The sequence below is a fragment of the Helianthus annuus genome, chromosome 7 (genome assembly GCF_002127325.2).
Source record: "Helianthus annuus cultivar XRQ/B chromosome 7, HanXRQr2.0-SUNRISE, whole genome shotgun sequence".
Taxonomy (NCBI): Eukaryota; Viridiplantae; Streptophyta; class Magnoliopsida; order Asterales; family Asteraceae; genus Helianthus; species Helianthus annuus.
Genome location: NC_035439.2, coordinates 10,458,096 through 10,530,184, shown reverse-complemented (window position 1 = coordinate 10,530,184; position 72,089 = coordinate 10,458,096). Strand labels below are relative to the sequence as shown.

General features: G+C 35.6%; 3 long non-coding RNA genes across 3 annotated transcripts; all 3 read left to right on the top strand.

Moving 5' to 3' along the window:
- The first annotated feature begins 19,729 nt into the window (after window positions 1-19,729).
- LOC118480321 lies at window positions 19,730-30,775 on the top strand. Its single transcript, XR_004861873.1, has 3 exons — window positions 19,730-19,801; window positions 20,116-20,166; window positions 30,566-30,775. It is a non-coding gene; the product is annotated as an uncharacterized LOC118480321 (long non-coding RNA).
- LOC110866158 lies at window positions 28,434-29,347 on the top strand. The gene is made up of 3 exons (XR_002551193.1): window positions 28,434-28,497; window positions 28,893-29,002; window positions 29,314-29,347. It is a non-coding gene; the product is annotated as an uncharacterized LOC110866158 (long non-coding RNA).
- A 3,128-nt stretch (window positions 30,776-33,903) lies between the features above and the next one.
- Window positions 33,904-34,836, top strand: LOC110866157. The gene is made up of 3 exons (XR_002551192.1): window positions 33,904-33,967; window positions 34,364-34,473; window positions 34,782-34,836. It is a non-coding gene; the product is annotated as an uncharacterized LOC110866157 (long non-coding RNA).
- The last annotated feature ends 37,253 nt before the right edge of the window (window positions 34,837-72,089 follow it).

Here is a 72,089-nt window from a genome sequence, read left to right as displayed (position 1 = left end):
TTTTACTTCAGCATGATGGGAGTGCGTTTTCGATCTGGGAAGCACTTAAGAAGAAATTTGAAGGAAGCACAGAAATGCTCAAGAGTAAAGCATCGTTGCTGAAAAAGGAGTTTGAATTGTTTACTAGTATGCCTTGTGAGACTACAAAGACTCTCATTGAGAGATACTGTCATCTTGTGCGTACTATGTCCCTGTTGAAGATTACTAAAACTCCAGCAGAATGGGTTGAGAAGTTAGCGGATGTATTACCACAGAAGGAATGGGGTATGTATCTGATGATTCTGAAGAATTCTGGAGAGTTTAGCCGGTTGTCCATTGGTCAGTTTATTGAAAAGCTTGAGGCACAGGATCTTGAACAACAGAAGATTGCAAGAATGAACAGTTCTAATCATCAACAAGATATCAAACTGTACTATAAAGGAAATGTTCAAACTTCTGAAGCAAGTCCTAAGATCCAAACCGCGTTTAGTGCAGGAAATCAATCTGGTACAGGCAGTCAAAGTTCAGTCAACACTAGTGGATTTTCAAATGTTAATCCTCCAAGTGTTCAAAGTGCAAATGTTGGTAATGGGCATATGATTCAGTGCAATGTGGCATTACATCTTCAAAATGGACAGAATTTTTCTGAAAAAATTGTAAAGAGTCACATGGGATTACTGGTTACTGCTTTGGAATCTTATGAAGGGTTGATTGCCGGAAAAATTGGTAATCCGATGCTGACAAAGGAAGATTATGACCAGATTGATGCAGATGAATTGGAGCTTATGGATATAAAATGGGCTTTAGCTAGTGTTTTGAAAAGAGCTGAAAAGTTCAAAATGATTACTGGGAGAAATGATTTTTTGGATGCTCATCTTTCAGCTTTAGGTTTTGATAAATCTAAAGTTACTTGTTTTAAATGCAGCGAAAAAGGCCATTTCAAAAGAAAGTGCAAGAATCAGGAGAATAGTGGAGCAAAGAATCCTTTTGGAAAGGATGATTACTGTCGGAAGGCTACATATCAGCAAATCACACATCAACCTCATCCACAGAAAGATTCTCAAACTGCACATGGAAAAATGATCGAAGATGCAAATAAGAAGGCTTATTATGGCATCATTGATCAAGATGATGAGAAAATGGCTGAAGGTTTTAGCTGGGACAAGTACATTCCAGCTGATTCCAATGTTCAAGCTTTCATTGCTCAGATTGTTCAAAAGCCAGAGTTGATGAAGGAATGGATAACTGTGTTGTCTAATGAAGAGAAAAGTCAGGATGGAGAATCTGTTTGTTCAGAAAATAGTTCAACAGAAAGCAGTGATAGTGATGAAGAAATTGAACAGATTAATGTTGGAAAAACTCATTTATCTTCTGACAGTTTTGAATTTTATTTTGCAGATAAACTGAATAAAATCAAAGAGAGAAAAGCTGCAAAAGAAATGAAAGAAGTCAAAGTGATTAAGAAGATAGTTGAAGTAGGAAAGATAGTTGAAGTTGAGAAGATAGTGGAGGTCGAAAAGATGGTTGAAGTCACAAAACCTTGTCTTACATATTCAGAATCTTGCAAACAATGTGAAGAAAAAGATGAGAGGTTTAGTGAATCAGAAAAGTTAAAAGAAAAGTTGTTGTTCGATGTCAAGAATTTAAAAGAATCATACGATGTGTTGAACAGAACAGTGAAGAGTTTACAGAAGACAAACACATAAAGAGAAAATGCTTTGAAAATGATGAATGCAACTATGATGTCAAAGTAGAAAGAGATAAATTTTTACATCGAAGAATGTGCGAAATGGAAGCAAGAGTTGGATTGTGAAAAAGTTGAAAACGAAAGAATCAGACGATTATTGAGAAGTTACACAAGGTCTGATTACTTAATTGATAGAATTTATCCTATTGTTGCAGGTTTTGAGGCGTTTAAAGATGAAGAAAGGAAGCCAAAGGAGAAGAAAGATACTGGTAAGAAACAAAGTGTCTGTTATAATAGGTGTCCGCTTCTAATATGGGAAGGGTATTCGCCTAGGAAACCGAATGAGGAATAAGTCAAAAAGGCTGTCAATATAAAGTTAGAGTCCGAGTTAACCGATGTATTGCTAGACAATATTGATATCGCGTTCACAGCGTCCGACACAGATCATGAGTCGGGTTTAATAAAAAGAATGGTCGATCAGGTGTTGGATAAGGATGAGGAGTCATAGTTAATGTCCGAGTCCAAGAGTTTGTGTTTGTCAGTTGGAAATTCGAGTTTGTCTGTCAGGAGTTCAAAAATGTCGAAAAAACGGGTTTATAGTAAAGAATTTTTGTTGTCAAAATCTAATTTGAATGACGAAACATTTGAAGTTGCATATACTTTGAATGATTCTGACAAATTATATTTTGATAAAGAGTTTCCAATAAGAAGTGTTCGATTTGACATGATCAAAAAGGTTTTCAAAATGACAGAAATTAATATTTCTGAAATAAAAGATTTAAATCTTACTGAAAAACCTAAAAAATACACTTCAAGAGTTCAACAGTGATTAAACAAGAAAAAGAGTTACAGTTCTGGTTCTGGTTTTCCGAAGAAACCAAACCATAATTGTAATTTTAAAAAGAAAGGTTTAGGTTTTATTCCACCAGAAAACTATAAAAATGAGAAAATTTCTAAAAATACAAAATTCTTTTCAGGACCATCTGCTGAGGAGGAAAAGAAGAGCTCATTCTGGAGACAATCAAATCAAGAATTTCTTGTTGCAAAGAAAAAGAAGGAATTTCAGAGAAAAGAAACCAGAACCTGTTTTAGATGCAATGAAGTCGGTCAAATTGCATGGAACTGTCCTAAAGCAACTAACACAAAACAGGGAGTTTCTGGAAAATTGAAAGATGTTGTTGTTGATAAAACTGAACCACAAATTGAGAAGTTTAAAGTGTTTAAAAACTCAACATATGAAATTGGTGAATGTTCAAAGAGGTTTTACAGGAGAACTGTGAAGCTTGACAACCAAAAATGGGTTGTTAGGAAATCTGATGAAAAATCTGGCAATGAATCTGATTCCACAAAATCGGAGGAGTCAAGTGTTGTTGAAAAAAGTGAAAACTCAGTTCTTTCAATGGATGATGAGAACTTTCCACCATTGAAGACTGAGAATTTTAAACGAAAAATTGGGAAAGTTGAGATCTCGAATCAATTTTATTCTGAAAAGGATGAATTTGATGTTGAGAAGGTTTTTACTGGAAATGTAAAGAAAATTTTTGGAAAGATGATCGATATGAAGGTTAAAGGGGTAAAAGACTTTTATGCTAAAAAGAAAGCAACCTACACCCCAACTGCAGAAGAGTTGGTTTCACCCAAGGCTGGTCAGGCTTGGGTGGACATTTTCTTTGCTTGAAACACCTGACTTGCCGGAGATCCCAAGTTTTTTACAGGTGATGGACTATGCCAGAACTCCCAGGTTGGTAAGTGAGGAGTAGGTATCGACATTTTTCTTGATAAATTCACGAAAAGTGATTTCATCTTACAAGTGGTACAGAGGTTTGTTTGTGTGTAGATGGTTTATTCCTACATAGGTTTGTTCTTAAAAGTGGTACAAATGATTCGTCAAGGTCATTAAGTTGAACTTGATGTAATCTTCATACAAGTGATTGATGAACAATGTGATGAAATGACCCCTAACTTACAAGTGGTAAAAACAAACATATTTTCCGGAAAAATCATTTTGATTAAAACAAACTTAAGTGTTTTGATATCTAAATGAGAAAATAGTTTGTTGAAAGGGGGAGTTCTGATTGTTTATGCCTAGTGGATGGCGAATTGAAGCAATTCGATATCAGTTGTCATTTCTCTGTATAGTTTGTTTTAAAAAATTTCTTTCTACTTAGTGCGTTAAGAGCTCATTTTTTTTTTCAAATTTCTTAAATGTGTTTGCATTTTAGGGGGAGTAAGAAATTTCAGAAAATCCAAAAAACATTAGAAAATTTGAAACAGCCAAAAACATGATAAAATTCAAAAATGAGTTTTTGTTGTAAAAAGAGGAAATGATAGTACATCAGTGGACTGTCACAACATGCTAAAGAAATGGAAAGTCAAATGTGATAAACAATCTCACTATGGATATGCTAGTAGGTTTTTGCACATTTAGTAGATTGTGACGAGATATAAATCTAAATTCAAACTTGCTTATATTGTGGGGAACAAAACTTGGATATATGGGTAACCCCCGAAATCTTGTTTGAAAGGTCCCTCTTTCTGAGATACTAGGTCTTTATACTCAGTGATATCTGGGGTATTATTCCAAGACTTCTGCTGAATGGAAATTCTGACCTAGTCCCCGTATAATACTTTCCGCAAAAGCTTGAAATATAGCACCGCCCTCAGCATAAAAAATGATGAGACATTGCAAAATGCTAATCATGTGCTGTTGTAAAAAAGATCCTCTAAAGGGGACACACCAAAAGTCGAGCCGTCATCTCTCTGCTGAACGGAAGTTCTGACCTGAGCTCTCACGGTTTCGCACCTAACCCCTTACAGATATCATCTGTGGTATACTCACCTGTAAGACTGAATATTGGGATCTGGATACGGGAGTATATTCAAGTAGTGGGACACGCGAATAAGTTTAAATGCTTAAAACATTAATTTCGTATCTCGAAACAGTTGAACTTTGTGTGAAAATTTAAGTGGACCAATATACTGACAATCTAGGTGAATTGTTTAGAACTTAAAATGAAATGAAGCTTAACGGTGTTGGTGATATGTCTCAGATACTGATATGATCCTCTTACACAAACTCACAAAAATATTGTCTGTAAATATTTCTTTACTGCATTTTCTTTTATATAAAAAATTCAAAAAGATTTTCGACAATTGGTGTTGGAAAGCTGATATTCAAAATTCCGAATGCTAAACATGATGACTATTTTTTGAGGGGGAGACGGTTAAATCTAAAAATAATTAAACTTACTTTTGAAGAGGAGAGTCAGTGCTGGTGCTTACATCTTAATATTAAATTGTTAAATTTGTGAAAATTACTTTGAGGTAGAGATTGTGCAGATAACCTGAGCTGGATGAGAGCCAGATCATGATCTTGGAATGGATGTTTGAAGAGCCAGGTTAATCGATCCTGAGAAACTTGAGTTTAAAGAGCAAAGTTCCGTTACCTGAGCAAATCAATAGGGGAAGTCTTAAGATTTTCGAGAGAAAGATCGAAAGAGTGAAGCCCAGAAGACTGATAAAGACTGAAGCTGCAAAGACTCGACACCTTGAGACTCGTCAACATCTGAGGGGGAGTTTGTTGGTGCATACATCTGTCGACTTCGTCTTGTATCGATTCTTGTTCTAGATATGTTAGATCAGGGCACGTTGTACGAGAAAATAGGATGTTTAAGGTTGTAATACATGAGATTTCGCTTGAAAGGGTGATTTCACTTGAAATGACCATTGGTCAGTTTCAAGCGGAATCAGATGTGTATATATAGGTTTCGAGCGAAATCATTTGTAGTAGTCTTGTTTTCCGGTACCGAGGTGCTGCCGAAGTGCCATTTGATTGTAATCAGCTGCAAATCAATATACAAGGCAATTTATAGTGAATACAAGCTGTTTTCACGTCTGTTTCTTGTTTTCCGCACCTGAAACAGACTTGAACGCCTCTGATTGACTCATTTCGGGTCCGAACACGATCCTACAGGGCCCTTTTTTGAAGGCGACGTTACCCTCGGCTAAGTAGTCTGAGTCAGCAGGGATACAGTCCTAAGTAGCCGGGTTAAAGTTTTAATAGTAGTTTAACTTATGAGGGGATCAAAGAGTTTGGACCCCCGCCATCCAATACCTTTGGGTATTGAAGGAGGTCCTACTAAATTTGACCCAGGTCCTTTGCAGGATCTATACACTGAACAATGGTAAGACTCTTACCAAACCATTCCCTTAACCCCCGACCAGGTAGCCAACATATCTCCATATAGACCGTGAAGATATGAATGGTGAAAATCTTTTATTTTATATAGATAGTAAAATAATGCCAAGACACCACGGACAAACGATAAGGAAGAATCACCTTCAACATAAGAAACTAGTAATTAAAGTCATTAATACAAAACCAATTAAAAAGTGCAAAAGATTAAAAATAAAAAGCATTACACTAAACACTTGTCTTCACCAAGTGATGTAAGAGACTTAGGCAAACATGGCCTTTGATTGTCAAGAACTCTTACGATCAATCTTGGATTCCGAGACGACTCACACACTCTATGATGGACAATGGATGATGGTGGTGGATGATGGTGTTGTGATGGTGGTGGGTGGTGGGTGAAGTGTGAGAGAGGTGGTGTGCCAAGGGATGAGTTGCAAGAGCTCCAAGCACTCCTATTTATAGGCTGAACAGAAGCTCGGGCATGGACCCGTGTCCACTGGGCACGGCCCCATGTCCATCCGTCTCTCTCTTCATTAATTGCAATTTCATTAAATGCGTCTACAACAGTTGACCACGCCCCCGTGTCCGCTGAGCACGGCCCCGTGGTGGGCAATAGAAGCTTCTACAGGTTTGTCTTTTGTGCCAAGGCTGACCATGCCCCCGTGTTCGCTGGACACGCCCCGTGTTGAGCTGGACACGCCCCTTGTTGAGCTGGGCACAACCCCATGCTCAGCTTTCTTCTTGTTTTTGCTTTGGGAGATGCTGTCGAGGAGTCGGGCATGCCACGTTTCTTCCTTTTCTTTGTATTTATGTTGGTTTTAGTTGTGTTTTTGCTTCTTTTGTTCATTTGAGCTCATTTAATCCTGAAAATACAAAAGAAGACAAAAACACACTTTTTCCAACATTAGTACTAAAAAAGGGTTAGTTTTATGCCATAATTGATGTAATTTATATGTTGCATTTTGTGCACATCAAGGACTTTTCTCTTAAGTTTGCCACCAGGGATTAGGGGTTCAATCTCACTCCCTCCTCACTATTACACAAGCACCACATCTTAATATTAATAAAAAGACTCCAATTAATGCCAATAGTGTCACTCCCTAACCGATGGTGGAAACATAGCAGTGAGATGAAATAGATTGCTCGAGACATCATAACACTAATAATTGTGACAAGTATTTAAATAATAAATTTCATTCCGTTTCTAAAGAGTCAATTACAAGGATTTGAAGCAAATACAACAACATGAATAATGAAATACAATACAATAGGGGTACAAAATTTAAAGTGTATATCTAAGCATCCTACTAGATTCCATGCATCACCAACATCATCGTTAAACCTGCAACATGTTTTAAAAGCATAGTTCAATACAAAGGTATTGGCAAGTACACTAGTTTTACACTCGTGACATATGTACAAAAAGTATTTTCAATCCAACATAGCAATTTGGTATACAAGGTCAAACTATTATGCAAAACTAAAAGTCAAACCCAAGTTTCCACAAGAATAATAGCATCCCTCGATATAGCAATATCGAGACCGTAAATATAACAACCCTCCTAAAATATTTCCGACACTCCTAAAATAATTATAGCATCCCTATACTTCCTAAAAAACACCCTGTATACACAAACTAGCCCTAAATACCTTGAATTTCATAATTAAATAAAAACAAATTTTGAAGGGCGCTCGCGGGGTGCGAAGCCCTTGAGTAACCAAGTCGCGGGCCGCGACAGGTCAACCACCAGTCTACTGCTGGTGTGGCCAAGTGGCATGCGCGTGTCAAGCCTAGTGGCCGAATCAGCCAAGTGAGGGCCTACCCTAGCTGGCCTCGCGTGTGCATTGTTTAATTAATAGATTATAACATGGAAGTCACAAAGGAAAAACCTAAAGAAGCAATGTGAGTAATCACTTTTTTTGTAACATGTTTTACAAAACATTGAATGTTTTAAATTATAATTAGCAGTGATTGAGTCTTTGTAATTCTTCAATTACTGCCGGTATGTTGGGCTTTTGTATACAAAATGTGGAACACGTTACCGTTGGACAAAGAGATAGAAAATGGGTACTATGACCCACCTGTCAGGATTGATAATACTAAATGAGTAATTGTGTAGATATAAACATTATAATCGTTCTCAAACTGTAAAATGATAAAACCTGTCTTGATTAAATTGGGATTCGCTCACCAGTATGTCCCACTGACAAATGTTTTTAAAATGCGTTTCAGTTAACAAAATGTGAAAGCCAAATAGAAGCCAGCTAGACAGCACTACTGAAGGCTTGGAAAATGTGGCAATAAAAGTTACCTAAATAAAGACAATGTGTTATTCAATAAATTAGGGTTTATCCGTATAAACATGTTTGTGCTGGAAACTTGGGTTTTACCCATGTGTTTATTATCATAAAGATGTGGTATTTTACTCTGATAAAATATTTCTTAACTACGGTCCTGATGTAAATTGTGCCGCCAAAAATGATAAACCACTGATACCACTAAATCTGAGCTCGCGTCCGCCCGTTCCCAGGAGATAGGGGTCGTGGGTTGTGACAGAATGTGGTATCAGAGCCTAAGCCAATGATTTCAGCCACAGAAGTGTTCTTCTAACAATGAAATTGTCAATTCTGTTAGGAAATAATCAATATAACTACGTGCATGTGTGTATATTATTATTTTATTATTTTACAATTTGTTAGTTTACAGTAAGAGTGATCAAGGAACTTCTTCCCAGCCTACCCCCTCGAGGTATTCAGCTAATACAGAGGAAGGAGTCTTTATATTCAAAACGCAATCCGAGGAGCCATTCCCTAACAAAAAGAGAGGATGGTTCAGTCGGGGAGCTCACGAGCGTAGGAAAAGAATGAGAAAGTTACAGCAACAGCGAGCCTTAGCAGCTGCGAATAGAGAAATGAACACCCAAACTCAAGATATACTCAATAGGAGACTAGTCAACTTTCATATCTTAGCTACCACTACCGCAGACCCGAATTTAGAACAACTCATAACACCACAACCACTACCGTTGTTCCCAACCCAACCCATGGAAATAGAACAAAACCCAGTAGACCAGATTCCACTACCTGCTTTTGACCCAAACGAAATCCCTAGAGTCTCAGCACCCCATCCTCTATGTTAGGAAACTTTATCTGTAAGTATTGAAGAAAATCTCAATCAACTAGATCTCTGAAGAAGATAACAGTCCTGAAAAACACAGCAAGATGAAGAAAAACAGTTGGGACAACCGAAAAGCAAAGTATCTACTATAAAGAATCTCAAGTTGATAAAAGAGTTGATTTGGATTATCAAAGAAGGTCGTTTCTGATGGATCTGATGAAATATCATCAGTTTCTGACAAATTCTGATCATCAAATTTTCTGATGATTTGTTCACCAGAATTTATGATGAAGTGGCTTATCAGAAATTCTGATGACAGACCCACTTGTCTAAAATCACAACTCTATCCTGCCACCCATGACCGAAGCATGACATTATTGGTTTTCGTGATTACAAATGCAACTTGAACGATGGATTCAATGAATATGTCAAATTGCTACTTTATGCAGGACTTATTGCATGAATAAACATTCATGCCCACAGCCGTCTATAAATAGAAGGCTCGAGAGGCAGAAGATACTCGAGTTTGAAGCCTAGCATTCACATACATACACTCAAACTCCAACTGCTCTTCTCACCCACAGAAATCAAGATTCATTTGTATTAGATAATAATCTTACAATCACCTTGTTAGACTAATTTGTTTCAAAGTGATATAAACTTGATAATTCTGTAGGTCTTGTTTCTTGAAAGTCTGATTTCCATTTCCGCACATCTTTTTCACATATACTGAAATCACTTGCCATATTACGTAAAAAGAAGTTGTTAAGGCCATACTGGGTCCAACAATTGGTATCAGAGCAGATTGAATAAATTATTTTCAAACGATCAATCTCTCTTCTTTTTTCTAAATATGGCCAGCTTTCAAACCTGGAATAATGCTTTTAACATTGGTTCTATGTCCAAACCTCCGACTCTGGTCAGAGAGGAATACCCCCAATGGAAAATCAGGATGGTCAATTTCCTTAATGGTCATGACCGAGCTCTGTTTCAATCCATTGAAAGGGGTCCACATATACCAATGACTAAAATACCAGCAATTCCAGCAACTGACCAAACACCAGGAATCCCTGCCTCTCGTGCTCCAAAAAGTGAAATAAACTGGAGCCCGGAAGACAAGGATCTGGTGATTAAGGATGAAAGAGCAAAATCACTCTTAATAATGGTCATCCCTAATGACATATTTTCACAAGTTGATGCTTGTGCATCAGCCAAGGAAATATGGGATCAGTTGGAAAATCTTTGTGAAGGAGGAGAAAGGATGAAAAGAAACAAGAAAACAAACAACGTCTCATCCTATGAAAGGTTTAAAAGTTTACCTAATGAAAAGTTAAATGATACATATCAAAGGTTCACAAAACTTTTAAACGAGCTAAAGAAATTTGGAATAACTAAATCAAATGATGAAAGAAACATTAAATTTCTTGATGCTTTGCCTAGAGAATTGAGAAGTCTCACAATGACTTTGTCCTCAACCTTAGAACTAGGAAACATGAGTCTTCACGACTTATATAGCATCTTGATCCCCAGAGAGGAAGAAATATTTGAAGAAACCATTCAAAGAGGGGGATCTTTAGCTCTTATCTCTAACTCACAAAGACAAACAACGTCCAATGATCCACAACCATCAAACAGCCAGGCCTTTGAAACTTCCGATTCATCATCAGATTTTTCACCAAAACATTTGAGCAAAGGTTGAGGGGAGGAAGCCAAAGGTACCAGAGGAGTGATAGAAGGAGGATGGATGATAGATCTAAAGAAGATGTTAGATCTAAAGATAAGGGAAAGGCTGAGGTGGTGTGCTACAAGTGCAAGCAAAAAGGTCATTATGCATCTGAGTGTAAGACCAAGAAGCTGAAAGATGTTGCTTACTATGAAAAGAAGCTTGAGGAAGCGAAGAAGCAACAACAGCAAGTCAGCTTAATTGCTGGAACAGATACATGGCTATCTGATGACTCTTCTGATGAAGAAGAAGAAGAAGAAATGGCCAACTTCTGTCTCATGGCACTTTCTGATGACATACCAGAGACTTCAGGACAACAGGTAAGTTTAGACAATCTTGATCTTGAACACAAGCTAAATGAGCTCATGTCAGATTTTTTAAACTTGCAAGTTAAACATCAATCAGATGGTAAAAAATCTGATGAGTTGGAGAGGACTTTGAATAAAATCATTCTTGAAAACCGATTACTGATAGAACAAAGTTTAGATCAAAGAGCTAAAATTGAGTTCTATGAAAACGAAAGAAAAGATCTTTACAAGAAAATCAATGATAAAGAAATTAATGTAAGAGGTTTTCAAGAAGCAAAAGAATTCATAAGTTTCATAGAGTCCACTCCAAAGAACAAAGGAGAAGGGTTGGGTTATGTAAAAACAAACAATAACAAACCCATTGTCTTTGTAAAAGCTACTCAACAGACTTCTGATAAATACTTATCAGAATCTGATTCTGAAACATGCAAATCAACATGTTCTGAATACTCCTTTGATAAGCCAAATTTTGAACCAAAAAGAAGTGAATGCAGTCAAGAGTTTGTAAAAACTCCAGAAGCAGTTCACTCATCTTTTCAAAACTATCCCTACATTCCATCACAAGAAGGAAAATCAGAAATTTCTGATGATTCCTGTATGTGTGTTGAAATACTGAAGCTTGTTCAACACCATCTCCAAAAGAAAAACAAAAATTTTGTTAATGGCTCAGCATCCAACAGAAATTCTGATGGAAGGTCATCTAGAAGAATTAATAGAACCAGAATATCATCAGAAAGTGTACCCAAGCATGCCTGTGTACCTAAAACCCTCTAATCATTTCATTTCAGGACCATCATGTGCAACGGATCTGGTACTGCGACTCAGGAAGCTCCAAGCACATGACTGGAGATAGGAGCTTACTCAGCAACTTTGTCTCAAAGCTGGGTAAAATGGTAAATTTTTGAAAATGAAAGGAACATCTGACCATTGAAGAAAGTAGCCTATAAAGGCTTAAGGTACATTCTGCTAAATCATGGTCAAAATTATGATAAAGTTCTTTGTGATTTGTAACCTGTTTGAATAAAAAGAATCAAAAGATTTGCATTTCTGATAAGATATCAGAAAATCTGATAAAATTTAAGAGAATCTGATACATCATCAGAAAAATCTAACAAATTATCAGAATTTCTGGTAACAAATCAGAAAGCTTCTTAACGACTAATTATTTGAACAAGTTCATACATTTCATCACCTTTAGTCATAATTCAAAATTGACAAATTCATAATTTTTTTTGTTATTTTGTTTATTTTATTCTCTTTGGCAAACGTCACATGACAGAAGATTTTCTGAATATTATCAATAGGTGTAGAGATTTTTTTTCTCTTTCTTTCTTCATTAAATACACTGAAATGACAACAGTAGGCAATCATGATAGAAAACTGAAAAATAGCCGCCTAAATCATTTAATGAAGAAGGGTTCAATTTGGGTTATTTTTAAGATCACCTGATAAAACAATAAAATAACTAAGATTGTGGTAGACAAGATTCAGTGGGTAGATAACATTAATGACAGTTCTTAAAATTTACTATACATGTCTACCACATGAAGCAAAAACAATCACCTTCATTCAGAAAAATCTCTTCATTTCTTTCTTCACAGATAAAGATCTTCACTTAGAAAAAAGGTTACAATACAAGCTGATCGTTTCCCACTTCTTTTACATCCATACCACAACCTCAGACTCAGAACCAGTTTTGAGGGTCCTCTCTGGGATGGATGCCAAGCTTTGGTAAACATGCTTATGGCAAGTACTGGGAAATGCTCTAACTGCCAACATAACAATATTCCCTGAAATCCTTCAAACATTCTGGCAAAACGCAAAATTGTCAGAAAGTCAAGATAGAGGGTGGATATATGTTGAAAGTAAAGTTCTCAATCAAACAATCAGAATAACTGAAAAGACCATCAGAACAGCTCTTCAACTCAATGATGACAACAATGTTCTGATGTTCTCAGAAGATGAGATTGAAGAAACTTTGGAGCACATGGGGTACAATCCTGAAAATGATCCCAGAGCAATCAACAAAAATGGCTTCATCAAACCGTGGCAGTTTCTAATCACTCAACTAGGTGCATGCTACTCGAGGAAAACCATAAATCATCATGAAGCATCTAACAAGTTGTTAGAAATTTGCTGAGCTGTCACATTGAAAGTTCCTTACAACTTCTCTTATTATCTAATGAGAGACTTTGCAAGCAACATGTGGTCAAGCAGGCCATTTTTGATGTATCCATGCTTTTTAATGAAGATAATCACAAGTTAGCTGGACTTTGGTGGAATTCCTGCTGGTTATCAAAAAGCAGAGCTGATTCTTCAGCAAAATACAAGCATAGCTTTACTTAGACCAACAAATAAAAATTTTGGTTTAGTAACTGAACAATGGGTACTACTTGAGATTGAATATGGAGATGGAATAGATATTGATTAAAACCCCTCATAAATAGGTCTTATGTGTGTAGATGGTATGTAGTAGATATGTTCATATGGTATCAAAAATGCTACATGTTTTGCTTTAAATCTTGCTACATAAGTAATTTTTTTCCAAGGAAAATCTGGTAAGAATCAAATAAAATCTGATAGGATTTTCATAAATCATCAGAATCTGATAAAATTTATCAGAAATTTCATCAAATTATCAGAATTTGATTCAAGTTCACCCGATAGAACTAAAAATTTTTGATACAAATCATCAAATATTTGTTTAAAAAAGGGGGGTGACAAATTGAGGGGGAAAATACATCAAATTCTGTTGACTTCTGTTGACTTTATTTGATCAAAAGAGAGGAAGACGATAAAAAAATGGAATTTTGATTCAAAAAGAAAATGAAGATGAAGAAAGCTAATTGGACCTCCTCAAAAGAGTAGGGTCCACAAATCATACAACCGATAATGTTTTTTTTTCTAAATTCAGATGAAGCACTTAAGTGAAACTACAAAAAGAACAAGTTGAAAGGGCACAACCACGATTACACGATTAAAAGTTTTGATACCCACGATCTAACGGTTATATCACGAATCAAAAACCGACATCCCATGATCAAAGGGTATAAAAGACAATTAATGATCCTTTAACCGCCACTACATGACACGATCCATATACTCTCAACTCCATAAATCCACAAACACTCTGCTAACAATCCTCACTATATATAGCCCATAGCAGAAAATTCAAAAGGATCATACCTACCTCACAAGTCTCAAACCAAAGCAAAGCTCTCTACCTCGGTCAAAAATCCCTAAATTTCAAACCCTAATTCAAAATGGCCGAAGTAAACCTCAACATCCCAATTGTTCAACATGATGTACCTTTCATTGACGATGATGAATTTCTGCCAATAAAGGAAAATAATTTGCTGTTGAATACAGAGCACTCAGAATATGATGTGAGATGCCAACTTCTGATAGAATATCTCATGAACTGTCCAATTACAGGAGCTCTAACAAAAGAGAAAGAAGTACCAGAAAAACTGCTGTAACAATTTGTTCACACCTTTGATGAAGTTGAAGAAAACCAACTCTCTGCCCATGTATGGGAAAATGTTTCCGTAACATTAACTCTTGCAAGGGTAAGAGAATGGCTTGAACTACCCATTCTTGATAACTATGTCGAATCACCAAGCAGGAAAGAGCTATTAAGCTTTATTATTGGGCTTGGTTACAAGAACAAGAAAGTCAACAAAATTGGTTCAATCAGAAGGAATGAACTACCAGCAATATGGCAAGTGATGATGGAAGTATTAAACAAATGCCTCACTTCAAAAATTGGAGGAACTGATCAGATTAATCAAGCTATTCTAACAATCATGTATGGACTCATAACTGGGTTCAGAATTGATTACGGATTAGAAATTTTTAACCTGATCAAAAGGTCAATCATTACTAAAAATGGAAAAATAATCTCACATTTGCCATATCCGAGATTAATTTCTATTTTTATTTATGAAACATTTGTTGCAAGAGAAATGGAAATTCCAATTCTGGAAAATCTGTGGAGATCAAACATAATGAAGGCCTGGAGTTCTAATCATGGATGGGAATCTGACAAAGTTATCCCTATATTGCCAGAAAGCATGCTATGTTTCATTTCACAATATTCACAATACAGAATACAGCATGAGACTCTTCTAAACAAGTCAGACTCCACATTAGAAAGAGCCAGCAGAGGAGTTTTTAAATGCTCTTAATCACTGGAAGGAGATGAAGAACAAAAGTCAAAATCATCAAAAGAAGCAGAAGGAGAGAGAATTCTGATGATTACCAACACATCAAATGATGCTGAAAATGATCAAATTCATGAAGGAAGAATTCATCCAGATTTTGATATACTACAAGAGTCAGCACAGGAACATCATGCAGAATCACAAATAGCTGGAAAAATTCATGAAGAAGTTCAATTTGGTGGCACTGAAATTAAAACAACGGAAGTAATACATCATGCAGAATCTCATATCGCCGGTACATCTTTCTCAAGAACTGTTTTAGTTGATACTTACTCAAAACAAACTAATTCAGAAAGTTCAGTAAATGTTTCTTACAACTTAGAACACAAAGAAACTGAAATTGATAAAGAGGTTACTAGTGCTTATAATCTCAACTTTGAATCAGAAAATGAGGAGGAGTATGAGGTCTCAACAGATAGAGATCAGGAAACTGATCAAGGAAATCTAGAAAAAGGTGATATGTTTACCTTAAAAACTTATGGAGAATCACATCTTGATGTGATTCAAGGACATAAGGAAATCCAGGATGAGAGTATGTCACTCACCACTGGTGGAGATGATACTGGTAAACTTAAAGCTGCACCAAATTCTGGTAAAGCAAAAAGTGATCCTATCATTTCCAAAACAGCAGCAAATGTGTTTGCAGCTGGTATGTTAGCATGAACATCTGTTGTTCCAAATATCCCTGAAAAACCCATGAATCAAGAAAATCTGGAAACAATGTTGGAAAAAGCTTACAAAATCTGCAAAAGAAATCCAGTGGAAGAAAAACTCGATATGTTGCTGTCAGAAATACAAGGTCAAAGGGTTGAAATGAAGATATTATCAGAATCAGTGGAAGCAATAAAGAAACAAACTAATGATAACTCTGAAGCATTAAAGTCCCTTCAGAAGATGAAAGAAAAAGCACCAGAACTAAACATTTATGCATCAGAAAGTTTTGGAAGAAGAAATTTCCATTCTAAGGGCAAGTAACAACAGTATCATAGATGCCCTTGAGAAGCTGTCAAAGGAATGGGCTGAAAACCAGAAGAAAGCTCAAGATGAATTCAACCAAGCTCAAAAGAACATGGCCAACAACTCAAAACTGATGAGGGAAACACAACAACTAATGGAGAGAATGCAATTCAATGTTGCAAGTTTAGCCAAAGTGGATCCTCAAAAACTCATGAAGCAAATTCCTGATTCAAGCTCACATCAGAAGGCTCCAAGTTCAACTCCTCGACAATCAACAACCACACCAATCACCAAAGCTGGTACCACAGTGATGGGACCACCTCCAAATATTCCAAAAGAAGAAATGCTGAAAAGATTAGCAGCTGTAAAACCTCATGTAATTACAAATTTGAAGATGCTGGCTGCTGTTCCAAATCCAACAATATCTGATGATTCAACAATAAGCAAATATTTGAATATACAAACAATGAAGGAATGGGAAGAGGAAGAAGAGTCTGAAGCAGAGTCAAAAATTGTTAAGAGGAAATTCTCAGACTCCAAGTCTATCATGGTCAAAGAAATTGCCAGAGATGTAATGATATTTCCTGAATACAATCTGGTGAGCTACTACTTGACGAAAGAAGATGAAATACCAAGATCACTATCTCCTACCAGGCTGGGCTTAAGAGAAGAATGAATGAAAAGAGGGCCTTACAGCATTCACAAGCACAATGAAAATCCGGTAAAGAGAATTCTAAAGGTAGAAGAAGTGAAAGTAGCAACTAATGATATAGGGGGAACGTTTGTACAAAACAGATACACACTTCAAAGAGAAAAGGGGGATGAACAGAAAGTGACTGATGAAGAAATAGCTGACCAGTTGCATCCTTTGGACATTCTGTTCATGAAGGATAACTATGAAAAGGAAAAGAAAAATAACCAAGAGGTCAGAAGGGCATTAAATGTCATATCAAAAGCTGGAATATTGCTATTTGAAAGGATGGCTTTTTCAGACTTTGATCTATGCATCAATTATGAGCATGTGCACAACAAAAAGGTGTACTTTAGATCACCTAAGACAAAAGTTCCCTTAGAAATACTAGATGATGCAAGATCTGGATACATCATAATGCAAACAAGCAAAGATGGAGAACAAGAATATGGTGTAATCTTCAGAGATCAAGACAATAACAAAGCTCTGTTTAGAAGTGTGGACATCTGTAAGTACTCAAATCAAACCCTGAGGTATATCTTAAGAACCATGAACAGAAGACAGGAACATCTTCAGAAGATAGAAAAGAACTTGGAAGGAAGAAGGAAAGAAATTGAGCAAATGATTGAAGAATGGATTCAAGCAAGAGGATGGTATAAAGACATGTATGACAGCTGCAACAAATACATCTCCTACAAAAAGAAGATAAAGAAAGGAGATATGCATAAGAGAGTGAAGCTGAATTAGAAATTGTTTATTTTTATCTTTTATGTAATTTGTTTTTCAAAAACTCTAGTAACTGGTTTAAATTTTGCAAGTATTAAGTATCCACTGTTTGGAATTTTTTTTAATGAGATAGTTTATTTTCTTACAATACTTAGGGGGAAACTGTTAGGAAACTTTATCTGTAAGTATTGAAGAAAATCTCAATCAACTGGATCTTTGAAGAAGATAACAGTCCTGAAGAACACAGCAAGATGAAGAAAAACAGTTGGGACAACCGAAAAGCAAAGTATCTACTACAAAGAATCTCAAGTTGATAAAAGAGTTGATTTGGATTATCAGACATGGTCGTTTCTGATGGATCTGATGATATTTCTGATCAGTTTCTGACAAATTCTGATCATCAAATTTTCTGATGATTTGTTCACCAGAATTTCAGATGAAGTGGCTTATCAGAAATTCTGATGACAGACCCACTTGTCTAAAATCACAACTCTATCCTGCCACCCATGACCGAAGCATGACATTATTGGTTTTCATGATTACAAATGCAACTTGAACGATGGATTCAATGAATATGTCAAATTGCTACTTTATGCAGGATTTATTGCATGAATAAACAATTGTTTATTCATGCCCACAGCCGTCTATAAATAGAAGGCTCGAGAGGTAGAAGATACTTGAGTTTGAAGCCTAGCATTTACATACATACACTCAAACTCCAACTGCTCTTCTCACCCACAGAAATCAAGATTCATTTGTATTAGATAATAATCTTACAATCACCTTGTTAAACTAATTTGTTTCAAAGTGATATAAACTTGATAATTCTGTAGGTCTTGTTTCTTGAAAGTTTGATTTCCATTTCCGCACATCTTTTTCACATATACTGAAATCACTTGCCATATTACGTAAAAAGAAGTTGTTAAGGCCATACTGGGTCCAACACTCTAGTTTATGACCCATGGTTTGATGACCATAGGAATTACCCAGAATTTCACCCACATGAAGAACTCATACCAAACCCAGTAGCACCCTATCCAAACCTCGACCCTTTAAATCCATACTGGGATAATGACTAGTATTTCCGGGAAATCTTAGAGAACCCGTACCCATAAGAAGAACCCATGCCACAGTACCCCGACCCGATACTAGCACCCGCACCACCCATGAGCAACTGAGAATGTGCAAGAACTTTGCACCTTTGGTGAGGAGTTGATAGGGTCGAACTGTCATAAATTCCTTTGAGCTGATAGGGTTAAAGTAACTTAACCACATGTATCAAAAACGTAATTTACTTTTTTCATTAAAAGGGTAAGAAAAATCTAATTTGCCCTATTAATGTGTAAGACACGTGACCAAACTTTACATGCAAAATTAAAGGTCGTTAAACAACATGACATAAATTATCACAACGTATTTACATAAAGGATCAACTTTGTCAGCTAGTTATATTTAGGCTGAAAAGTGAAATTCACAATATATTTAAAGGTCGAAAACTCTAATTTACTATTAAAAGAATAACTGAATTAAATGCTTAGGGTGATTATAGTAAAATTTGCATTAGGGTAACCCCACACTTTCTATTTAAATGAACACAATACCATTTTCATTATAATCACCACCACACCCTGTCTTTTCTCATTCATCCATATCTTGGCCCTAAAGATGACATCTCTTTTTCAGTGCAAATGTAAGAGCTTTTATTTATTTTATTTTCATCTAATTTGATTTACCTCATACTCTTTCTTTACATTTTATAAAACACGACTTGTTTCAAAAGTACTATTTGATAATTTTGGTTTAATTAATTGTATGGACATGTATGTTTTGATTTTGTTGGTGTTGATGTAACATATATGCATACCAAATCAAATCAGTTTGAAAAATTAAGAAATTCATTACCAAATATCTTTTTTAAATTTTTATTTTTGTACAGGCATGTTCTAGAATAGATCTATAATCAAATGAAGAAGTATTTGTAACACATAGTTTTTTGTAGTTATGAGGATTTTTTTGTTCCTTATTTGACGTCTAGTTATGAGGATTTTGTGTTTTGTGCTTGTTTTTTCGGTTATAAATGTTAGGTTTGGTGTTATTCACCGATTTCACATCACAAATAGATCTGGCTAATCATTTAGGAGCAGACTATAGCATGTTGATTGTTCATGGCTTTTCAAGGGCTCAACTGAGAAAGGTAAAATCCAAATCCATTCGAACTACTTGAGAAAGGCAAAGGCGAAATTGCAAAAAAAAAAAGGATAATCAAGCGATGTTGTAAAATTAAAAATTAAAAAATATGGTTTTGTAAAATCTTATAAGGAGTAAAACAAAATTATAATATTAAGGTGTGATTTTTAGTTAATAATGTGATCTATATATTTTGCCACCCAAAATCTTTTGATATGTAAAATTTGTATTTTATAAAATTAGAAGATACTTCAAATTTTATTTTTGTTTTTATTTTTTTGTATGTGTTTATATTATCTAAGTGTGTTTGTCATATGCAAGGCTTGTAGCTCTCAAACGGCTCAATGACTCCCACTATTTTTGTTGAGTCAGGTAAACGCACACCTATTATTATTTCCTAGTTTGATAACTGCATAGTCGTCCTACACTGGGTTCTCTACTTTATAAAAAAAAGTAAACCCTAGTTTTGGACCCCCCCCCAAATTTTTTAGATCCTCATTTTGAAATATCGTGTATTTATATATATCATAATATATATATATATATATATATATATATATATATATATATATATATATATATATATATATATATATATATATATATATATAGGATTAGGTTCAAACGTGAACAAAAACCCAAGAGTGAACTGCGTGAACTGATCTGGGCCCTTGATTTTTAAGATCTTGAGATTAAAGTGAGTGGCATGATGGTAATTTTTTGGTTAATTTTTTTCATTTAATTAAATACAAAAAGGGTATATGTGTAATTTCAATCTTAAATTGATTTCATAAATCTCTCACAAATCATGTAATCAATTATCCTCTTAAATTGATTGCACAAATCTCTCAAAAATCAAATCAAGGATTAGGAAAGATGTAACTTAATTCAATTATTAAAATACTTATTTGTTTAAATACGATGTACACATGTGTATTCTGATTTTGCCCTCTTTTTAATGCGATGTACACATGTGTATATCGTCTGTTTTTGTGATATCTTAGAATTTTTTTTTGTATTGAATGTTGATGTACACCTGTGAATTACTGTACACATAGGTACGATGCTGAGTACACATTTGTAATGTTCTATTTATATCCAAGTACACATGTGTATACCGTTGAAATATGAAGGTTACGTGGATCTTAAAAATCAAAATTTGAATTCTGGTGATGAAATCTGAAATAAAAATTAAAATTGAAATCTGGTGATTTGTTGTGTGTTTTGATAATTATCTTTATTAATAAATAAACATAATGTGGATAATGAATTTAAATTAGGAAAGATGTAACTTAATTCAATTATTAAAATAATGATTTAAATCTAATTTTTTATATAATTACAATCCTACCCTTAACAACTAAAAAGGAAATCAACGGTCCATATTTGTTCACGCAGTTCACTTTTGGTAGGTTGTTCACGCTGGAACCCTACCCTATATATATATATATATATATATATATATATATATATATATATATATGAAATTGTCTTAATTTACCTGCACATAACAATTTGAGTACGATTTTTCTTTTGGATAAAAAATGAAGCTTTTAGTTCTATTGAATTCAAAATTTTCTTTTGAATAACAATTCACTACTAGAAAATTACGCAATCGCCACCAAAAATTTGCCAACTAAAAAACCCGTAGCAAATTTAGCCACCAATTTTCAACAAAAATTTGAATTAGGCGTATTTGAGATGGCATGGTAGCTAGACGGTCAAAAAAATTGTGGCCATTTCTTTTAGTTGCAGATTGGTAAGAAAAATAATAATTTATAAAATAACGTGGCTAAATAAAAAGGTGTGTTTAAATTGCCGCCGTATTAGCGATCAATGAAATTTAAGAGGTTTTATTTCAATTTTTTTAATCTGGTGTACCATATGTTATCCATATTTCACATAACCTCTTGATATCTCCTGTACACCTCTCCACTGATTAAGGTTTTAATCACCTCTTGATAACTCCTGTACACCAACCCAAGTCTAAAAAACATAACCATCACTCCATCCGCCCACATATTAGGGTTTTTCTACTTCACCATTCCAAGATATAATTCTTGATTAGGGTTTTGCTACTTCACCATTCCAAGGTATAATTCTTGATTTCCCATGACTTTTAAATCCCATGGCTTTTCTAAAATTTACCTTCAATTGATGTCCATTCCAGGAAGCCCAAATTCAACTTCTTGTTCTTCAAATGAATTAAATCTTGTTCTTATCAAGATTTATGATTTATTGTATGGATCAATAATTGGTACTTAGATAAATGCTCATTTCTTGAATTAATAGCAACTCATTTCACTTATAGACTCCAACCTTTGAATTTCTATGTGATTATTTTTTATTTGTGTTTGATTTTATTAAAATATTGGAGTTTATATTTGCAATCTATTTAGAATTGCTACTTTATGTCACCTTTAGACTTGAGTGAAAATGTAACCTATTTAGCATTGCTACTTTATGTCACCTTTTCTTATGATACTAAGAAGAAAAAAAAAATCCAAAACCATATGCAGGGAGATGAATCAACACGAAAGAGAGAACGATGCGTGGTCGAAAGTGGAGGAGGAAAATGATAAAGAATTCAGCCTTAAGGAATTGTATGAATCCAATAACATCCAGGATGTAAATATGACTTTTTTTTAGTTATAAAGATGGATTGTCCTAGAAACCCTTTTCTTCAACCAGGCTTTTGAGTCTCCAAATCTTCAATTCATATTTTTGCATTTGATATAGCTTATGTAGGCTACCATTATCATTACCATTAAGTTTTGTAGTTTAAATTTACAAAATGTATAAAAGTTATACGCACCATGTGGCAGCCTGTGTTTGACTAGAAATTATTTTCTTTTTTGTGTGCTTCCTGATCATGTTACATTTTATTAGGTGGATACTCCTATCAATAATATTTAGGGTGGTGGAGTTTATTGTAGGACTTTTCTCTTAAGTTTGCCACTAGGGATTAGGGGTTCAATCTCACTCCCTCCTCACTATTACATAAGCACCACATTTAATATTAATAAAAAGACTCCAATTAATGCCAATAGTGTCACTCCCTAACCGATGGTGGAAACATAGGAGTGAGACGAAATAGATTGCTCGAGACATCATAACACTAATAATTGTGAAAAGTATTTAAATAATAAATTGCATTCCGTTTCTAAAGAGTCAATTACAAGGATTTGAAGCAAATGCAACAACATGAATAATGAAATACAATACAATAGGGGTACAAATTTTAAAGTGTATATCTAAGCATCCTACTAGATTCCATCCATAACCAACATCATCGTTAAACCTGCAACATGTTTGAAAAGCATAGTTCAATACAATGGTATTGGCGAGTACATTAGTTTTAGACTCGTGACGTATATACAAAAAGTATATTCAATCCAACATAGCAATTTGGTATACTAGGTCAAACTATTATGCAAAACTGAAAGTCAAACCCAAGTTTCCACAAGAATAATAGCATCCCTCGATATAGAAATATCGAGATCGTAAATATAACAACCCTCCTAAAATATTTTCTACACTCCTAAAATAATTATAGCATCCCTATACTTCCTAAAATACACCATGTATACGCAAACTAGCCCTAAATACCTTGAATTTCATAAAAATTAAATAAAAGCAAATTCTGAAGGGCGCTCGCGGATTGCGAAGCCCTTGAGTAACCAAGTCGCGGGCCGCGACAGGTGAACCACCAGGCCACTCCCGGTGCGGCCACGTGGCGTGCGCATGTGAAGCCTAGTGGCCGAATCAGCCAAGCGAGGGCCTACCCTAGGTGGCCTTGCGTGTGCATTGTTTAATTAATAGATTATAACAAGGAAGTCACAAAGGAAAAACCTAAGGTAGCAATGTGAGTAATCTCTTTTTTTGTAACATGTTTTACAAAAGCTTAAATGTTTTAAATTATAATTAGCAGTGATTGAGTCTTTGAAATTCTTCAATTACTGCCGGTATGTTGGGGTTTTGTATACAAAATGTGGATCATGTTACCATTGGACAAAGAGATAGCCAATGGGTATTATGACCCACCAGTCAGGATTGATAATACTGAATGAGTAGTTGTGTAGATATAAACATTGTAATCGTTCTCAATACTGTAGAATGATAAAACCTGTCTTGATTAAACTGGGATTCGCTCACCAATATGTCCCACTGACAAATGTTTTTAAAACGCGTTTCAGGTAGCAAAATGTGAAAGCGAAATAGAAGCCAGCTGGACAATACTGAAGGGTTGGAGAATGTGGCTATAAAAGTTACCTAAATAAAGACAATGTTTTATTTAATAAATTAGGGTTTATCCCTATAAACATGTTTGTATTGGAAACTTGGGTTTTACCCATGTGTTTATTATCATAAAGACTAGTTTATAGACCCGTGTGGTACACGAGTTTGATGATATTTAGTTTTACTAAAGTGTAAACAAATGTACGTAACTTTATCGGGCTTAATGATATTTAATTTTACCAAAGTGTAAACAAATGTACATGAATTTAATATTTTTATTAGATCAAACAATATAAAATGAAGGTACACGTTACATTCTGCAAATCTCTAATCACTTATTTATTACATTTATTTAAATCGTGTGGTACACAAGTTTGATGATATTTAGTTTTACTAAAGTGTAAACGAATGAATTTATCGGGTTTGATGATATTTAATTTTACTCAACTGTAAACAAATGTACATGAGTTTAATATTTTTATTAGATCGAACAATATAAAATGAAGGTGCACGTTACATTCTACAAATCTCTAAACACATCCTTATAGCACGACATTTGCAGTTTTGTTTGTATTTTGACCATCTTCATCGAGTATCAATAGCTTAAGTCCATCTCTACTTTTAACTTTTGACAATACCACATATGGTTGGCCATGCGTAAAAACCGGTTGTTCTAGAAAAAAAAAAAAAACTTACACCACGATTGCCCTTGACCTTTATTTAATAGTCATGGCAAAACATACAGCAAGAGGAAACTGTCTTCTTTGAAATTTGAACGGGGTTCTTTTGTCTGTTGGTATTAATCGAAATCTTGAGATAAACGTATGAGCCCCAATATAATGTCCAGATAAGATCTGTGCCTCAACAACGCGTTTGTGCAGTGATACGACATGTAGTTGAGTTCCAATGCATAAGCCATGATCAATATTTGTTAATATATAAATATGGACATGACTAACATTAACATACCATGAGGTTGAGGAGCATAATTAAAATACAAAATAATCAAGTTAATGTAACAAAACAATTTGCAAATTTATTGTTAATCCATTCATCCAGAAAATATAAAAGAGAAGAAAGATTATAAATCGTTTGACATATTATAAATCTTTAATGTAAAACAAAATCATGTACAAAGATGAATTTAATTTATGATTCTAAAAGCGCATATGATTGTGAAAAAAAAGTGACCCAGTAGCGGAGCGTACATACCAGATGTGGAGTTAAAGTTTTGGTAGCCGGCGCACACAACTCTTGTTAACAACGTTCCTACAAAACCACAAAACCAAATAAAGTGGCAATCACCATCAGCGGTATTAATGACATTCAAAGAAAACCCCATTTTATGCGTATAAAAACAATTTATTTTATAAAGATAATTTATACATAACCTTTAAAAAAATCAAGCCGGTTCAGCCTCTCAACATAATGCATAACATCAACCCCTAAAGCTAATGCCACTTTCATTTGAATCCTCATCCTCCCCTTCGTAACATTGATTTTATACCAAGGATGATCTACAACGTTTCCATTCTTTAACGACCACAATAAAACACTTTCTTGCATATCAAGAACATAGCTAATCATCTCACTTAACAATATATCAATAAACCCAAACCCTATGGATCAGATGTCTTAACTCTTAAACAACTTTTAATAACCAAGACTGATAACCCCTTGCAAATAACCAGAGATTATAGTCTAAACCTACAACATTATTAACTCAAACACAATTGCCTAAACCTGCATATCTAACAAACCTGCATTTCTAAGTGAAATCTACCAAACAAAAAATTCAGATCAAACAATTAACAAAACAAAATATTAAAGCAGTTAACAACCTTCGGTATGTCTTCACCTGTAACAGGAACGACTGCGAGCTCTTGCCCCCGTACGATGACAGTTAGAGCATCACAACTGTTCATCGTCACCGAGCACCCGGGTTGAAAATCCGACCATGTTGTCCCGTTTGACTTGGGTTTTGACTGAATTGATTCCTTCTTCAAACAACCTCAAGATCTCCTTTGTAGCTTCTGATCCCCACCAATTACACTAAAAAGTCAAATACACTTGAAATCACAAAAATAAATCATAAGTTGATAAATATTATATACATTTCTGTTAACCAAATATAAACCAAACATTCATTAAGAATAACATTATGCGACATATCCACATTTGTCACAATTTTTAAATATCTGTGTTACTTAATATTATTTTAAGCATACGACACAATAAAAATTAATTTTATCTGTGAATGCTCCTACATAGCATAAAAAAGATCTCACGTACCAACATTCTAAGGGACAGGCATAGAGGTTAATTTTATTACGTTTGGGACAGCAAAAATTCAAAATTTACACACAAATTCGACTTATGCAAAAAGCTTGCAATTTCAATAATCAATTCACCAAAACTTTGATTCAGTTAGATCCAATCATACGATATTAATAAATTACTGTAATTTATAATTGAAAAATAATTACTTGGATGGATAATATTGAAGAGAAGAACAATAGATGAAGGTGTCCATATCACCTGCATAAACATTGAAGAGAAGAACAATCGATGAAGGGGCCCATATCACCTGCATAAACACTTCGTATTAAAACATACGGTGACAGCGGCTTTGTAATGGGTAAAACCATAGTGTCATGGTGCTAGATAGGGTTTGGAAGAGAAGAGAGGGAAAATCGGAGTTGATGGTGTGGGAAGGAGTCTTGGTGATGAGATTAGATTAGGGTTTAGAGTGAAATTAAGTTGGTATCGGGTATGGATCGGTGGGTTTACATTGACGGGAGCAGATTTTTTAAGCTAATAAGAATATGCCATGTGGCACAGGTCTTAGAAAAATGACATGTGGCATTTAATGGAGTCTTTTATTAGAATTTAGATGTGGTATTTTACTCTGATAAAATATTTCCTAACTACGGTCCTGATGTAAATTTCGCTGCCAAAAATGATAAACCACTGATACCACTGAATCTGAGCTCGCGTCCGCCCCTTCCGAGGAGATAGGGGCCGGGGGTTGCGACAGAAGGTGTTATCTGAGCCTAAGCCACTGATTTCAGCCACAGAAGTGTTCTGCTGACAATGAAATTGTCAATTCTGTTAGGAAATAATCAATGTAACTACGTGCATACGCGTATATTATTATTTTGTTATTTTACAATTTGTTAGTTTACAGCAAGAGTGATCAAGGACCATCGGACGCTTACCGTCAGTTGCCTAGTTCTCCCATAGATGAAGGAACTTCTTCCCAGCCTACCGCCTCAAGGTATTCAGCTAATACAGAGGAAGGAATCTTTATATTCAAAGCGCAATCCGAGGAGCCATTCCCTACCAAAAAGAGAGGATGGTTCAGTCGGGGACCTCACGAGCGTAGGAAAAGAATCAGAAAGTTACATCAACAGCGAGCTTTAGCATCTGTGAATAGAGAAATGAACACCTAAACTCAAGATATACTCAATAGGAGACTAGCCAACTTTCATATCTTAGCTACCACTGTTGCAGACCCGAATTTAGAACAACTCATAACACCACAGCCACTACCGTTGTTCCCAACACAACCCATGGAAATAGAACAAAACCCAGGAGACCAGATTCCACTAGCTGCTTTTGACCCAAACGAAATCCCTAGAGTCTCAGCACCCCATCCTCTAGTTTATGACCCATTGTTTGATGACCATAGGAATTACCCAGAATTTCACTCACATGAAGAACTCATACCAAACCCAGTAGAAACCTATCCAAACCTCGTCCCTTTAGATCCATACTGGGATAATGACTAGTATATCCGGGAAATCTTAGAGAACCCGTACCTACAAGAAGAACCCATGCCACAGTACCCCGACCCGATACCAGCACCCGCACCACCCATGAGCAACTGAGAATGTGCAAGAACTTTGCACCTTTGGTGAGGAGTTGATAGGGTCGAACTGTCATAAATTCCTTTGAGCTGATAGGGTTAAAGTAACTTAACCACATGTGTCAAAAACGTAATTTACTTTTTTAATTAAAAGGGTAAGAAAAATCTAATTTGCCGTGTTAATGTGTAAGACACGCGACCAAACTTTACATGCAAAATTAAAGGTCGTTAAACAACATGACATAAATTATCACAACATATTAACATAAAGGATCAACTTTGTCAGTTCGTTATATTTAGGCTGAAAAGTGAAATTCACAATATACTTAAAGGTCGAAAACTCTAATTTACTATTAAAAGAATAACTGAATTGAATTATGATAGATGAAAATGAATTTTTTTATAATAGTTGAGTTCCATTTTGAAAGCTCTTAAAATGCTTAGGGTGATTATAGTAAAATTTGCATTAGGGTAACCCCACACTTTCTATTTAAATGAACACAATACCATTTTCATTATAATCACCGCCGCACCCTGTCTTCTCTCATTCATCCATACCTTGGCCCTAAAGATGACATCTCTTTTTCAGTGCAAATGTAAGAGCTTTTATTTATTTTATTTTCATCTAGTTTGATTTACCTCATACTCTTTCTTTACATTCTACAAAACACGGCTTCTTTCAAAAGTACTAATTTGATAATTCTGGTTTAATTAATTGTATGGACATGTATGTTTTGATTTTGTTGGTGTTGATGTAACATATATGCATACCAAATCAAATCAGTTTGAAAAATTAAGAAATTCATTACCAAATATCTTTTTTGAATTTTTATTTTTGTACAGGCATGATCTAGAATAGATCTATAAACAAATGAAGAAGAATTTATAACACATAGTTTTTTGTAGTTATGAGGATTTTTTTGTTCCTTATTTGATGTATAGTTATGAGGATTTTGTGTTTTGTACTTGTTTTATCGGTTATAAATGTTAGGTTTGGTGTTATTCACCGATTTCACATCACAAATGGATCTGGCTAATCATTTAGGAGCAGACTATAGCATGTTGATTGTTCATGGCTTTTCAAGGGCTCAACTGAGAAAGGTAAAATCCAAATCCATTCGAACTACTTGAAAAAGGCAAAGGCGAAATTGCAAAAAAAAAAAGGATAATCAAGCCCTGAAAAATTAAAAATTAAAAAATATGGTTTTATAAAATCTTATAAGGATTAAAACAAAATTATAATATTAAGGTGTGATTTTTAGTTAATAATGTGATCTATATATTTTGCCACCCAAAATCTTTTGATATGTAAAATTTGTATTTTATAAAATTAGAAGATACTTCAAATTTTATTTTTGTTTTTATTTTTTTGTATGTGTTTAGATTATCTAAGTGTGTTTGTCATATGCCAGGCTTGTAGCTCTCAAACGGCTCAATGACTCCCGCTACTATTTTTGTTGAGTCAGGTAAACGCACACCTATTATAATTTCCTAGTTTGATAACTGCATAGTCGTCCTATACTGGGTTCTCTACTTTATAAAAAAAGTAAACCCTAGTTTTGGACCCCCAAAATTTTTTAGATCCTCATTTTGAAATATCGTGTATTTATATAAATATCATAATAGATATTTATATATGAAATTGTCTTAATTTATCTGCACATAACAATTGGAGTACAATTTTTCTTTTGGATAAAAAATGAAGCTTTTAGTTCTATTGAATTCAAAATTTTCTTTTGAATAACAATTCACTACTAGAAAATTGCGCAATCGCCACCAAAAATTTGCCAACTAAAAAACCTGTAGCAAATTTCGCCACCAATTTCCCACAAAAATTTGAATTAGGCGTATTTGAGATGGCATGGTAGCTAGACGGTCAAAAAAATTGTGGCCATTTATTTTTAGTTGCAGATTGGTTAGAAAAATAATAATTTATAAAATAATGTGGTTAAATAAAAAGGTGTGGTTAAATTTCCACCGTATTAGCGATCAATGAAATTTAAGAGGGTTTATTTCAATTTTTTTAATCTGGTGTACCATATGTTATCCATATTTCACATAACCTCTTGATATCTCCTGTACACCTCTTCATTAATTAGGGTTTTAATCACCTCTTGATATCTCCTGTACACCATTCCAAGTCTAGAAAACATAACCATCACTCCATCCGCCCACATATTAGGGTTTTTCTACTTCACCATTCCAAGATATAATTCTTGATTAGGGTTTTGCTACTTCACCATTCCAAGGTATAATTCTTGATTTCCCATGACTTTTAAATCCCATGGCTTTTCTAAAATTTACCTTCAATTGATGTCCATTCCAGGAAGCCCAAATTTAACTTCTTGTTCTTCAAATGAATTAAATCTTGTTCTTATCAAGATTTATTGTATGGATCAATAATTGGTACTTAGATAAATGCTCATTTCTTGAATTAATAGCAACTCATTTCACTTAAAGACTCAAACCTTTGAATTTCTATGTGATTATTTTTTATTTGTGTTTGATTTTACTAAAATATTGGAGTTTATATTTGCAATCTATTTAGCATTGCTACTTTATGTCACCTTTAGACTTGAGTGAAAATGTAACCTATTTTGCATTGCTACTTCATCACCTTTTCTTATGATACTAAGAAGAAAAAAAATCCAAAACCATATGCAGGGAGATGAATCAACTCGAAAGAGAGAACGATGCGTTTCGAAAGTGGAGGGGGAAAATGATAAAGAATTCAGCCTTAAGGAATTGTATGAATCCAATAACATCCAGGATGTAAATATGACTTATTTTTTAGTTATAAAGATGGATTGTCCTAGAAACCCTTTTCTTCAACCTGGCTTTTGAGTCTCCAAATCTTCAATTTATATTTTTGCATTTGATATAGCTTATGTACGCTACCATTATCATTACCATTAAGTTTTGTAGTTTAAATTTTCAAAATGTATAAAAGTTATACGCACCATGTGGCAGCCTGTGTTTGACTAGAAATTATTTTCTTTTTTGTGTACTTCCTGATCATGTTACATTTTATTAGGTGGATACTCCTATCAATAATATTTAGGGTGGTGGAGTTTATTGTAGGACTTTTCTCTTAAGTTTGCCACCAGGGATTAGGGGTTCAATCTCACTCCCTCCTCACTATTACATAAGCACCACATTTAATATTAATAAAAAGACTCCAATTAATGCCAATAGTGTCACTCCCTAACCGATGGCGGAAACATAGGAGTGAGGCGAAATAGATTGCTCGAGACATCATAACACTAATAATTGTGACAAGTATTTAAATAATAAATTCCATTCCGTTTCTAAAGAGTCAATTACAAGGATTTGAAGCAAATACAACAACATGAATAATGAAATACAATACAATAGGGGTACAAATTTTAAAGTGTATATCTAAGCATCCTACTAGATTCCATCCATCACCAACATCATCGCAACAAGTTTGAAAAGCATAGTTCAATACAATGGTATTGGCGAGTACACTAGTTTTAGACTCGTGACATATGTACAAAAAGTATTTTCAATCCAACATAGCAATTTGGTATACAAGGTCAAACCATTATGCAAAACTAAAAGTGAAACCCAAGTTTCCAAAAGAATAAAAGCATCCCACGATATAGCAATATCGAGACCGTAAATATAACAACCCTCAAACAATATTTCCTACACTCCCAAAAGAATTATAGCATCCCTATACTTCCTAAAATACACCCTGTATACGCAAACTAGCCCTAAATACCTTGAATTTCATAAAAAATAAATAAAGACAAATTCTGAAGGGCGCTCGCGGGTTGTGAAGCCCTTGAGTAACCAAGTCGCGGGCCGCAACAGGTGAACCACCAGGCCACTCCCGGTGCGGACACGTGGCGTGCGCGTGTGAAGCCTAGTGGCCGAATCAACCAAGCGAGGGCCTACCCTAGGTGGCCTCGCGTGTGCATTGTTTAATTAATAGATTATAACAAGGAAGTCACAAAGGAAAAACCTAAAGTAGCAATGTGAGTAATCTCTTTTTTTTTGTAACATGTTTTAAAAAACCTTAAATGTTTTAAATTACAATTAGCAGTGATTGAGTGTTTGTAATTCTTCAATTACTGCCGGTATGTTGGGGTTTTGTATACAAAATGTGGAACACGTTACCATTGGACAAAGAGATAGCCAATGGGTACTATGACCCACCAGTCAGGATTGATAATACTGAATGAGTAATTGTGTAGATATAAACAATGTAATCGTTCTCAATACTGTAAAATGATAAAACCTGTCTTGATTAAACTGGGATTCGCTCACCATTATATCCCACAGACAAATGTTTTTAAAACGCGTTTCAGGTAACAAAATGTGAAAAGCCAAATAGAAGCCAGCTGGACAACACTGAAGGCTTGGAAAATGTGGCTATAAAAGTTACCTAAATAAAGACAATGTTTTATTCAATAAATTAGGGTTATCCCTATAAACATGTTTGTATTGGAAACTTGGGTTTTACCCATGTGTTTATTATCATAAAGATGTGGTATTTTAATCAGATAAAATATTTCCTAACTACGGTCCTGATGTAAATTCCGCTGCCAGAAATGATAAACCACCGATACCACTGAATATGAGCTCGCGTCCGCCCCTTCCCAGGAGATAGGGGCCGGGGGCTGCGACAGAAGGTGGTATCAGAGCCTAAGCAACTGATTTCAGCCACAGAAGTGTTTTGCTGACAATGAAATTGTCAATTCTATTAGGAAATAATCAATGTAACTACGTGCATACGTGTATATTATAATTTTTTTATTTAACAATTTGTTAGTTTACAGTAAGAGTGATCAAGAACCATCGGACGCTTACCGTCAGTTGTCTAGTTCTCCCATAGATGAAGGAACTTTTTCCCAGCCTACCGCCTCGAGGTATTCAGGTAATACAGAGGAAGGAATCTTTATATTCAAAGCGCAATCCGAGGAGCCATTCCCTACCAAAAAGAGAGGATGGTTCAGTCGGGGAGCTCACGAGCGTAGGAAAAGAATGAGAAAGTTACAACAATAGCGAGCTGCGAATAGAGAAATGAACACCTAAACTCAAGATATACTCAATAGGAGACTAGCCAACTTTCATATCTTAGCTACCACTGCTGCAGACCCGAATTTAGAACAACTCATAACACCACAGCCACTACCGTTGTTCCCAACACAACCCATGGAAATAGAACAAAACCCAGGAGACCAGATTCCACTAGCTGCTTTTGACCCAAACGAAATCCCTAGAGTCTCAGCACCCCATCCTCTAGTTTATGACCCATTGTTTGATGACCATAGGAACTACCTAGAATTTCACCCACATGAAGAACTCATACCAAACCAGTAGCACCCTATCCAAACCTTTAGATCCATACTGGGATGATGACTAGTATATCTGGGTAATCTTAGAGAACCCGTACCCAAAAGAAGAACCCATGCCACAGTACCCCGACCCGATACCAGCACCCGCACCACCCATGAGCAAATGAGAATGTGCAAGAACTTTGCACCTTTGGTGAGGAGTTGATAGGGTCGAACTGTCATAAATTCCTTTGAGCTGATAGGGTTAAAGTAACTTAACCACATGTGTCAAAAACGTAATTTACTTTTTTCATTAAAAGGGTAAGAAAAATCTAATTTGCCCTGTTAATGTGTAAGACACGTGACCAAACTTTACATGCAAAATTAAAGGTCGTTAAACAACATGACATAAATTATCACAACATATTAACATAAAGGATCAACTTTGTCAGTTCGTTATATTTAGGCTGAAAAGTGAAATTCACAATATACTTAAAGGTCGAAAACTCTAACTTACTATTAAAAGAATAACTGAATTGAATTATGATAGATGAAAATGAATTTTTTTTATAATAGTTGAGTTCCATTTTGAAAGCTCTTAAAATGCTTAGGGTGATTATAGTAAAATTTGCATTAGGGTAACCCCACACTTTCTATTTAAATGAACACAATACCATTTTCATTATAATCACCGCCGCACCCTGTCTTCTCTCATTCATCCATACCTTGGCCCTAAAGATGACATCTCTTTTTCAGTGCAAATGTAAGAGCTTTTATTTATTTTATTTTCATCTAATTTGATTTACCTCATACTCTTTCTTTACATTTTACAAAACATGGCTTGTTTCAAAAGTACTAATTTGATAATTTTGGTTTAATTAATTGTATGGACATGTATGTTTTGATTTTGTTGGTGTTGATGTAACATATATGCATACCAAATCAAATCAGTTTGAAAAATTAAGAAATTCATTACCAAATATCTTTTTTTGAATTTTTATTTTTGTACAGGCATGTTCTAGAATAGATCTATAAACAAATGAAGAAGAATTTGTAACACATAGTTTTTTGTAGTTATGAGGATTTTTTTGTTCCTTATTTGACGTGTAGTTATGAGGATTTTGTGTTTTGTGCTTGTTTTATCGGTTATAAAAGTTAGGTTTGGTGTTATTCACCGATTTCACATCACAAATGGATTTGGCTAATCATTTAGGAGCAGACTATAGCATGTTGATTGTTCATGGCTTTTCAAGGGCTCAACTGAGAAAGGTAAAATCCAAATCCATTCGAACTACTTGAGAAAGGCAAAGGCGAAATTGCAAAAAAAAAAGGATAATCAAGCCATGTTGAAAAATTAAAAATTATAAAATATGGTTTTATAAAATCTTATAAGGATTAAAACAAAATTATAATATTAAGGTGTGATTTTAGTTAATAATGTGATCTATAAATTTTGCCACCCAAAATCTTTTGATATGTAAAATTTGTATTTTATAAAATTAGAAGATACTTCAAATTTTATTTTTGTTTTTATTTTTATGTGTTTAGATTATCTAAGTGTGTTTGTCATATGCCAGGCATGTAGCTCTCAAACGGCTCAATGACTCCCGCTATTTTTGTTGAGTCAGGTAAACGCACACCTATTATAATTTCCTAGTTTGATAACTGCATAGTCGTCCTATACTGGGTTCTCTACTTTATAAAAAAAGTAAACCCTAGTTTTGGACCCCCAAAATTTTTTTAAATCCTCATTTTGAAATATGGTGTATTTATATAAATATCATAATAGATATTTATATATGAAATTGTCTTAATTTATCTGCACATAACAATTGAAGTACGATTTTTCTTTTGGATAAAAAGTGAAGCTTTTAGTTCTATTGAATTCAAAATTTTCTTTTGAATAACAATTCACTACTAGAAAATTGCGCAATCGCCACCAAAAATTTGCCAACTAAAAAACCCGTAGCAAATTTAGCCACCAATTTCCCACAAAAATTTGAATTAGGCGTATTTGAGATGGCATGGTAGCTAGACGGTCAAAAAAATTGTGGCCATTTATTTTTAGTTGCAGATTGGTTAGAAAAATAATAATTTATAAAATAATGTGGCTAAATAAAAAGGTGTGGTTAAATTTCCACCGTATTAGCGATCAATGAAATTTAAGAGGGTTTATTTCAATTTTTTTAATCTGGTGTGCCATATGTTATCCATATTTCACATAACCTCTTGATCTCCTGCCACTAATTAGGGTTTTAATCACCTCTTGATATCTCCTGTACACCATTCCAAGTCTAAAAAACATAACCATCACTCCATCCGCCCACATATTAGTGTTTTTCTACTTCACCATTCCAAGATATAATTCTTGATTAAGGTTTTGCTACTTCACTATTCCAAGGTATAATTCTTGATTTCCCATGACTTTTAAATCCCATGGCTTTTTTAAAATTTACCTTCAATTGATGTCCATTCCAGGAAGCCCAAATTCAACTTCTTGTTCTTCAAATGAATTAAATCTTTTTCTTATCAAGATTTATTGTATGGATCAATAATTGGTACTTAGATAAATGCTCATTTCTTGAATCAATAGCAACTCATTTCACTTAAAGACTCAAACCTTTTAATTTCTATGTGATTATTTTTTGTTTGTGTTTAATTTTACTAAAATATTGGAGTTTATATTTGCATTCTATTTAGCATTGCTACTTTATGTCACCTTTAGACTTGAGTGAAAATGTAACCTATTTAGCATTGCTACTTTATGTCACCTTTTCTTATGTTACTAAGAAGAAAAAAAATCCAAAACGCTATGCAGGGAGATGAATCAACACGAAAGAGAGAACGATGCGTTTCGAAAGTGGAGGAGGAAAATGATAAAGAATTCAGCCTTAAGGAATTGTATGAATCCAATAACATCCTCGATGTAAATATGACTTATTTTTTTGTTATAAAGATGGATTGTCCTAGAAACCCTTTTCTTCAACCTGGCTTTTGAGTCTCCAAATCTTCAATTTATATTTTTGCATTTGATATAGCTTATTTACGCTACCATTATCATTACCATTAAGTTTTGTAGTTTAAATTTACAAAATGTATAAAAGTTATACGCACCATGTGGCAGCCTGTGTTTGACTAGAAATTATTTTCTTTTTTGTGTGCTTCCTGATCATGTTACATTTTATTAGGTGGATACTCCTATCAATAATATTTAGGGTGGTGGAGTTTATTGTAGGACTTTTCTCTTAAGTTTGCCACCAGGGATTAGGGGTTCAATCTCACTCCCTCCTCACTGTTACATAAGCACCACATTTAATATTAATAAAAAGACTCCAATTAGTGCCAATAGTGTCACTCCCTAACCGATGGCGGAAACATAGGAGTGAGGCGAAATAGATTGCTCGAGACATCATAACACTAATAATTGTGACAAGTATTTAAGTAATAAATTTCATTCCGTTTCTAAAGAGTCAATTACAAGGATTTGAAGCAAATACAACAACATGAATAATGAAATACAATACAATAGGGGTACAAATTTTAAAGTGTATATCTAAGCATCCTACTAGATTCCATCCATCACCAACATCATCGTTAAACCTGCAACATGTTTGAAAAGCATAGTTCAATACAATGGTATTGGCGAGTACACTAGTTTTAGACTCGTGACATATGTACAAAAAGTATTTTCAATCCAACATAGCAATTTGGTATACAAGGTCAAACCATTATGCAAAACTAAAAGTCAAACCCAAGTTTCCAAAAGAATAATAGCATCCCTCGATATAGCAATAACGAGACCGTAAATATAACAACCCTCCAACAATATTTCCTACACTCCCAAAATAATTATAGCATCCCTATACTTCCTAAAATACACCCTGTATACGCAAACTAGCCCTAAATACCTTGAATTTCATAAAAATTAGATAAAGACAAATTCTGAAGGGCGCTCGCGGGTTGCGAAGCCCTTGAGTAACCAAGTCGCGGGCCGCGACAGGTGAACCACCAGGCCACTCCCCGTGCGGACACGTGGCGTGCGCGTGTGAAGCCTAGTGGCCGAATCAACCAAGCGAGGGCCTACCCTAGGTGGCCTCGCGTGTGCATTGTTAGGCCAGTGCATTGTTTAATTAATAGATTATAACAAGGAAGTCACAAAGGAAAAACCTAAAGTAGCAATGTGTATAATATCTTTTTTTTGTAACATGTTTTACAAAACCTTAAATGTTTTAAATTATAATTAGCAGTGATTGAGTCTTTGTAATTCTTCAATTACTGCCGGTATGTTGGGGTTTTGTATACAAAATGTGGAACACGTTACCATTGGACAAAGAGATAGCCAATGGGTACTATGACCCACCAGTCAGGATTATTGATAATACTGAATGAGTAATTGTGTAGATATAAACATTGTAATCGTTCTCAATACTGTAAAATGATAAAACCTGTCTTTATTAAACTGGGATTCGCTCACCAGTATGTCCCACTGACAAATGTTTTTAAAACGCGTTTCAGGTAACAAAATGTGAAAAGCCAAATAGAAGCCAGCTGGACAACACTGAAGGCTTGGAAAATGTGGCTATAAAAGTTACCTAAATAAAGACAATGTTTTATTCAATAAATTAGGGTTTATCCCTATAAACTTGTTTGTATTGGAAACTTGGGTTTTACCCATGTGTTTATTATCATAAAGATGTGGTATTTTACTCAGATAAAATATTTCCTAACTACGATCCTGATGTAAATTCCACTGCCAAAAATGATAAACCACTGATACCATTGAATCTGAGCTCGCGTCTGCCCCTTCCCAGGAGATAGGGGCCAGGGGTTGCGACAGAAGGTGGTAACAGAGCCTAAGCCACTGATTTCAGCCACAGAAGTGTTTTGCTGACAATGAAATTGTCAATTCTGTTAGGAAATAATCAAGTAACTACGTGCATACGTGTATATTATAATTTTTTTTATTTTACAATTTGTTAGTTTACAGTAAGAGTGATCAAGGACCATCGGACGCTTACCGTCAGTCTAGTTCTCCCATAGATGAAGGAACTTTTTCCCAGCCTACCGCCTCGAGCTATTCAGCTAATACAAAGGAAGGAATCTTTATATTCAAAGCGCAATCCGAGGAGCCATTCCCTACCAAAAAGAGAGGATGGTTCAGTCGGGGAGCTCACGAGCGTAGGAAAAGAATGAGAAAGTTACAGCAACAACGAGCTTTAGCAGTTGCGAATAGAGAAATGAACACCTAAACTCAAGATATACTCAATAGGAGACTAGCCAACTTTCATATCTTAGCTACCACTTCTGCAGACCCGAATTTAGAACAACTCATAACACCACAGCCACTACCGTTGTTCCCAACACAATCCAGGGAAATAGAACAAAACCCAGGAGACCAGATTCCACTACCTGCTTTTGACCCAAACAAAATCCCTAGAGTCTCAGCACCGCATCCTCTAGTTTATGACCCATTGTTTGATGACCATAGGAATTACCCAGAATTTCACCCACATGAAGAACTCATACCAAACCCAATTGCACCCTATCCAAACCTTGACCCTTTAGATCCATATTGGGATAATGACTAGTATATCCGGGAAATCTTAGAGAACCCGTACCCACAAGAAGAACCCATGCCACGGTACCCCGACCCGATACAAGCACCCACACCACCCATGAGCAACTGAGAATGTGCAAGAACTTTGCACCTTTGGTGAGGAGTTGATAGGGTCGAACTGTCATAAATTCCTTTGAGCTGATAGGGTTAAAGTAACTTAACAACATGTGTCAAAAACGTAATTTACTTTTTTCATTAAAAGGGTAAGAAAAATCTAACTTGCCCTATTAATGTGTAAGACACGCGACCAAACTTTACATGCAAAATTAAAGGTCGTTAAACAACATGACATAAATTATCACAACATATTAACATAAAGGATCAACTTTTTCAGTTCGTTATATTTAAGCTGAAGAGCGCTCGCGGGGAGCGAAGCCCTTGAGTAACCAAGTCGCGGGCCGCGACAGGTCAACCACCAGGCCCCTCCCGGTGCAGCCACGTGCCGTGCGCGTGTGAAGACTAGTGGCCGAATCAGCCAAGCGAGGACCTACCCTAGGTGGCCTCGCGTGTGCATTGTTTAATTAATATATTATAACAAGGAAGTCACAAAGGAAAAACCTAAAGTAGCAATGTGAGTATTCTCTTTTTTTGTAACATATTTTACAAAACCTTAAATGTTTTAAATTATAATTAGCAGTGATTGAATCTTTGTAATTCTTCAATTATTGGCGGTATGTTGGGGTTTTGTATTCAAAATGTGGAACACGTTACCATTAGACAAAGAGATAGCCAATGGGTACTATGACCCACCAGTCAGGATTGATAATACTGAATGAGTAATTGTGTAGATATAAACATTGTAATCGTTCTCAATATTGTAAAATGATAAAACATGTCTTGATCAAACTGGGATTCTCTCACCAGTATGTCCCACTGACAAACGTTTTTAAAATGCGTTTCAGGTAACAAAATGTGAAAGCCAAATAGAAGCCAGCTGGACAACACTGAAGGCTTGGAAAATGTGGCCAAAAAAGTTACCTAAATAAAGACAATGTTTTATTCAATAAATTAGTGTTTATCCCGATAAACATGTTTGTATCGGAAACTTGGGTTTTACCCATGTGTTTATTATCATAAAGATGTGGTATTTCACTCAGATAAAATATTTCCTAACTACGGTCCTGATGTAAATTCCGCTGCCAAAAATGATAAACCACTGATACCACTGAATCTGAGCTTGCGTCCGCCCGTTCCCAGGAGATAGGGACCGGGGGTTGTGACAGAATGTGGTATCAGAGCCTAAGCCACTGATTTTAGCCACAGAAGTGTTCTGCTAACAATGAAATTGTCAATTCTGTTAGGAAATAATCAATGTAACTACGTGCATACGTGTATATTCTTATTTTGTTATTTTACAATTTGTTAGTTTACAGTAAGAGTGATCAAGGACCATCGGACGCTTACCATCAGTTGTCTAGTTCTCCCATAGATGAAGGAACTTCTTCCCAGCCAACCCCCTCGAGGTATTCAGCTAATACAGAGGAAGGAATCTTTATATTCAAAGCGCAATCCGAGGAGCCATTCCCTACCAAAAAGAGAGGATGGTTCAGTCGGGGAGCTCACGAGCGTAGAAAAAGAATGAGAAAGTTACATCAACAGCGAGCTTTAGCAGCTGCAAACTGAGAAATGAACACCCAAACGCAAGATATACTCTATAGGAGACTAGCCAACTTTCATATCTTAGCTACCACTGCTGCAGACCCGAATTTAGAACAACTCATAACACCACAGCCACTACCGTTGTTCCCAACACAACCCATAGAAATAGAACAAAACCCTGGAGACCACATTCCACTACCTGCTTTTAACCCAAACGAAATCCCTAGAGTCTCAGCACCCCATCCTCCAGTTTATGACCCATGGTTTGATGACCATAGGAATTACCCAGAATTTCACCCACATGAAGAACTCATACCAAACCCGGTAGCACCCTATCCAAACCTCGACCCTTTAGATCCATACTAGGATAATGACTAGTATATCCGGGAAATCTTAGAGAACCCGTACCCACAAGAAGAACCCATGCCACAGTACCCCGACCCGATACCAGCACCCGCACCACCCATGAGCACTAAGAATGTGCCAGAACTTCGCACCTTTGGTGAGGAGTTGTTAGATGAGAGTGAACGAATAAGGCAAATAGGGGAGAGACTCGTCTGGAAATATGACGAGCGAAATATGCAATATTGGATGGATCCCCACTAAGTAGTAGTAATAATATATATATATATATATATATATATATATATATATATATATATATATATACACATGTGACTTGAAAAAAACATCAATTAAACTAGATAATCTTATAACTACTAATGCATACTAGTGTTGTATTTTAAATTTCAGTTGTGGTTTGTAATAGATACATATCTATAAAATAGAGTAAATGTCGCAATGTACGACGATTTTGACCAATCTGTTTGTGTTGTGAGATCATTTGCAGTTAATATTAATTTACGATATTAATATTTGGTAATTGTTTGTAAATCCAGATGGCCAATGATGCAAATCGAGAAAACTAGAATAATGATAATCAGATAAATAACAGTACCATTCGACACATAGTAACCCAAGGAATTAGATATGATATACCATATATCTTCCAAAATGTTAGAGAAGCAGAAAATAATAAAAAAAAAGTGATAATGGAAGAAAGCGATCACATACTGAACCCAGTCACAGTGTAAATAATGGATCGTTACTTCAATTGCCTATTCCAAAAAGAAGAAGAACCATGTCTTATGGTTGTTCTTACAAAGAATTCTGGTCTTGCAAACTAATAGAATTCTCAGCAATGAAGGAGCCATTGCAGCTCTACGCTGGATAGAAAAGACTGAAGCAGTCTTAAAAATAAGCAAGTGTGCAGAGGAAGACAAAATCATGTTTGCTTCCAATCTGTTTAAGAATGCTGCTTTAGAATGGTGGAACACTATTCTCCAGTCTAAAGGAAGTGATAGAGTCTACAATATGGAATGGACCGTGTTTAAGAATATGGTTGAAAGGAAATTCTGTCCTCCCAATGAAAAGGAAAAGATGGCCAATAAATTCTTAAACCAATATTAATCTCCCGTTACATCTGGGGATTAATTAGTGAGATTAGACATGTAGTCAAGGCAGCTAGACCACAAAACATAGAAGAAGCTGTAGAACTAGCAAATACCTTGACTGATGAACTAGTACTTACACAAGAAGAGAACCAGGAGAAAGAACCTAGCTTAGAAACTTACCTAGGCATTTCGCTATGGAAATTCCAACCGTGGGAAAAATGTAGGTTCTACTTCTACTCCTTACTACAAGTATTGCAAAAGAAAGCATTCTGGAAGATGCTCCATATACTGCAATTTCTGCAAAATATCTTGGCATAAAGAAGAAGACTGCAGAGAGAAACCTAACAATAAGATATGCTTCAATTGTGGAGAAAATGGACATATCAAGCCAAATTGTCTGAAACTAGCTCTAGCCATGAACAACAAGACTACTAAGAATGCTAGGGCATTTGTTCTGACAGCCGAAGAAGCATAGATGATTCCAGACGTGATTGCCGGTATGTTTTTAGTTAATGATGTTTTTGGTAAAGTATTATTTGACTCTGGTGCGAACCAAAGTTTTATTAATACTTCATTTTGCAAAATTCTCAACCAACCATTAACTAAACTCCAACAAGAATGTCTAGTAGAGACAACTAATGGAGAAACCATTAAGATTTCTGAAATCTTGTCGGGAGCAAGAAAAGAAATTTTAAACCATAAGTTTATTGCAAATCTTTACCCAATGAATCTGGTTGGATTTGATATTGTATTAGGAATAGATTGGTTGGTAGCCAATAAAGCCAGTATTCTATGTGATCAAAAGTCAATACAAGTAAATTCACCAAAGGGTGAAAAGATCACAATTAAAGGAAATAAACCATCTCGATTTGCAAAATTCATCTCTATGATGAAGACTGCAAGTTGTGCAAGGAAAGGATCACTAGTGTATATGATTTCCATAATCATTAACACTAAAGGAAAAGAATTGAAAGATATTCCAGTAGTATCTCAATTCTCAGATGTTTTTTCAGAAGAGCTACCAGGACCATCGCCAGACAGGGAAGTTGAATTCAGAATTCATCTACTACCAGGAACAGCACCAATTGCCAAGGCACCTTACCGTTTGGCGCCAGCAGATATGCAAGAGCTAAAGAAACAGTTGGACGAACTTCTGAAGAAAGGATTTATACAGCCAAGCTCATCACCTTGGGGAGCATCGATCTTGTTTGTCAAGAAGAAAGACGGATCGATGTGCATGTGCATTGATTACCGAGAATTGAACAAAGTCACGATTAAGAATTGGTACCCATTACCAAGGATCGATGATCTGTTTAATCAACTGCAAGGGGCTCGATTATTTTCAAAGATCGATTTACGCTCAGGATATCATCAGTTAAAAGTTCAGGAAGAGGACGATCCTGAAAAACTGAAAGGAATGATTTAAATAAGCAAATTAGAGCCGTACAAAAATCAGTAATCAAGGACGATACTGAAAAACTGAAAGGAATGATTAATGAATTAGAACAAGGAACAGATGGAATTTGGAGATTCCTTAAGAAAAGGATGTGGATACCTAAACTAGGAAACCTACGCCATCGTATACAAGAAGAAGCCCATAAGTCTAAGTATATGATACATCCTGGAAGTGATAAGATGTATGAAGATTTAAGAAAGAATTTTTGGTGGATAGGAATGAAAAAGGATATAGCAGCATACGTTGCTAAGTGTCTAACATGTTCACAAGTCAAAGTTGAACATCAGAAACCCTCATGTTTATTACAGCCATTGGAAATGCCTGTATGGAAGTGGGAATTGATAACAATGGACTTTGTTACCAAATTACCCAAGACACGAAAAGGTAATGATACAATCTGGGTGATTGTAGATAGGTTAACCAAGTCTGCTCATTTCCTACCAATGAAGGAAAACATTCGGTATGGAACAGTTAGCCAAATTATATGTGAATGAAATGGTTTCATTACATGGTATTCCTTTATCAATTGTTTCTGATAGAGATAGCCGTTTTACTTCTCATTTTTGGACAAGTTTCCAAAAAGCAATGGGAACCAAGTTAAATCTAAGCACCGCTTATCATCCCCAAACGGATGGACAAAGCAAAAGGAAAATTTAGACAATGGAAGATATGCTTAGAGCTTGTGTAATTGATTTCGGAGGAGATTGAGACGATCATTTACCGTTGATAAAATTTTCTTACAATAATAGCTATCATACCAGTATTAATGCTGCACCTTTTAAAGCACTTTATGGACGAAAGTGTCGAACTCCAGTTTGTTGGGTAGAAATTGGAGAAAAACAATTATCTGGACCAGAGATAGTACAAGAAACAACAAACAAGATTATTCAAGTCAAGGAAAGACTAAAAGCCGCACGCGATCGCCAAAAGAGTTATGCTGATAACAGGTGAAAGCCATTGGAGTTTCAAGTAGGAGACAAGGTGTTATTAAAAGTTTCTCCTTGGAAAGGAATAGTAAGATTCATCAAAAGAAGAAAGTTAAGCCCCACGTATGTTAGACCTTTTGAGATTATTAGAAGAATAGGACAAGTAGCTTACCAGCCACAATTGCCAGAGGAAATGGCAGGAATACATGATGTATTTCATGTATATAATCTTAAAAAGTGCTTAACTGATGAAAATCAATAGTGGTACCTCTTAAGGATATAGAGGTAAATGAAAAACTTATGTTTTTAGAAAAGCCTCTACAAATTGAAGACAGGAAAGTCAAGAATCTCAAACATACGAGATTATTTCTGGTCAAAGTGAAATGGGATTCCAAGAGAGGACCAGAATACACGTGGGAGCTCGAATTAGAGATGCAGAAGAAATATCCACTCCTGTTGCAGTAGATCTCAGGACGAGTTCTAAAACAAGGTGAGGAGGATATAACAACCCTCCTAAAATATTTCTAACACTCCTAAAATAATTATAACATCCCTATACTTCCTAAAATACACCCCGTATACGCAAACTAGCCCTAAATACCTTTAATTTCATAAAAATTAAATAAAAAGAAATTTTGAAGGGCGCTCGAAGGGGCGCGAAGCCCTTGAGTAACCAAGTCGCGGGCCGCGACAGGTCAACCACCAGGCCACTCCCAGTGCGGCCACGTGGCGTGCGCGTGTCAAGCCTAGTGGCCAAATCAGCCAAGCTAGGGCCTACCCTAGCTGGCCTCGCGGGCTGCGAAGACCTTGCCTTCTTTCTTCGTGGGGCGTGTCAAGATGGACGAACAGCCCTATAAATAGAGGCCATCAGATTTCATTTTACGTCGTTCATCACACACAATTCTCTCTCAAATTTCTATAGTGTAAGAATTATATCGGGCATAATACCCCCCTAATTAGCGAAGCTCTGCCTCGTTGTAAGTATTTTAACCCCCGGTTATGTATTAGATACGCTGCCTGATTGATCTAGTGCCCCGTAACGGCTGTCGAGGCTCTGCCCGATGTAGTCGTTGGAGTCCTGTCTCGGGGAGGGTATAACTAATGTAAAATGGGTTCTTATACTAACGCGTGTGCATTGTTTAATTAATAGATTATAACAAGGAAGTCACAAAGGAAAAACCTAAAGTAGAAATGTGAGTAATCTCTTTTTTGTAACCTGTTTTTACAAAACCTTAAATGTTTTAAATTATAATTAGCAGTGATTGAGTCTTTGTAATTCTTCAATTATTGCCGGTATGTTGGGGTTTTGTATACAAAATGTGGAACACGTTACCATTGGACAAAGAGATAGCCAATGGGTAATATGACCCACCAGTCAGGATTGACAATACTGAATGAGTAATTGTGTTGATATAAACATTGTAATCGTTCTCAATACTGTAAAATGATAAAACTTGTCTTGATTAAATTGGGATTCATTCACAAGTATTTCCCACTACCAAATGTTTTTATAACGTGTTTCAGGTAACAAAATATGAAAGCTAAATAGAAGCCAGCTAGATAGCACTGAAGGCTTGGAAAATGTGGCTATAAAAGTTACCTAAATAAAGACAATGTTTTATTCAATAAATTAGGGTTTATCCCTATAAACATGTTTGTATTGGAAACTTGGGTTTTACCCATGTGTTTATTATCATAAAGATGTGGTATTTTACTCTGATAAAATATTTTCTAACTACGGTCCTGATGTAAATTCCGCTGCCAAAAATGATAAACCACTGATACCACTGAATCTGAGCTCGCGTCCGCCCATTCCCAGGAGATAGGGGTAGGGGTTGCGACAGTAAAGTATGAATAATAGCATCCCTCGATATAGCAATATCAAGACCGTTAAGAATATAACATAACAAAACCCCGTCGGGTGGTGTGCTAGTCCTATAGCGTTATAATTGTTAAGGCGGGTTAACAAGTAGTAAGAATTCTAGCATGAACTTAAGCATAACAAAGCATGTATAAAGATTGATTGAATAAAGCATGTTTGTGAATCGTGTATTTTAACAAGTAAATCATGTTGCACCCAAAGTATATTAAAAGGAAAATGGGTCAAGTGTACTCACAAAACTGCTAAGTCTTCCGATTATCCAAGTGTTGACGAGTGTATGAGATTGGGAGGATGAATTTATAAGGGTTAAAGTTCAAGGTATGTTTAGAGTCGAGATTCGGAATTTAAAAGGAATATGGGAAGTACATATGCAAAAGTAATCATCTAGTCATATAATTCTGTTTGACATTATGAAACCCCAAGGGTTAGAATGCTTTCATGGGTAGATTACCCATTAGAATCATAAGAAGTTATTAAGTCTTAGATGATGTAATCTAATACTTTGACAAATGAACACAAATTCATCATCAAAGGTTCGATTATTTGGATAATATATAAGTATTATATAATGTTCATATAGTCATATAGGTCAAGAATAAGGTAGGAGGATGAATCCCCCATTTAGGTACCTCTGTGTTTATCATAGAAGTCATGTAGGAGGTAGGAAGAACAAGTCTTCCATTTATGTGCCTCTAGGTGTTCGCCACTACACTTGATGTTATGAACATTCAAGGAGGGTCATGAACATACAATAAGAAAGGAAATAAGACAACTAATCTATGAGAAAACATCAAGCAATGTGTGGATTTTCAAGTAGGATAGCCCAAGCTAATCCTAAATCACACAATCATCAAGCTTTAGGCTTGAACATCACTTGTGGGTTAAACCCTTAAACAAAACAGAAAGTTTGTGAGGTTTACACATCTGATTTTACATGTCTCAACCTTGTTTTTAATCCCAACTAACCATAGAAGTGGTTATGAGCATAAGAACTTAGGTTTGAGATGAGATAACTCAAGTTTAATCAAGTTTAACAAAGATTGAAGCAAAAACAGAAAGATCAGTCAACTTTGGAGCCTTTTTGGTGACATTCCAGACCATGGTTTTCCATGAAAAAACTGTGGAAATGTTCCTAAGGTCAATCCAAGTATGTAGGAAAAAGAATCAAGTGAAACGGTTAAGAAATGAGTGAGTTATGCCCGCTTTAATAAGAGGTGCTGAATCTGCTCGAACTCTTGATCTCAGCCGCGATTTGGAGTGTTTGAGAGTGAATGGGAGTGTTTAGAAAGTGAAAAATGCTTGGAGGAGGCTTGAGTTATATAGGGGATGGATTAGGGTTTCATTGGGTTGGGCTTTGGGTGTGTTTGGTAGGGTTAATCATTGAAACAAGTGCATTAAACCCAGCCCAAGGCTGTTAACAACCATAAATTACCCTTTTTTTTCTTTGTGTGACATATAATTGATGTATTTTAGTGAAGCAAAATCTGTATTTATGATATACAAGTAATTGAAGGTTGGTTAGTAAAAAAAACAACTAAAACTCAGCCATAAGGGCTGGTCACAAGCTGTTATTAACAGCTTTATATATATATATATATATATATATATATATATATATAGGGTAGGGCTATATAGAAAACCCTATATATATATAAAACCTTAGAAAACCCAACCTCCCGACTTTTTTTTTTTTTGAAAAAAATAACACATGTAATATACATGTTTTTAAGAGTTTTGAGCCAAAAAAATCAAAAAAGCGCCGAGGGGATGATTTAAAAAAAAAATTCAGCAATTTCTGTCTTTTGTGCCTAACACATGTTAGGCAACCGGACATTGCTGAAATTTGTTTATTTTTTTTTAAAAAATCCCTTCGGCACTTTTTTGTTTTTTTTTTTGGCCCAAAACACTTTAAAACATGTATATTACATGTGTTATTTTTTTCAAAAAAAAATGTCGGGAGGTTGGGTAAAAATGGGGGGAGATTTTAGTTTCCAAAGTTTTCTAAAAATTTAAGGGTTTTTTGTCTAGCATTACCCTATATATATATATATATATATATATATATATATATATATATATATATATATATATATATATATATATATATACATATATATATATATATATATATATATATATTGTTGTTTAAATGTAATTAAAGGTATAAATGAGATGCACTTTATATAAATATGATGTACATAATGTTTGTGTATAATTCACATGTTATCAAGGTCTAAAGTGCATATTAAACATGTTTTAAAGTACCAAAATGTGTGATAAAAATACATGTATGTGACATATCAAAGGTAACAAGTATGTTGGATTTATGATTAGGTATAATCAACTGAAAACATATAACTTAATCTTACAATCGAATAACCAAGTATTTGAATGCATGGAGATTTGAGAATTACGAATACACAATAAATGTTTACGAGTTAAACTTACGTTTAAGCAAATAACGAATCATGTATCAAAGGAATGCACGTATTAATGTATAAACATGTATAAACAATGAATAGTTCACACGAAAAATTAATTTCATTATGATCGAAGTCTCGGATTTACAATAGCTTGAAACGAAACACGATTACAAAGGAAACGAGCTTCCAAAAATGGAAATACAAGATATGCTTCCTAAATAGGGAAAGTTACGAAAAAGTAGGGCGTTACAAATTATTTTTGTTATCCTTATTATTATTATTATTATTATTATTATTATTATTATTATTATTATTGTTATTATTATTATTATTATTATAAATTCTCTAACTTTAAATTGTAATACTATTATATTATATATGATAATAGTAATTTTACATGACAATCTCTCCTTCAATCTTACAATTTGATTTTTATATTATTTAAAACTCATCATTATCCTTGTTCTTATTATTATTATTTATTATAAATCCTCTCAATTTAAATTTTAATATTATATATATATATACATATATATATATATATAGCAATTAAATTTTACCTTGAAACTTTGGTCAAACATACTAAAATTATAAAATAACAATTATACATATTATGAATAAATTTGTATAACAAAGACGTTATATAATAATACAGTAATATTATAATTATAACTTTTAACAACTTCGCACAAATCTTATAAACAAAAAAAACGATTGAATTTATCACACGGAACATTTTAATAAAATTCTAATTTATAAAATAATTGATATACTCATCAACAACATAAATATTCAACTACGATATAGGATTATAATATTATTACATTTAGTGTTACATTTATTAATGGTGTTACATATTTTTATAAGAATATAGTTTATATTTCCTCAACCCCATGTGATAAAATTCATGAATTATGAATTATGAATGTATAAATTCTTTAATCGTGTGATAAGAATTATATAGAAATTTCTGATTTACTTTTTTTTATATATTCAACCAATGTATTGGGTTTATAACACTTACAAATTAAAATAATAGTTAATCTAAATTTCTTTTAATCATGTGTAATACATGGTTTATAAGCTTGTGTCCATATTTTAATTTACCTCCTATATTAAACAAGATTTGACTAAAGTGTCCCTCAGGCAATACATATAACTGGATTTTAACGAATAACATGGGTGGAGTTAATTTTTGGGGCTAAAAAGGTTAGAAAAATGGCATTAGAGGTTGAACTGTCATATATTCCTTTGAGCTGATAGGGTTAAAGTAACTTAACCACATGCATCAAAAACCTAATTTACTTTTTTCATTAAAAGGGTAAGAAAAAACTAATTTGCCATATTAATGTGTAAGACACGTGACCAAAATTTACATGTAAAATTAATGGTCGTTAAACAACATGACATAAATTATCACAACATATTAACATAAAGGATCAACTTTGTCACTTCGTTATATTTAGGATGAAAAGTGAAATTCATAATATACTTAAAGGTCAAAAACTCTAATTTACTAGTAAAAGAATAACTAAATTGCATTATGATAGATGAAAATGAAATTTTCTATAATAGTTGAGTTCCATTTTGAAAGCTCTTAAAATGCTTAGGGTGATTATAATAAAATTTGCATTAGGGTAACCCCACACTTTCTATTTAAACGAACACAATACCATTTTCATTATAATCACCGCCACACCCTGTCTTCTCTCATTCATCCATATCTTGGCCCTAAAGATGGCATCTCTTTTCAGTGCAAATGTAAGAGCTTTTATTTATTTTATTTTCATCTAATTTGATTTACCTCATACTCTTTCTTTACATTTTACAAAACACGGCTTGTTTCAAAAGTACTAATTTGATAATTTTGGTTTAATTAATTGTATGGACATGTATGTTTTGATTTGTTGGTGTTGATGTAACATATACGCATACCAACTCAAATCAGTTTGAAAAATTATGAAATTCATTACCAAATATCTTTTTTGAATTTTATTTTGTACAAGCATTTTCTAGAATAGTGTAGGACCGGTTTCGTGACCCTAAATAGTCAAGTTGAGTAGTTCATCATCATTTACAAAGGCGGAATCAATGCAAACAATGTCAAACAGCTTGTTTCCTTTCAAACCTTTACTTTACTGATTAATCCTGAGCTTTCACACGTTCAAATGACGCACGGACAGCACCTCGGCTCAGAATACAATCTTTAATTCCGCTCCAAATGAACACACCACTCGCATATATATAGGAGGCTGATTCCGCTTGAAACAATTCAAGCGAAATACTGATTTCGCTCCAACCAGCTCAAGCGGAATCACCAAGTTGGTGGTTCAAGCGGAATAAAAAACTATCTTGATTTCGCTTGAAACAAGTTCAAGCAGAATCACACACATTTTACATATAAAACCCTAATTTAACCCTGTTGTGTGTTCGTTTATCCTATCTAGACATAAGACTCGATTAAGACGTAGTTAACAGACACTGGATGCACCAACAGACTCCCCCTTGGATGTTGACGAAGTCTTCGGCGTCGAGTCTTCAGTCTTTGTCTCTTTCCAAATTGTCTTTTTTTGTAAAAGCTCTCTTCAAATCTTCAAACTTTAAACTTTAGACTTCAAGCTCCCCTTTGTGTGTTGATCCAGAATTATTCTGACTCCCCCTTTCACAGACTCCCCCTCTCGGTAAGCTGGGACTTGAATTCTGGTTCAAACTTTAACATTTTGATGCCATGGGGGTGTTAAATCCTGTTACTCAAACATAAAACATTACAATCTATACAATCTAAAAAAAATTCAACTATTCATCAGTTTTAGAAATTCACTTAAGTATTCAGGGCCAAGTTAATGACCCTGATTACTCAATTTATCTACCTAGTCCAACTTAATGACCTTGGTTGATTTGTGACAAAACAAACTGATTTTTGTTCAATTTTCAAATTTTTTCTGAAAATTACAAGTTTCAAGTTAATGAACTTGTTTTTGACTTTACACAATCAGATTTTAACAAGATAAACTATCTTCATCCTCCAGTCCAGAAACTTCCTGCATCTGCTTCTATTTTGAGAATCTAACGATCAACTTTCCACTTTGGTTTGTCGGAAAATAAAGCAGAAATGAAAAATCTTTTTGGATTTTTAATAACGTTTCTAAACTAGAAATGAAATACAGAAATTTAAATGCAGAATGTAATGAAAGTAAACTATTTACAAACATATTTTGGTGTACGTGTTAGGGAATCATATCAGCTATCAGACAAGTCACTAGTACCGTTAAGATTTAATTTCATACTCAGAATTAAACAATTCTCTTAGATTGTCGATATGCTGATCCACTTTAAATTCTCACACAATTTTCAATCTGATCAGGATACGATTTAGGTGTTTTACGAACTTAAACTCATTCATGTGTCCCACCTCTTGAATATACTCCTGTATCCAGATCCCAATATTCAGTCTTACAGGTGAATATACCACAGATGATATCTATAAGGGGTTAGATGCGAAACTGTGAGAGCTCATGACAGAACTTCCGTTCAGCAGAGAGATAACGGTTCGACTTTAGGTGTGTCCCCTTTAGAGGATCTTTTGTTTCAACAGCACACGATTATCATTTTACAATGTTTCATCGTTTTTATGCTGAGGGTGGTGCTACGTTTCAAGCAATGCGAAAAGTATTATTCGGGGACTAGGTCAGAACTTCCATTCAGCAGAAGTCCCGGAATAATACCCCAGATATCACTGAGTATAAAGACCTAGTATTTCAGAAAGAGGGACCTTTCAAACAAGATTTCAGGGGTTACCTATATATCCAAGTAGTGTTCCCCACAAAATAAGCAAGTTTGAATTTTATGTTTATATCCCGAACAAACCTAATAAATGTGTAAAAACCTATCGACACATCATCAGCGAGACTGTTTAACGCTTTTAAACTTTACAAATCTTTAGCCTACCGTAACTGTCAAACTGATGTACTATCATTTTCCCTTTTCACACAAGCTCTTTTTCAGTTTTTTATTGTTTTTAGATTTTGAAAATTTATCATGTTTTTGTATTTTTGATTTTTTTACTGTTTTTGTATTTTCTGAAAATATTTACTCCCCCTAAATACCAAAACAAGTAAAAAAATCGACAAACCATTGCAGATTGTTTCTCATCGTCATCTACAACAGTACCTTCATCAACGCCAAAAATTCCATCCGACACCGAGAAAAGCATCATACCGTTCAGTTTTAAAAGATATTTAAACCGTGTTTTATTAAAAGCTTTGGTATGTAAATCAGTTTTCTGTTCGTCAGTGTGGATTTTCTCAATTCGTATCAACTTCTTCTTGAAGCAATCTCGGATGAAGTGATGTCGAATTTCTATATGTTTAGTTTTAGCATGATGTACTGGATTTTCCGTTATATTAATAGCGGCCTCATTATCAACAAAGAGAGGTGTGTTAAGAAACTGCAAACCGTAGTCGCATATCTGTTGCTGGATCCACAAGATCTGAGAGCAGCAACTGCTAGCAGATACGTACTCCTCTTCACATGTGGATAGCGCCACAGACGTTTGCTTCTTACACTGCCAGGTGACCAGACGAGGTCCAAAAAACTGGCATCATGCTGTTGTTGATTTTGCATTGACTTTGCAGCATCCGAAATCTGAGTCGGAATACCCTTCGAGCGTAAAGTCGCCTTTTCTAGGATACCACAACCCCAATGTTGGAGTTCCTTTCAGGTAGCGTAATATCCTCTTCACAATAACCATATGCGAAGCTCTCAAGTTAGATTGAAATCTTGCTGCAAGGCACGTTGGATACATTATATCGGGCCTTGAAGCAGTTAAGTACATCAATGAACCGATCATGGAACGATAAAACGTCTCATCTGCCCTGTCTCCGGTGAGATCTGGGTGTATTCCATGATTTGTTGCTAATGGGGTAGCAGCTGGAGTAGAACCTAACATTCCAAATTTCTCCAGAATATCATGAACGTACTTCGTCTAGTGAATGAAAATTCCTTCAGGTAGTTGATCAACTTGTAGTCCCAAAAAGAATTGCATTTCCCCCATTGATGACATTTCAAATTTTTGCTTCATCACTTGTTCAAAATCTTTGCACAGATTCTCATTCGTTGACCCAAATATTATGTCATCCACATATATTTGAACTATTAGAAGATGTCCGTCGACCTCTTTAGTGAAGAGAGTGGCATCCACTTTTCCACGAATAAAGTTGTTGGCTAGTAGGTGTTGAGACAATGTCTCGTACCAAGCTCTCGGGGCCTGGTGTAAACCATACAGCGCTTTGTCTAGCAAGTAAACATTGTTTTTGTGGATTGGATCGGTAAAGCCCGGTGGCTGTCCGACATATACTTCCTCTTTAACCTTCCCGTAGAGAAACGCCAATTTCACATCTACCTGATATACTTTGAAGTTTTTCCAAGATGCAAATGCCAGGAAAATTCTGATTGCTTCTAGTCGCGCTACAGGAGCATACACTTCAGTAAAATCAATTCCCTCCTGTTGACTAAAGCCCTGAACAACGAGTCGAGCTTTGTTTCGCACAACAACTCCTCTGTCGTCTCTATTACATTTAAACACCCATTTTGTGTTGATCTTCCTGTGACCATCAGGCAAGTCTACTAACTTCCACACTCCCAACTTTTCAAACTGACTCAACTCTTCTTGCGTCGCATTGACCCAAGAATCTTCAGTATGCGCCTCTTTGTAAGTTCGCAGTTCGATCTACGAAATAAAACAACTTAATGAAAATTCAGTTTGTAAAGGTGCTACTGTAGAATAAAAACATGTAAGGCCTTGGTCAATTTGACGTCTAGTGCGAACGCCTGATTGCAATTCTCCAATGATCAGCTCCTTTGGATGGTATGAAAGAGTTCTTGGCATTACTTCGCTAGGAACATCTACTTCGCCTTCCAGATTAGTAACATTTTGATTTGCACCTTGTTCATTAACTGGGTTTGTTTGACTTGAACTCTGAATTTGCTCCCCCTCATAATCTGAATCACTACGATCAAATATCGCCATATTCTCATATTCTTGATTATCATTCTGTTCCGTCTGATTATCATGAGCAACTTCATTTTGTTGGACATCATCGTGTTCACCAGCATTGCTTGGACCGGCTTCAACATCATTCAAAGTTTGCCGTGGTCGTGTAGAATACTCAGCTGGGAACCTTTCTCCTGATTACGTCAAACGAATCCCACAAAGTCTCCCTCAGAATATCCATCTCATCAAAGAAATCTTCTTCTTCTTCTTGTTCTTCCATTACGTCAAATGAATCCCACAAAGTCTCGTAATGATAACGCCATGAATCTCTAGGATTCTGCGGCGGCATTGTATTACCTTGACATTCAACATTTGGAGCTTCAATAATCCGCTTCTCACTTGGAACGAAGATACGTCATAGAGGACTTGCATAGCCAATGAATATTCCCTCAACACTCTTCAGACCAAACTTTCCAAAAGGCTCTAGAACAGTACAGGGTGACCCAAACGGTTCAAGATACTTCAGATTAGCTTTGCGGTTATTGATCAACTCAAAGCACGTTTTGTTGAACTTCTTGACAGTGAGAACTCTGTTGAGCGTATAGCATGCGGCGGAAACAGCTTCTGCCCAAAAATTTATCGGAAGCTTTGATTCAGCAAGCATTGTTCTAGCCGTTTCGATTAGTGTCCTGTTTTTGCGTTCTGCGACTCCATTCTGCTGCGAAGTGTAAGGAGCACTAAACTCATGCAATATACCTCTTTCATCACAAAATTCTTCCATCTTGTTGTTCTTGAATTCAGTACCATTATCACTTCTGATTCTTTTGATACGCCTTTGGTACAGATTTTCAATTTTTTTGAACAACGCCATCAAACTGTCATAAGTTTCATCTTTTGATTTCAAGAATGATACCCACAAAAATCTGGAATAATCATTAGTAACCACAAGACAGTAGTAATCTCCTGTAATACTTTTGACATTCACAGGACCAAACAAATCCATGTGAAGTCTCTCCAGAGGTCTTGAAACTGAATTGACTTGCTTTTTAGGGTGTGACTTCTTCTTCTGCTTACCTTAGATGCAGCTAATGCACTCCCCTTCTAGATGAAAACCTTTCACATGAACACCCAAAACTAATTCGTTATGCACCAGGTGATTCATTTTTTGTAGGTGAATGTGGCCCATCTTTCTATGCCACAGTTGTGATTCTTTCTCTGTTGCTTTAGACACAAAACAATGAGCCTGACCCGTGGTTGTAGTAGCTACACTCATGTCCAACACGTACAAATCATTGACTCTTGGTGCCCTCATGATAATCAATTCTTTAGGGATAACAAATCCTGGCTTCAAGTTCAAACATTCTTTGTCAGTGAAGTGAGTGGTATACATCCTGTCACAAATCAGTGAGATACTCAACAGATTATTCTCTAGCTCAGCAATGTAATTAACTCTTTCAAACGTCACAATCCCATTGGATAACGTTCCTTTACCAATAATCCTACCACCTTGATTTCCTTCGAACCCTACATAACCTCCATTGAAATTTCTAACATCATACAGCAAAGCTGTCTTCCCTGTCATGTGCCGAGAAGCTCCACTATCCATAATCCATCGCGAAACGGATCTCGGAAGCTCATGCACAAACCACAAACACTTAGTTATATTTGGATGCTACCCAAACCTGTTTTGACTCAGGTAACTCAACTTTGATGTGAGATTTTGTAGTGTAAAGTGGCGGAAAATTTTTATCATTCATTTTTAGGCTTTCTTCAGATCCAACCTCAACCTTTTTATATAAGAAAAAACTCATCTTTTTGAGGTTGACCATATGGTTTGTCTTTCTTTTGAACATCTTTCTTCTCAGATTCTTGCATTTCTTTCTCAAGTTTCACATGATAATCCAAAGGAACATTCATCTTTACCGGTGTGGTAGAAGATGATTGTTTTTCGGTCTCAGAAACCTTTGGTTTTGGAACACTTGATTTCTTATCAATCACTTTTGGCTTCCATGTTTGTTTAGCTGATGCAACCCGCTTATAAAATTTATCATTTTTAGTTACCATCTTTTTAGCAGGTTCAGTTTTGACTTTGATGTTTTCATTTTCCAAAACATTTTTCTCAACAACCAAAGGAGCTTTTCCTTTCACATCATCTTTCTTTTTCTGAGTCTTCACAACTTCAGTCTTAGGCTTCAAGTTGGTACACTTTCGTGCAATATGTCCAACTTGATTGCATTTGAAGCATGTTCGAGTGTCAACTACTCGACTTGTGCCTTCAGACTGAGGCTGTGAAGCCTTCTTCTCAAAGAATTCTTTGTTTGATTTTGAAAAGATTTTAGATTCTTCATCAAAAAGTGAACTTGAACTGTTCACAAACACTTTCTTCTCAACAAACCTTCTGTTTTGAACATTCCTTTTCTGATAAGTCTTACCACCCTGATATCCACCCGACCATTTGTTTTGATTGTTATTGTAAAAACGTGGTGGAACAACTGGCTTCTTGTAGTAAGCTTTATCTTTTTCAAAACTCATTTGTCTTTTTGTGTGATTTAAAATGTTCACTTCTAACAGATCAACTTCAATCAATTTGAACAAATTTGTCAATTTAGCAACATTTACATTCTCCAGTGGAAACTCAGAATCCGAAAACAACTTATCCGAACCCAACATCTTGTACATAACAAGATTTGGTCCTTCATTTAAGTTGTTCTTGGACTTTGGTTTTGGAATGTATTTGTCCAAGAAACATTCATCTTCCTCAGTAGTGTCACTTTCTGGTTTTAAAACATTCTCAACCACACTTTTTACAACATCAGTTTGGAAACTATCCTCATCGGAAGATGAAGTGAACGTGACATCTATCGTGTCTAGAAGTTTCACCTCATTTTCATCATCATCATTAACCAACCCTGATTTTTTCTTTAAATAATTGTTCAAAACTGGTGGTGGAACTTAATGATACCCCACCCCTGTTCCATCAGAGAATACATCTTCGCTGCTTTGTTTTTCCCGATAGGTTTGCGAACAATGTGTTGCAAAACAAAGCTTGCGGAGTTGTAACTGGTCAATTTTAGATTGATGCGCTCATTTTCAATCTTAGCTTCTTCAAATTGAAGCTTCAACTTAGCAATCTCATCCAGTTGCTTGTTGATTTGTTCTTCTTTGTGTCTAAGAACCACAGTTAAATGCTCATTTTCTTTTCTTGTTTTACCGTTTCGTTCATCAGAATCTTGAATTGTTTGTTTTAACTTGTTAAAATTTTCTGAGAGTTGACGATTTTCATGAATTAGTTTTTCATTCTCTTTCCTAATTCTTTCTTCTTCAGTTTTATCATTGTCAATTTTCTCAGTCAACTTTTTAACTTGATCATTTGAAAATTTAAGCATTTTGTCACGATCAAGAATCTAATCTTCAACCTTTCTGACTCTTTTTGTCAGATCATTAACCTTCGTATTTTTGAGGTAATCTTGTGTACTACAAACTTTGCAGTTTTTCATGCAATGTTTGCAGTCACTGTCACCTTTGACTTTTTTGCCTGTCTCACTTGATGACGCATTTGAACTGACCTGGCTTTTAGACTCAGATATAGACTTAGAGTCTACCTCAAGTGCTTTAGCAGCCAGCACCTTGTCAGCCATCTTTCCAAAGTTTTTAGCGTTCAACTCCAGTGAAGTATCAATGATTCCTTCATCTATCTTCTTTGGCTTTTGCTCCTGCTCTTTTTCTTTCTCTTTCTCTTTCTCTTCTCCTCCTCCCCACCGTTCTCTCTGTTGAGACTCTTCAAGTTCAGCAAACTCCGCAGTCATAGCTTCAAGACTAAGAGTCTTTGGATCAATAGAAATGTTTCCTTCAGGATCAAGGTAACATTATCTATCTGCGTCCCATCTTTTTGCTCTATTTGCTTCAGTATGTACACGAGAAAGTCTCATCATTTTCCATTCAGCTCTCTGTCGTCTATCATTTCTTTATCTGCTTCTGTTCTGATGTCTCTGAACGATTTGACTTCTTCTTTTGCAACAAACGCATAACCTACTGCGTCTTCCTCAGGTAGCAGCTCGCTCCAGTCAAAACCTTCATCGGCATCAATGATGGCAAGAGCTCTGGATTTTTCTTTGTCTTCAATCTGCTTCATCCTGGGGGATTCAGCCTTGTTCTGATGATAAATTGCCTTCTTGTAGTAATCTACTCTGAACGGATTTTCAGAATCATCAGCATAAGCATTTTGGCACTCTCTTTTAAAATGACCTTTCTGTTTACACTTGAAACAAGTCACTTTTGATTTGTCAAAGCCTAACTTGGTAGAAGGTCCACCAATAGACTTTCTTCCTGTAATCTCCATGAAACGCTGTGCCCGTCGAACTGCACTAGCCATACACCACCTTATGTCGATCAATTCCATCTCCTCAGGATCTATTTGATCGTAGTCTTCCTTTGTTAGGTTGGTGTTGTCTATCTTGCCTGCTACAAGGCTCTCATACAATTCAAGCACAGATGCTAAGAAAACCATATGCTGCTTTGCAGATTCTTCGCTAAAATTTTGACCATTCTTCAAATCTGCAGCGATGTTGCATTGAAATAAGTTCTTTGATGCAGATTGGTTTGAAGGTGTTGAAGAAGATCCACTGTGGAAACCACTATGAGGTGTTTCATGATTCACAGTATTTGAACTTTCTGCAGAAAACGCTGTTCTTGGAGACCCAGTCTTTGGTAGATTTACTCTGCAGTACAGCTCCACATTCTGCTGATAGACTGAATTATTGACTTTAGATTTCTTTATCTCCAACTCGTGGCTTTCTAGTCTTTCGATCAGTAAATCCACAGTCAACACTTCTGGCGGCTTGATGGTGTTCTTCAACATTAAGGCAAAGTATTGCCAATCTTGATCATTCGGCAACGAATCAAACAACTTGTCGACCAACTCCTCCTGAGTATAAGTGATTCCATGCCTAGCCAGCTCCATCTTCAGATGCCCAAATCTCTCGATCATTTTACAAACAGATTCATTCTTCATACAACCAAATAAATCAAACTCTTTACGCAACAGTTTCTTTTTGTTTTTCACAATCTCAGCACTACCTACACATTTAACTCTCAACTTTTCCCAAAGATCTTTCGAATTTGCATACTCGATCAATTCAATGAAATTATATCATCTCTGACTGACTGATGAATCAACGCTATGCATTTTTGTTCAGCAACGTATCTTTCAACATCATCAGTATCTGTCAAACTTTTTCCAACACGTTCTCCTGAAGTATAACCATTCTTTAAACTTTTCCAGCTTGGAAATGCGAATGCTTTAAGCCACTCCTTAAATCTTGTAGCCCACCGATTATAATCTTCGATTGCCAACAGTTTAGGAGGCTTGTTGTATGTACCATAAGCACTTTCTACGTGCATCAGAAAGAATCTTCTTCGCATTCGGTGATGGTGTAGTTTCATTCATGTTGTTCGTTGTGCCATCTCCCGAACCACTGGTATAAGCAAACACATCACTGAATGGATTCATGAACAAATCATCCATTTCCAAGTACCTGAAACGATCAACAAACACTTAGAAAAATTTTGATTTTGAAAAACAACAAATTCAAGCGGAATCAGCTTTTAAAGCGAAATAGCTTCTCAAGCGGAATAAGACTTTTTCAAGCGAAACCTCTTATTTCGCTTGAACTTTCAAGCGAGACCTGTTTTCAAGCGAAATCAAAACAATAGTTTTCAAGCGAAATCTGATTCAAGCGGAATCAGATTATATCTTTCAAGCGAAATATGCCAATATATGTAATTCCGCTTGGAATTACACTGATTTTTCATGCGGAAAATGTTGTTTCGAGCGGAATACCTTGGTTACTCGTTCAAGCGGAATATGGTTTTTAGGCCATTTTTACAAGTTTTAATTCGAATTTTGATCTGATTCTTTGTAGGGTTTGTTAACACTATGTTTTACAAGATATATGTGAAAATTAGGCCATTTCAACCATTAAAACTTGTTCAAATCAGAAAAGAAGGTGCAGAAGTGAGAGAATCCGGTGAAATCAAGTTGAATTGGTATGAACTCCTCGTCCTGAGCTCTAATACCACTTGTAGGACTGGTTTCGTGACCCTAAACAGTCAAGTTGAGTAGTTCATCATCATTTACAAAGGCGGAATCAATGCAAACAATGTCAAACAGCTTGTTTCCTTTCAATCCTTTACTTTACTGATTAATCCTGAGCTTTTACACGTTCAAATGACACATGGACAACACCTCGGCTCAGAATACAATCTTTAATTCCGCTCCAAATGAACACACCACTCACATATATATAGGAGGGTTGATTCCGCTTGAACCAGTTCAAGCGAAAAACTGATTTCACTCCAACCGGCTCAAGCGGAATGACCAAGTTAGTGGTTGAAGCGGAATAACAAACTATCCTGATTTCGCTTGAAACAAGTTCAAGCGGAATCACACACATTTTACATATAAAACCCTAATTTAACCCTGTTGTATGTTCGTTTATCCTATCTAGACATAAGACTCGATTAAGACGTAGTTAACAGACACTGGATGCACCAACAAATAGATCTATAAACAAATGAAGAAGAATTTGTAACACATAATTTCTTGTAGTTATGAGGATTTTTTTGTTCCTTATTTCACGTGTAGTTATGAGGATTTTGTGTTTTGTGCTTGTTTTATAGGTTATAAATGTTAGGTTTGGTGTTATTCACCGATTTCACATCACAAATGGATCTGGCTAATCATTTAGGAGCAGACTATAGCATGTTGATTGTTCATGACTTTTCAAGGGCTCAATTGAGAAAGGTAAAATCCAAATCCACTCGAACTACTTGAGAAAGGCAAAGGCGAAATCGCAAAAAAAGGATAATCAAACCATGTTGTAAAATTAAAAATTAAAAAATATAGTTTTATCAAATCTTATAAGGATTAAAACAAAATTATAATATTAAGGTGTGATTTTTAGTTAATAATGTGATTTATATATTTTGCCACCCAAAATCTTTTGATATGTAAAATTTGTATTTTATAAAAAGTAGAAGATACTTCAAATTTTTTTTTTGTTTTTTTTTTTTGTATGTGTTTAGATTATCTTAGTTTGTTTTTCATATGCCAGGCTTGTAGCTCTCAAACGGCTCAATGACTCCCGCTATTTTTGTTGAGACAGGTAAACGCACACCTATTATTATTTCCTAGTTTGATAACTGCATAGTCGTCTTATACAGGGTTGTCTACTTTATAAAAAAGTAAACCCTAGTTTTGGACCCTCCAATTTTTTTAGATCCTCATTTTAAAATATCGTGTATTTATATAAATATCATAATAGATATTTATACATGAAATTGTCTTAATTTACCTGCACATAACAATTGGAGTACAATTTTTCTTTTGGATAAAACATGAAGCTTTTGGTTATATTGAATTCAAAATTTTCTTTTGAATAACAATTGTTTGGAGATGATATGATTTCTCATTAAACACGTACCGTTTGGGGGGAAACTAATAAGGGGGACAAACCATAGCTAATGGAAAAGAGTGCAACATATATTTTCTCCCCATGATGATTATTATAAGAATTGGTGCTGCCTTGGGATTGAGACACACCGCCTCTCACTTCTCCTTCTCGAACACATTTGTTCCTGCTCATTTTCTCTCACACGTTCATTCGTGAGGTTGTTTATTTACTGTTAATCTTTTGATTAGTCAAGTCAATCTGTGATGATTGGATGATGCTCTTTGTACTGATTTGAGAAAGAAGTCTTTGAATAAATTTGCACTGTACTTTTTGTTTGGTTTAATCCTTGAAGTTCTGACATGGTATCAGAGTTCCAAGGTTAAATCGGTGCTCTGGTGATCTTCCGCTTCACTCTCCATTGCTTGTTTCTCTGAGAATCAGTCCAAGGACGTTGATCGAAGGGTTGCTATGGTGGTTCTTATTTCTTGAAGTCGTGGTGGTCCGGAGGCCTGCTGACTTTAGGTTTTTCGGCTCCTTCTTCTTTGTGGTGGCTGTGCCATTGTTGGAGGTGCGAAACCTTAATTTCTTAGGGTTATTCATCTGATCTTCTTGAGGAAGTTTCTTGTGACAACCTGAACTTTCGAGGTTTGTAACATTTAAGCTTGTGATCTTAACTCCTTGTTAATTCTCTCCTATGTGTTACATGTTCCGTACTATAATATTCTATTAAACGCTTATAACTTTTATAAACGTGTTCAACGTGTAACATATTCGAGTATGCTTGTACGTGTGTCGGGTTTTCTGTTGGGCCAATGGCTCGGTTAGGGCCGCACACAAATATAGGACACACACCTTAGTTCTTTTATCTCGGCCCTACACTCACTTAAGTTCGGCCCACACCACTTGATGGAATGAATATGGACCTCACTATACAGCAACCTTAGGGAACTGGTGCGGGCAAAGCACATGGGTTTCGATATCCTATTCATTTGAGTTTTGATAGGATGAATTAAAACCTGAAGACCATGTACGGATGACCGGGCCTGAAGGCCCACATAGCAACGCATGAGAACGATGTTTGACTTGTGGGAAAGTCAAGGTGGGATTTTAGCAACCAGAAACGCATATATGGAAATGGGAACAGACTGCCACGGATTTTATCACTGGTCTACTTACAACTCGAAACAGAAACATTATCACCTGGATGATCGTTGATGGACACGCGTTACCAGCACACTTTCTTGCAATCAAGAAAGCTGACGAGTCTTTACAGTTGTGAATGTTCCTCTGAGAGAGGCGGCTTTTAGGTACGAGGTGCCAACTCCTGCTATCTCTGAATTTGATCTATGCATGATTTATGTCAAGCAATACACAACACCCTAGGCTCACATCAGGACCGGAGCATTGCTTATCGCCGATGGGCAAACAATCAGAGAAAACGAACTCTCCTGGCACTCGAAGACATGCTGTGAGCATATGTGTGACTGGCTTTGGTGCAAATTGGAAGGATTCTTACCTATGGTTGGGTACTACTGCGGTAGTTATCATCTTGGTAACCAGACAGCTCTGTTGAGGCATTACATAGACAATAATGCCAACCTTCTTGTTAGACTACGATGGTTGACAACTTAATTACTGGTCCAGGACTGGTACTCGAAACTCTTGGGAAGGTTGTTTGGATCGGGAGTCCATTGGCGGCAGCGCGTGACCTTCAGGAAAGGTGATAAACTTGGGAAACGCTGGAAGATCGCTATAGGCGATCGTATCGTGTTGAAAGTCTCACCCTGGGAGGGTGTGGAATGCTTGGGAAGCATAGCGAGCTTAACTGACGTCACGACGGACCATTCAGCAGTCTGGGAAGAATCGGTAGCGTAACCTACAAACTCGAGTTATCCGACGAATCGGGTAACGTACGATGTCATTTATGTTTCGGATCTAAGGTAGTGGTTGTCTGATGAAACACGTGCGATACTTTTACCAGAGGAATTTATCGAACACATGGACCAGGAAGTCAAGGCTCATTAACTTAGTCGAATTCCAATCGTGAGTGTTCGTTGGAACTCAAGACGTGGACCGGAGTTCACGTGGGAGCGCGAGGATCAGATGAAGCTCAAATATCCTCGACTCTTTCCTAATAACCAATCTAATTCTGGTACTACTGGGACGAAATTCCATTTCAAATTGGGGATGATGTGGTACCTGAGGAAAAAACCTACAACAATCTTGGTTTATCACTTCACATCTTGGTGCTTACTTGTCAAATTTCGGGACGAAATTTCTCTCAAGTTGGGGATGATGTGACAACCTGAACTTTCAAGGTTTGTAATGTTTAAGCTTGTGATCTTAACTCCTCGTTAATTCTCTCCTATGTGTTACATGTTCCGTACTATAATATTCTATTAAACGCTCGTAACTTTTATAAACGTGTTCAACGTGTAACGTATTCGAGTATGCTTGTACGTATGTCGGGTTTTCTGTTGGGCCAATGGCTCGGTTAGGGTCGCACACAAAGATAGGACACACACCTTAGTTCTTTTATCTCGGCCCTACACTCACTTAAGTTCGGCCCACACCACTTGAACCCGCCATTCATGGATTATGTATATCTTTAGATATGGCATGTAATTCTGTTTGTTTTTTATTAGTCACAACATCACAACAAACCCTACCCTCCTCTAGATTGCGTGCGGCAAGCAGACCCCCCCTTCATCGAAGCCTCCTATATTGTGTATCCTCTATCGCGGTTAGTGTGTTAACGCATTAGTTAGAAGTTCTTGAATGTTACTTGTGTTGTGCTTCTTCATGTATTGTGCTTTTTCATGCAAAAGGAATTAACTACACGGTTTGAATTAGGGTAAGTGGTCCGTAACTGATCTTGTGTAACAATTGCTAAAGACTTGCTATTACATGATAATTTGTTAGGTGTTGTTATTGTATAATGGTTTCTAAGGCATGATATTATATGATGGATTATCAATTGGTATTTTGAATAATGTGAATTAACAGACAATTAATCATGCATGGTAGAATATTTGTAGTTGTGTCAACCTTGTGAGTGCAAAGCTGTGAACAAAGTGATTCGGTTTAGTAACGTATTGATACCTTGGGCCGAATATGTAGCGGGCTACATATTCACATTTTAAATAACCCATTTCGGATCAAGGTTACCCGAGCCCAACCTTGCACATTTGGATTAATGTGGTCCAATCCATGTAGCCCAATAGTATTATCACAAGCTGCCCACTTGTTAGTTTTTTAGCATTATATTTAGATGTATACGTAACCTACTAAATATCTCTCAACCTCAAGAACACTAACCCAACATCCTTCGCTAGCCCTGTGACGGTAGACGACCCCCTTCCTTTCCAATAGATCATCTCAGGTAAACCTCTTTTGGCTAATATTGATTGCATGAGGGTCTCTTTTGATTGGTATTGATAGTATGAGAGATGTGTTGATATGTATGCATGAACTTTAGGCGCTGTGATTATGTGGGGGTGTGTAGGCTAAACATGATCCTACGATGAGTGCATGATCGTATTATATTCGGGCGTATGTTTTTCGTGATAATTGGTTTCGTAATATTATGGCTTGATACTAGGGATTTACACACACGATTAGTCTTTGATTATGATCTGATTTTATAGAAGGAAATTGCTAGTAATGTTAATTAGTAATCCGCGATAGTATGTTACACTTTCATGATTAGTGTAGGGTGTGAATGTTATGTTTAAATGACGTTTGTTAATGCTAAACTCCATTAATGTTGGTTGATATATATGATAATCTAAATAGTAATTTATGATGGTATGATGTTAAAGAAAACGGCACTATGATTTTGTGTAATCATTGATGATCATTGGGTAATTATGTGCTGCAAGTTGGGTAACCATGGTGGGCCGGACCACATGTCACTCGGATTTAAGTAAATGAACTGAATTGTTAAGATAAAATGATGGGTTCAAGAAGTGGTTTATTAATTTGGGCCACAAACACACACCCTCACGCATATTAAATTAAGCATGTTGGGCCGGTCTGGGTGGGCCAGGAGGATTAAATAGAAACCCCACATGGTTTGCAGGCCGAGACGGGTTTGGACTTAGGTCTCGCACGTCGGGTTTAAGGGCCACGGGTGGTACATGAAATCATACAGTGTTGTATGTTGGAAGTGAGATGTTATTAAAAATATTGAAATGTGGTATGCAAAGTGTAACTTTATATGTGTAGCACCTGGTATGCGAACATACTTTAAGTGATGGAATTCATGCACGATTATGTGATACATCATGTCTGTTAATGAATGTGTACTACGTGTGTAAATGTGAACAACGTGTAAGTAAACTTAAAAACTAATTGGTATTGGTACTCATGCTAGGACGTGTTTGATCCACTGATAAGCAAGTAGTTAATCTTGCCGAGCAAACCAAAGGTGAGTTCATCTCTTGAGCATGCGTCCCGGTGGTTGGGGCAGTCAGTAGGTATCCCGGGGAGGGATAAGTCTTTTGGGTAAAAACGGGAATGTTGGATAATATACTCTTCCTATCACCTTTAAAGTCCCTCCGTGTTGTTTGGTTACCGGGGAGGTAACATGGTATTAGTTAGTAGCGCTACTTAGGTTTGGCAACCTCACCCCGTACCTGGGAGGACAGGTGTTGAACTAATGACCTAGTCATGACCAATGCTTTGGTAGGAGCATTGGAGAAAGTGAAAAATAATCAAGAGTCGTCTTGTATTCGGGGTATTATCAACATTACTTTCGGATTTAAATCCAATGGATTACCTAAACACTTGGTAACCAACGTTTTCGTAAAACTATGAACTCAACAGCGTTGTCTGATACACTTGTTGCATGCTCGCAGGTCGTTAGATATCTTGGATTTGGGAACTTGCTGTCTGGAGTAGCTGGAGTGGTTGTGGGTCGACTAGAGAGATTCATGTGATTGAATACTTGACACTATACATTGGTTTTGAAACAATTTAACTTTGGTTTACTATTTGCTTCCGCTGAACGTGCTGGTTTTCATTAAACTTGCTGATGACATTTTTTTTATAATAACTGGGGATTTTATTCATAAACTTAAATAGGTTCCATGTAATTAGTGGCTCGTTGTTGGTACGTCACACGCCTAACAGGGACATTCCCTAGGTGGTATTTTGGGGGTGTGACATTTCTCGTTGGTCCCTTTTAGGGCAAACCAACAGAACTCGTTTTCTGTCTTCTGATCAAGTGCCTGTAACCCTAAGTGAAGGTTACAAGCCTTGATTCGCTGGAAATTACACGCACCCACTGTGAGATCGTTCTATCCCTTTCCTTCATTTTTTTTACTGTCTTGCATCACTATTGTTGTGTCTAGGCATTTTGATACCGGGTTTTAGGTGAGACCGGTTTGATTTTGGGATACAGAGAGGGTCCACTCTATTGCATTACTGTTTTTGTGTCAAAATCTCCTTGAATATTGTATGCGGAGGCACCATTGAGTGACGTACCTCTGATCGGACCACTGTTCAGGCTTCGCTGTTTTTTGTTTTACCATGACCGATCTCTGTTACTTTCTGTTGTGTTATCTGTCTGTGCCTGAGTTATTCTTTGATATATTGATTGCCGGTGTATTTATCTTTGACTCTCTGCTCTATTGCTATTAGTTGTCTCTGTGTTGTGCATACCTTTGCTTTACTGTGATTACCTGTTTTGCTGTGATTACTTGCTAAAATGACTGATAAAGATGACCAAGGTGAACCCTCTTTTACATTAGTTAGTAAATTGGATGCGAGTGATCCGTTATATCTATATGCCAGTGATTCTAGTAGTCTCACTATTGTCAATATCAAACTAAAAGGAACTGAAAACTATGTGGTTTGGTCGAATGCTATGAAACTTGCTTTAATGGCTAAGAATAAGTTAGGGTTTATTGATGGTACTTGTACCAAATCAACTAAAGATGATGTTCTAGCCAGTCAATGGGATAGATGCAATTCGGTGGTCTTAACTTGGTTCCTCAACTCTGTTTCTGAAGAACTATATGCTGGCCAAGTTTATTCTAGGCTAGCTAGTGAAGTTTGGAGTGATTTAAAAGACACCTATGACAAGGTTGATGGGTCGGTTGTGTTTGGGTTATATCAAAAAATTAATTCAGTAAGTCAAAATGGAACTATTGTTTCTGAATATTATCATAGACTCAATACTATGTGGAAACAATTTGATGCCATGGTTCAGTTACCTTCTTGTACTTGTACTGCTTCTACTAAAGACAATGAATTCAGTCAACTGATCTAACTTGTGCAGTTTCTAATGGGATTAGATGATGTTTATCAATCTGTTAGGACAAACCTATTAACAAGGGATCCTTTACCTACTGTTAAAACTGCTTTTTCCATCATTTCTAGAGAACAATCACACAGGGATTCAAATAAATCTTCAAAAGTCCCTAATGTTGGTTTTGTCAAGCAACACAATATAGTGACAATAAAAAATGTTTTAACAAAGGATCTAATCCCAATCTAAAATGTACTCACTACAATAGGATTGGTCATGTGATTGAAAAATGTTTTGAACTTCATGGTTATCCTTCCAATTACATAAATAAACCAAATCAAAACAATTCTCAGTGGTCAAACAAATGTGTCTGCTAATAACTATGTTGCTAATAATGTGAATAACCAATTTGTTGGTACCTCTTTGAATGCTTTAACTGGTGATCAATTTTCCAAGCTGCTAGGTCTATTGAATGAAATAAGTTGGAAGACTTACACAAATCTAATATGAGTGGTAAGTGTTATAGTGCTTTTTCATCCCTAGAATCTTATAAAAACATTTATTGTTTTAATTCTAGTTTCTTCCATCAAAATAGACTAAAGTGGATTGTTGATTCTGGTGCTAATCAGCACATGGTCATGAGTAATGATAACATGTTTAACTTGGTAGATGTGTCGGAATATGATATTTCTGTCAAACATCCAAATGGGACATATGCTAAAGTTAAACAAAGAGGATGTTTTAAACTATCTGAAGATGTGATTTTAAAAGATGTGTTTGTTGTTCCTGAATATTGTGTGAATCTTATTTCTGTCCACAAACTTGATAAAGATAACAAGCTTAAGGTAGTGTTTGATGAACATAATTGTTATATTCAGGATGTGTCCTTAAGGAAAAACCTGGTGATTAGTAGGCAAACGGATGGTCTCTATTTCTATGGTAATTCTAGTAATCTTGTTTTTGCTTGTTTTTAATAAGGCTGCAACAATGAAGCTCTGGCATTCCAGACTTGGTCATCCCTCAGATTAAGTCCTACATGCTCTAAATCTTAAAAATGAAACTTGCTAAACTGAACCTTGTGACACGTGTCACAAGGCTAAACAACACAGAATTCCTTTTCCCTTAAGTGACCATAAGTCTAAAAGAGTTGGTGACTTAGTTCATCTAGATGTTTGGGCTCCTTATAAATGACCAAATTTGGATGGGTATAAATTTTTTCTTACCATTATGGATGATTATTCCAGGTCAGTTTGGGTTTATCTAATGAAGTCTAAAACTGAAGTGTTTGACAACATTAAAAACTTTTATGATTTGGTCAAAACTCAATTTGAAACTAATATCAAAAGTTTTAGAAGTTATAATGGGTCTGAATTCATAAACTCTCAAATGGAAAACTTTGTTAAAACTCATGGAATAATTCATCAAACATCTTGTACCTACACTCCTCAACAAAATGGGATTGTTGAAAGAAAACATAGGCAGCTTCTGAATGTGACAAGAGCTTTATTGTTTCAATCTGGTGTTCCGCTAAGGTTAAGATTCTGGTCTGAATGTATTCTTACTGCTGCCTTTTTTATTAACAGGACTCCCTCTTCTGTGATAGGTGGTAGAACACCTAATGAGTTGCTTTATGGTTTTAAACCTTCTTTTGATCACTTGAAAGTTTTTGGATGTCTACGTTATTTTACTGTTTTAAATAATACTGATAAACTTGAGGAATGAGCTGAAGGATGTGTTTTTATGGGATACTCAAATTTAAAAAGGGATACAAAGGTTGGAGTTTAGATCAAAGGACATTCTCCTTCTCAAGATATGTCAGTTTTTATGAAACTCTCTTTCCCTTTAAAACCAAGCTGTTTTCTGAATCTGATCTGGACAAAACAAATCTTTAAAATCATTCAAACTTTTTTGATGTTTATGAATTTTCAAGTGATATAAATCCCGATGATAAAGAGAAGGAGACTACTGATTCTATACCTAAGACAGCAACACAGTAGCTCTAATGAGCCAGTTGATGTTGCTGATACAAATGATGACATGGCTAATGTTCAGTATCATAGTGAGTCTCAAAGTGAGTCTGTGAGGATTGAGTCTAGTGGTACAAATGATGAATCAGTCCTTCCTGAGGGTAACCAACCTAATCTTAGAAAATCCTCTACACATATTTCTGCCCCTAAAAGGTTTAATGACTTTATTGTTGGTAATGCTAGATACAGTTATGATAAACTTGTTAGCTATGCAAATTTGTCTAGTGATAATGTGTGTTTTGCTGTGAACCTGAATAAAATTGTTGAACCTTCCAATTATAGAGAAGCATATAAAGATAAAAGGTGGTTGGATGCTATAAATGATGAACTTTCTGCCTTATATAGTAATGATACTTGGGATGTAGTTGATTTTCCTAACAGGAAGAAACCTATTAGGTGCAAATGGGTATACGAAGTTGAATGTAAATCAAATGGTGAGATTGATAGGTTTAAAGCTAGGCTAGTTTCCAAAGGTTTTAGTCAAGTTGAGGGCATAGATTTTGAGGAGACCTTTTCTCCTGTTTTCAATATGGTCACAGTCAGATGCATCATCAGTCTCTCTGTGCAAAATAACTGGCCCATTTATCAACTTGATGTCAATAATGCTTTTCTTTATGGCAATCTAAAAGAAGAGGTTTATTTGAATCTTCCTGATGGTTTTAATGTGGACAATAGAAACAAAGTTTCTAAACTAAGAAGGTCCCTGTATGGCTTAAAACAAGCTCCTCGTATGTGGAATAAAAAACTTGTTCAAGTTCTTGTTAAGATTGGTTTTGTTCAATCTAAGTGTGATCACTCTATGTTCATTAAATCTGATAACTCAGTGTTTTTTTTTTTTCGTTGGTCTATGTGGATGATATTATGTTGACTGGAAATAATCCTGTTAAAATTGATAAATTCAAATCCCTATTAAAGAAGGAATTTCAAATCAAAGATCTTGGCTTACTCAAATATTTCTTGCTATTGAAGTCATTAAAAATAATGATGGAATTTGTCTCTCTCAAACAAAATATTGTATGGATCTTTTAAACGAATATGGGATGAGCGAATATAAGCATGTCAACTGTCCCATAGAGCAAAACTATATTTTAACAAAAACTGAGTAAAAATGAAGAATTAAAAGGTGTGCGTGTCACTGAATACCAAAAACTCGTAGGCAAACTTATTTACCTATCTCACACTCGTCCTGACATTACCTACGCCGTTCATTATCTGTCTCAATACATGCATAAACCAACCAACCGAAGCACACTCTCAGATTGCGTTTAGGCTGCTGAGATATTTAAAAAAAGCTCCCAGTTGTGGTATCATGTTTAAACAAAGTGATTCGTTTCAATTGCCTCCTATGCTGATTCCGATTGGGATAAATGTGTTGATAGCAGAAGGTATGTCACAGGGTTCTGTATCTTTCTTGGAAACTCCTTAGTTTCTTGGAAAAGCAAGAAACAATGTGTGGTTTCCCGTTCATCTGCTGAAGCAGAATACATATCCATGTGCAGTGCCTCATGCGAAATATTATGGTTAATAAATATTCTAGGAGAACTGGGATTTAAAGTAGACCTCCCGATGACCCTGAGATGTGACAATAGTGCAGCCATTTCAATAGCTGCAAAAACCGGTGTTTCATGACAAAACAAAACACTTTGAAGTTGATTTATTCTTCCTGCGAGAGAAGATAGCTGTAGGTGTCATAAAAACAACTAGTATAAAATCTGAGTTCCAGCTTGCAGATATGTTTACCAAGACATAATGACGAAATGTGTAAGTACCTAGGTCTCACAAACCTTTTTAAACATTCAAATTGA